The sequence below is a fragment of the Phocoena phocoena genome, chromosome 7 (assembly GCF_963924675.1).
Source record: "Phocoena phocoena chromosome 7, mPhoPho1.1, whole genome shotgun sequence".
In the NCBI taxonomy this organism is placed as follows: domain Eukaryota; kingdom Metazoa; phylum Chordata; class Mammalia; order Artiodactyla; family Phocoenidae; genus Phocoena; species Phocoena phocoena.
Window position 1 is genome coordinate 59,249,754 of NC_089225.1, and position 72,089 is coordinate 59,321,842.

Below are 72,089 nucleotides of genomic sequence, written 5' to 3' on the forward strand. Positions count from 1 at the left end.
CAAGTCTTTTCCACATATTGCCTAAAATCCACTACAGAGTTTGCTTTGATTAATAAAATTCAAGTGTACCTGAGAGAGAGTTCAAGTAAGCTCTTTAAGACTAATGGGAGCATGACGAAAAGTACACAGACGCCAAATTGGAGGCAATTCAAATATCAAAAGGAATAATGACTGCAATTAACTATAAAACATTTAATAAATAAAAAACCCATGGTAATGTGATTATATAAGAGGATGTCCCTGTTTTTAGGTTATGCATGTTATATTAGGGGAAAAGTGTCATGATATTTGCAATGCATTTCTATACAGATAGATGAAGAATAAATGACAGATGGTTATCAATTGTTGAACCTAGTTGGTGGGTATAAAGGTGATTTTTGTACAATTCTTTCAACTTTTCGGTATTTTTTTTTTCTATAATGAAAAGATTGGGGGAAAGTAGCCCTGAGAAAAATTAAAGGTCTGTCAGTCAATTCGGGTGTTAATCTCATTTCTTTCAATCAGATGAAAGCTGAGACCAACTGTACTGATGGCAACACCCCCCCAAAAAAAATTCTTTTTCTTACAGTCTTACACTTCATACTATTTTCATTTTGTGTGTGCACTGACCTTTCTCAGCCACATAGAAGCCAGGTTGCTGCGTGTTGTTAAAATTAAAATAAATCAAAATTAGGGTGGTACGGGTAGTGGTGGTATTGGCAAGCTTGAGAAATAAAGATAAAACTGAGGGCTGGCCAGTGATAGCTACCAAGATATCACAGTAAGAAATGCCAGATCCAAGTTGTTACTTGGGGCACTCCCAGTTGCATGAAAGTAATCCTGTGCTGGGGAACCTGTCCACCAAAATTAAGTTCATCTTCTTTCTAGGGCTCCCATCTCTCCTTCCTCTCACTCCATCTGCCTAGTTCCTTCCTAACATTTGACTCCCATTTCATGTTGAGATTCCTCCCAGATCCATTCAAAACTCTGTGACTTGCTCCCAGGACTGGAGCTGACAATTCACTCTCAGCTTCTCCAGTTCTGAGCCCCTCTTGCCCTAGTATTGCAGTTCTACCTACCATTCATGTAGGATGGGATATGAATTTCATTAACCAGACATCAATATCCCATGCTTGAGGGTTCTCAGGCATGTATACCGTTCACATTTTTCCCAGGGGAAGTGGCCACTCCAGGGTGAGCAATGGATACACTTCACAAAGTCCCTCCAGAGGTTCCATACCTCAGTGTTAACAAAACCTTATGGGAGGGAGAGGAGGAAATGAAAGAGGGAAGGCTCCAAAAGGAAGCAGGGACAGTACTGAAAAAGAGAATCAATGTTCTTAATAAAGACAAGAGAGGAGAACACCAAAAGGAGGGATAGGCAGTAATGTCAATCCCTGGGTTAGGGAGGTGTTAATGGACTGCATGCTTGTGTCTCCCCAAAATTCATTTGCTGAGATCCTAATCCCAATGTGGTGGGCCTTTAGCAGGTAATTAGGTCACGAAGGTAAAGTCCCCATAATGGGATTAGTGTCCTTATAAAGAAGAAACACAAGAGCTAGTGCTCATGCTCTCACTGGTTCTCTCTCTCCCCTCTCTGCCATATGAAGACACAGTGAGAAGACAGCCATCTGCAAACCAGCAAGAGGGCTCTCACCAGAATCTGATCATGCTAGCATCCTGATAGGCTTCCCAGCCTCTCGAACTGTGACAAATAAATGTGTTTTTTAGTTCACCCAGTCAATGATATTTTGTTAAAGCAGCCTGAAATGACTAAAACAGGAGGATTAACATTGAGAATAGGGAAATTAATTTGACAGCTAGATAGTCTTTTGTGACTTTGGAGAATTTCCATAACCTGGGGCAGAAACTAGATTCTGAACACATAAGAAATGAGTGGCTGATGAGGAAGTGGAGGTAGATCACAAAATGAAAAATGAATAAATCATCCAAAAGAGACTGAGAGCCTGCTCTAGACAGGGCACTACACTAGGCACCAGGGCCAGCATCAAGGTTGTACAGGGCCCTGTATTCATAAGGGTCCTGGCTTGGCTTAATGCTCAGGTGTCACTGTCTTGAAATTTTTAATAATTTTTGAGGAAGGGGCCCTGCATTTTCATTTTGCACTAGGCCCACAAATTATACAGTAGGTCCTGCAGAGCACTGAAGGGACCCAAAAATTTCATTCATTGTTCATTCACTTATTTATTCAACAACAAATAAATGAATTGCTTACTATGAGCCATCCAGTCTCTGGAGACATGATGAAAAAAGGTAGCGAACATGACAGATGCATGACGGAAAATCTTTTAAGAAAATGTTGTTACTTCCAAGAATATTAAAATGTAAATACAGCTATGACATGACATTCTACCTCATCTCCTTAGTTGTTGAGGCTATATGGCCCCGGTCAATTTATTCAACTTCCTAAGCCCTAGTTTACTCACCTAAAAAAAAAATGACAATAATAATAAGGCCTACTCCTAAGGTTGCTATGGGAATTAAGTGAGATCAAGAACATAAGGTGCTTACAGCAGTGCAAGGTACAGGGTAAGTGTTCAATAATGTGAGTGACCATGGTGAATTTCCAGCAGCCAGAATCTCCTGGCACATAGTAAGAGTTCAATAAATGACTGATTTGGTAAGTGGGTGGTAAAAAGGAAATTTCAGATCTAGATAGTTTTATATGTTCTGTAATGAAACAGATATGGCTATGTATACACATTTATATATACTTAAGGCTTTGATTAGGCCTAGAAGAGAACATAAAAGCGTATGTACCAAGTTACATTGACTGCAGTCAAATCTGTGTAATAGGATTTGGGGGGAGAGATGTTTGTTTTGTTTTGTGTTTTACTTCATATACTCATTTAAAAACCAAGAATTTAGAAAAATAAAGCTATTAGCATGTTCTGAATATAGTGGCAGATAACAAAGCTTATAGTATATTACAATTCCTCCCTTCTAAGATTACCCTCCTCCTGTCCAAAATATTTTCATTCAATTTCTCTTTTCTTTCTTTCAGTTCTGACTCTGTCATATTTGCTCTTAATTTTGGAAAAAAAAAATCACCGCCTTGACCTGTAAAACAACTTCCTCATTCATAAAATGAGGCACATAATACAGACAGAGCTTCCTAACTGGTGGACTTTGGTGTGCTGGTTTCCTGAATGTAAGTGAGAAATTGACCCCTCCTGCACAGGGCAGTTGAGAGCTGTCGGGGGCAGCCAGAGCCCTTTGGGCTACTACCTCTGGCCATGAGCAGCCTTGTTTAGGTCTCCTCAGGCACCTGTGCAGAGCAGTCTGAGGTGTATGCCAAAGAAGCAACCAGCACTTACAGTTCTGCTGTCTGCATGCGGCCAAGAAGATGCCACATCTGGCATCTATCTGCAAAGCATCCCACTGCCTGTCATGGACCGAAGATCCTGGAGCCAATGCAGGAGACCCATGGGGCACAGCACACAGCCTCAGGGGTAATCTGTCAGGGGATTAGAGAGGAGCCTTAGCAGAGTGTAGTTTTCTGGTGGGCTCAGCTCCAGGCAATGCCTTTAATATCTGTCTAAACATATACTGGCCATCTCTATCCCTTTGCAGCAGTACACTCTTTGAATAGGGCCCAGGTTAGCTATTGACAATGCATGCGTGTTCTGAAAGCTAGAGTTTCAATGTGGAAATCTTGATCTAAAAATGTACTATTGGGATTGAAATTCATTTGCATTATCTTATGAAATTGCAACATATTTGTCAATAAACTAAAAGGAAGAGTTGTAAGAATTGTTATTCTTTAAATATAATTACAATTGTACTTGTTTTTTTTTTTTTTTGCGGTTCGCGGGCCTCTCATTGTTGTGGCCTCTCCTGTTGCGGAGCACAGGCTCCAGACGCACAGGCTCAGCAGCCATGGCTCCCGGGCCCAGCCGCTCCGCGGCATGTGGAATCTTCCCGGACCGGGGCACGAACCTGTGTCCCCTGCATCGGCAGGGGGACTCTCAACCACTGCGCCACCAGGGAAGCCCCCAATTGTACATTTTGAACGGTTGTATAAAATGGTTTTAAATATTTTATCACCCACTCTGACTCTTAGGTGATCAGAGTCCCTCACTGATAATTACTATTCAGAATATGAGTTTATCATTAAAAAGTCTAGATCATGGGCTTCCCTGGTGGCACAGTGGTTAAGAGTCCGCCTGCCGATGCAGGTGACACGGGTTCATGCCCCAGTCCGGGAAGATCCCACATGCCGCGGAGCGGCTGGGCCCATGAGCCATGGCCACTGAGCCTGCGCATCCGGAGCCTGTGCTCCGCAACGGGAGAGGCCACAACAGTGAGAGGCCCCCGTACCGCAAAACAAAAAAAAAAGTCTAGATCAGAAACTGAATAAAATATAAAATCTAATATCAAAGTATATTCACAGGAACAAATTCAATTCGATTATTAAAAAATGTGGAAAATTTTTATTTGAAAGTTTTATCCAAATTCAATTTTTAATATCTTCCCTAATACACTGTATTTTACTTTATCATAATTTAATTTAAAGAAAATGTGATAATTTTTTTTTACCATCATTTAGATGCCTCTAAATCTCTTCTTTTATGTAACCTAGTGTGCTGTACAAAAATTAGCATTTTCTAGGACTCCCCTGGTGGTAAAGTGGTTAAGAATCCACCTGCTAATGCAGGGGACACGGGTTCAATCCCTGGTCCGCGAAGATCCGACATGCCGCGGAGCAGCTAAGCCTGTGCGTCACAGCTACTGAGCCTGTGCTCTAGAGCCTGCGAGCCACAACTACTGAGCTCATGCGCCGCAACTACTGAAGCCCGCGTACCTAGAGCCCGTGCTTGGCAACAAGAGAAGCCACTGCAATGAGAAGCACGCACACCGCAACGAAGAGTAGCCCCTGCTCGCTGCAACTAGAGAAAGCCCGTGCACAGCAACATAGACCCAACGCAGCCAAAACTAAATACATAAAATAAATTTATTTTTTTTAAATTAGCATTTTCTCTATGTGTTGTGATGGGAAAGAAGTTGAGAGGCCCTGATATAGATTATTCATAAAATCAGTCTGCCACCCCATCCCACCCTAGGACCCTTGTCCTCTGCTCCCTACCCCATATACTCTCTGTCCCTCACATTTCAAAAACAGCCAGGGTTACAAGGATAGAAAACAGCCAAGGTTCAAGTCTGTGTCCAACAGGGTCAAGAACTCCAACAGGGATATTTGTACGAGATACCATGTGGCCCCGGAGCTGGAGAAAGGCTTAGACAAAAGCATAAAAAATAGCTAACGTCTAAAAACTACAGAATCTGTGTGAACAACATATCTGGGAGGAATCCACATTTTACTGTAGGACAAAAGACTTGAACAAATGGACTGACATAATGTGTTCCTGGATGGAAGTACTTAGTATCCCATCCCCCACCATTTCTCAAATTAATATGAAAACTTCATACAATTCAAAGAAAGAATAACAGAAGTTATTGATTAGAAATAACTTGGTTAGAAAACACCTAGACAAACATGCACTAAAGTGAAGTCAAGTGATCAGTTTTCTTGCAGTTTCTCATAGGTACCTTGGTTTGAATACCATCTCCCTAAGGTCTTTAACGTCACGTTTTTCTACATACTCAGAAGTGACCAAGTTATTCAAGACTATTTCATAGTAATCAAACTCACAAAGCTTTTACATACTAACGAGACACTAAGAGTAGAAATTTTCCCAATATCTCAAGTACTATTGTTGGCTATCAGGAGTACCTGATAAGCAGAATATGTAATAATTTGCTTCTGATAATAGAATCAGAGCAACCAGAGGAGGGTTACTTTGCTTGGAGGGTTGTTTTCATCCAAGATACAGTAAGGCCTGGTGACTGGTTTCTGCCCTAGAACAGAGTACCTTTTGTTCCTGTCTCCCAAATCAAACACTGTTCCACTTGGGCAATGCTAGATAAACATCAACAAACTGTTATTCTTTGTGCTCATTTTCTTCCCCAAACTCTGAGCTGACCATTCCCCACTGGTTAACAACCTGCTTTTCAAACAACTTAGAATATAACTGATTAGATTTCTAATCTTTCCAAGGGAGGGCCTGATCAATTCTAAACGAGATGCTTGTATGGAATGCTACATTAAAATATAGGGCATTTCTTAGCATGGTAGGGAGACCTGTCAACTGTGGTCACTTTTACCAGCACCTTTGCTTCTATACGGATCCACAGATTATTACCTTACAGCTGTCATAGGTGTTGAAGATCACCAAATCTTATCCCCATTTTCATTAAAAAAAAATTCTAAAACTAAAGCTCAGTAAGGTCAAATGACTTAAAGTCACTTGGGAGGCCAAGAAAGAATTAGATCAACTCTTTGATCTTGTTTTACTTCACAAGTGAAAATAATTAGGTAAAAATCACTCGCGAATAGGAAGTATATCTGGTGGTCTTCCTTCTAGCAATCTTGTAAATCATTCCTTAAATCCAGTCCACGAGAACAGTTCCTTCGGCTCCTTCCACAGTAACTATAAGTGTAAGAAAATAGTGCCGACAGATTTCTTGAGATATCAGTGAGTACCTAATTAACTGACCTCGACCAGTCTTGCCTCAGCTCATTAAGGGTGAAATTTCAGTGTTTCAACCACGTTTTGAGGCCTTTCCAAGATGCCCATGATTCACATATGTCAGTGTCAGGGATTTTCAGTGCGGGCCCTCACAGTGGGCATCCCAGTCACGGACACCAGGCCCTGCCATTTGGAAACGTGCGAGGAGACGCCGAGGGGCCGAGAGGGCTTTCTTACAACCCTAAAGTACAAGAAGGGAATGTGGTTTTACTCAGGCGCTTGAATGAAATGAATTCGATAATGGAGACCGAAAGGCCCACATGGGGGAGGGGAAAGAAGCGCGAGAAAAAAGGGAAACAGGCCTTTTTCTCCGGTGACGCGCGGTCACGAGGCATTCTCCCGACGTGGGCACCGACCATTGGCGAAAACCTAGCTGACGTCCTTGCAGCCGCCCGGGCGCGAACGGCGGCAAGGGCGGTGCCGCACTGGAAGTTAGCGAGGCGCGCGCGCTCCCGGGGCCTGCCACGCCCCCGTCCTCTGCCAACCAACCCGCTCGTCCAGTCCCTCTTCGCGCCCAGCTGGCCACGCCCCTTCCCAACTCGCCCCTCCCCCATTAGGCCGGCGGCGCGCGAAAAGCGCGTCACGTGACGGCTAGCCCCGCCTCTTCCTCTCGGTCCCATATTGAACTCGAGTTGGAAGAGGCGAGTCCGGTCTCAAAATGGAGGTAAAACCGCCGCCCGGCCGCCCCCAGCCCGACTCCGGCCGTCGCCGTCGCCGCCGGGGGGAGGAGGTATTAGGGGGAGAGCGGGGGGTTGCTGGGTAGTGGCCGGCAAGGGGGGCCGGGCTCGGTGGGAGTGGGGAGGCCGGGTGGACTGGGTCGGCCCTCCCGCGCTCTGCGTTGAGACGGGCGGCGGGAGGGGGAGGGGAGCGGGCCTCGGAGGCTTCCTTGGGGCTTCTCGCCAGCCTTGCTGTCTCCTTGGGCTGCACAAGTGGTTCCTCGGAGGCGCGGTGTGGCTGGGGAAACCTCGGGAGGGGAGCTGGCCCGCCGGCCGCGCGGCCTCCCATTCGAGGCCGAGGGCGGCATGGCGGGCCTCGGCGGGAGCAGTTGGGAGGAGGCGGTGGGGGAGGGGAGGGGACGAGCAGGCACATCCGGGCGAGCGAGCAGGCGGGCGGCGGCCACATTGACATTGATCCCCTGCCGCGTTACGAAATGGCGCATTGGCACGCAATGGCCGCCGCCTGGCTCCGCCGCCGGGAGAGAGAGCGTGGGATTGGAAGGAAGAGGGAGGAGGCGGCCCAGCAGAGAATGCCGCAAACGGCCTCGAAGCTTGGGGCCTAGTGCTTTCAGTGATGTTCTCCCAACGCGTTTCCAGGCCTTAAAGATCGCTAAGGAGAATTTTACGTCCCGTTCTGTTCCTCGGAGCACTCGGTTGAAAATAATTTTTTTTTAATTTTGCTGTTATAAAGTACTTCTTGATCTGCCGTTTTTGCTAAAGTCCTTACGTAGCTTCGTTCCATGTGGGTGAAGTGCCCCATCTCATAGAGTGTGGATGTAAAATAGAAAGTTGAAATTTTTTCACCTTCGTTTTTCCTATTTTGATGGGTCGGCTCAGGTTGTACTTTCTTGTAATTTTGTTTCAGAGGACTGCAACCAGAGTCGAATTTTTCATTTGTTTGGGATAATTTCATGTGGGTTATTGTTTCTTTCTCTCAATTTTGTGTATTGTTAATTAGATGTATTTAATCGGGACTTGAAAAGATGAGACTAAGTGAATAAACGCTTTAGGCTAGTAATCATTTAACATTTTTTCGTGGCATGTGACAGTCTTTTCATATTAAATGCCTTAATGTCTCTACTTTTAGAAGACACAGGAAGATCTTAGAATGTAAATGTGAGTGCCTCTATTTAAGGACTTCGGATGAAAGTTGTCTTAATGCATATATGTATTAAGTGGTAGTTAAGTGATTTGTTAAAGAACTAGTTAAATTGTAAAACAGTTCAGGCCATATCTTAATTTTTTTTAAATCTCAATTTCTTTTTTACTGTGTTCCTTGTCAGACAGTATACCTAACGTAAGTCCAAACTGCCCTTTTTGTGACCCAGTAAAATGTTGGTTTTGAAAACATTTTTGGCACGTGGTACAAATGCAAATAGAAAATTTTTACGTGGCTGGTTTTTTCCATAGTTTTTTTGGGGGGGGGGAAATGCTGGTTTAGCCTTTCATTGAGAAACACTTATTTTCACCTTTTTATTTGCTTGAAAGTGGTGAATTTCTCCATTCTTAAGTTGTAGTTCACAGTCTTGTGGTTTATAATTATATGCTTTTGGGGGTGTAGACTCAGGAGGGAAGACGAGAGAAGAAATGGCATAGATGAAACACTGCATTTACAACACTTCTGGTTTCTTAGAAACTGGTTTCTCAGTAGCCACTTCTAAAATAATCTGTCCCCAGACGCTTGTAGTTGTAGCTCAAAATTTCGGGACTTTTGATTCTGGAATTATCTTGGTCTTCAATTTAATTTTTAAGTGATGTTGGTATTTCAAAGTCTGGTTATAGGTTTTCTTGGTCCCTTTAATCAGCTGATGTGTGTGATCCTACTCCAGTTTTTAACTGGAGAAAGTGTTAATGGTACAGGAATTTGATGTTAAAAGTTTATTTGTAGGAGATTAAAAGGCTTGTGCATCTTTGCAATTACCTACTAAACGAAATAATTAAAGTATATTGGTTTGTTTTCTCAGGGTCATGATCCAAAGGAACCAGAACAGTTGAGAAAACTGTTTATTGGTGGTCTGAGCTTTGAAACTACAGATGATAGCTTAAGAGAACATTTTGAGAAATGGGGCACACTTACAGATTGTGTGGTAAGTTATTAAGGGAACAAAAGGTTCTTGAAAGAGGGCAGAGGACCTGTTTAGGTGTGTTTCAGTGCTTTAAAATTTTTGTTTTGTAGGTGATGAGAGACCCCCAAACAAAACGTTCCAGGGGCTTTGGTTTTGTTACTTACTCTTGTGTTGAAGAGGTGGATGCAGCAATGTGTGCTCGACCACACAAGGTTGATGGGCGTGTAGTGGAACCAAAGAGAGCTGTTTCTAGAGAGGTATTTTAATAATACCATGTTTTGTGACATGTGAAATTGTTGCAGAATTTTTGAGGGTTTTTTTTTTAACTTACATATTTTTTATTTGTAGGATTCTGTAAAGCCTGGTGCCCATCTAACAGTGAAGAAAATTTTTGTTGGTGGTATTAAAGAAGATACAGAAGAATATAATTTGAGAGACTACTTTGAAAAGTATGGCAAGATTGAAACCATAGAAGTTATGGAAGACAGGCAGAGTGGAAAAAAGAGAGGATTTGCTTTTGTAACTTTTGATGATCATGATACAGTTGATAAAATTGTTGGTAAGTAGCAGTTTCTCAGAACTTGAATGAGAAAGCAGAAATGGCTTCTTAGCTCTCTACTAAACTTGCTAAATTGCTTATAACTTTTGTATTGTGCATAATAATAGCATATAAAGTGTATGGTTTAGTTTTCATGAAGTGACTATACGTGTGTAACCAGCATCTGGATCAAGAAATAAATGTTACTAACGTCCCAGAACACTCCCTTATCACTACTCAAAGTCACTACCTTTTTGATGTTTTAATAAGTTATATAGTGATAAAGGATATCATTTATGTGTGCTTTTCCAAACATCAAATAACTTTTGTTTGTTTGTTTGATTAAACAAAATTTAGTTCAGAAATACCACACTATTAATGGGCATAATTGTGAAGTGAAAAAGGCCCTTTCTAAACAAGAAATGCAATCTGCTGGATCACAAAGAGGTGAGTAGTACCATATATACATACAAAATAGAGATGAGTAATGTTTGTAAGGTTCTTAAAGAACTTTCCTGCCTGTTTTGAAGGTCGTGGAGGTGGATCTGGCAACTTTATGGGTCGTGGAGGAAACTTTGGAGGTGGTGGAGGTAACTTTGGCCGTGGTGGAAACTTTGGTGGAAGAGGTAGGACAGTTACCTTATTTCTAAGAACGTGTCTACCTAAGTGTTATTGGTAAATTGAATATATTCGTTTAATTCACACTTTGCTTTTTTTCAGGAGGGTATGGTGGTGGAGGTGGTGGCAGCAGAGGTAGTTATGGAGGAGGTGATGGTGGATATAATGGATTTGGAGGCGACGGTATGTTTTTTAATGTTTGATATTTTGATTTTGTTTCTATACTTTATTAAGAATGAAAGTGTTTGTTTACATTTTCCTAATTTAAAACTTGTGTGGCTTGACCATTAAAGTGTGCTTTTAAACTAATATCATGGAAAAGTAGACCTTAAAGCCCTAAAGATTTAACATTACCTAGTTCTTTTTGGCTGATAAGGTTTATTGTACTAGCAGTTGAGGTGGAATTATAGGTCTCAGAGGAGACTGTTCACTATTTTCCTTAGTGAGATTTTTAAAAATTGAGGCAATTTTTTAATATCAAAAATTTAAGCATTCATCTTAATTGTTCCTAGCCCAGATTCTTGCTGTTCTATTAGCCAGGTATTACCAGGCTTTAGAGTGTTAAATCAATTTTATTGACCTGTTTTCTGGGGGCTTAAAAGTACGGTAAACTAGCATTCAATAACTTGACCCTCTGTACATTTATATTTTTGTCTGACAACCCAATTTGTTGTTCTAGGTGGTAACTATGGCGGTGGTCCTGGTTACAGTAGTAGAGGAGGCTATGGTGGTGGTGGACCAGGATATGGAAACCAAGGTGGTGGATATGGTGGCGGTGGTGGAGGATATGATGGTTACAATGAAGGAGGAAATTTTGGAGGTGGTAGACTTTCACTTGTTTTGAATATTCAGTAGTTTTTATAGTTTCTTACAGGTGTTTAAAAACATGTTAAAACAGCATTTGGTCAAATTTAATGTTTTATAATAGAAAATACTCAAATGGTGGGAAATTAAACGGTTCTTATTTTGCTGGCAATTTAGTAAATTGGCAAAGTGTATTCAACTCTTATTTTTGTATTGAAATGGACATTTATCGGTAATGTTTGTTGCCTGAATTTTAGTTAACTCTAGGTACTTTTAAGCTGCATAGATGGGAACTGTAAATTGAATGTGCAGACATGTTGAATTGGGTGTCATCTGGAGTCTAGGTGACAAAAATACTTTGAGTCTTAATATGTCAGGTGTGTTGCAGACTCTTAAGCAGCTCTGCATCATTCCACAATGCTATAAAGAACTTTGTTATGAATGCACTGAGTTTTGTTGAACTGTATTGATGTATCAACAACAGGTTTTTCTTAACAGTGAACTTGAAATGCTTTTTTGTCATTGATTTAAAAGTTAAATGGTATCAGAATTACGGTGAATCAAACACAATTTTGATGCTATTTAGTGGTATGAAGGAGAGAATGTGCTAGGGTGTAACATCTAATATAAACAAAATACGGTAGCTGTCTAAATACATAGTCTTTTGAGCCAGCTTTCACTCTTTGTTTTTCCTCTCCTGCCTATGTTTGAGGCCTGCTAGTGGGCCTCTGTAGTGAAAAGAGTTTGGTAGCTCTGTAAAATCTCTTTTCAAAGCGTTGTGTGTAAGTGTCAGAGCACATGCTGCCACGATTGTCAAAAGATAACGAGTACATATATTAAAATAGGAAAATAATTGTGTAGGTCAGCCACAAATAAAACCTTTGTAATTTCAGGTAACTATGGTGGTGGTGGGAGCTATAATGATTTTGGAAATTATAGTGGACAACAGCAATCAAATTATGGACCCATGAAGGGGGGCAGTTTTGGTGGAAGAAGCTCGGGAAGTCCCTATGGTGGTAAATAATTTTTTTTTCCTATAAAAATTTTTCATAGCCTTTTAAATTAAAAACTCATATGTTTCTTTAAAATCTTTGTATGTTACCAGGTGGTTATGGATCTGGTGGTGGAAGTGGTGGATATGGTAGCAGAAGGTTCTAAAAACTCAGAAGGAAAGGGTAGGTATCTTTAAATTTTTGTCATGATGATAAAGAATATGTGGAACTGTTCACTGAGTGTAATAATTTTTTTATCCTGTATTATTCAACAGGCTACAGTTCTTAGCAGGAGAGAGAGCGAGGAGTTGTCAGGAAAGCTGCAGGTTACTTTGAGACAGTCGTCCCAAATGCATTAGAGGAACTGTAAAAATCTGCCACAGAAGGAACGATGATCCATAGTCAGAAAAGTTACTGCAGCTTAAACAGGAAACCCTTCTTGTTCAGGACTGTCATAGCCACAGTTTGCAAAAAGTGCAGCTATTGATTAATGCAATGTAGTGTCAATTAGATGTACATTCCTGAGGTCTTTTATCTGTTGTAGCTTTGTCTTTTTCTTTTTCTTTTCATTACATCAGGTATATTGCCCTGTAAATTGTGGTAGTGGTACCAGGAATAAAAAATTAAGGAATTTTTAACTTTTCAATATTTGTGTAGTTCAGTTTTTCTACATTTTAGTACAGAAACTTTAACAAAATGCAGTTTTGAAGGTGTTTCCTTGTGAGTTAACAAGTAAAGAAGATCATTGTTAATTACTATTTTGTATGAATTTTGCTAAAGTTAACTGTAAAGAAACACCTGCTGACTTGCAGTTTAAGGGGATCTATTCTCCCCATTTCCAAACCATGAAATGAATGGGCTCTGACATGTGGAGAGAATAGATATTTGTATGTTTGCAATGTGTGTTTTAGATAATAGAATTGGGTATTTAAATTAGCATATTTGTGAATTTAATAGCATTAAGATTTACTTCAAATGAAAAATCTCAAAATTCCTATTTGGTTTTTGTGCATTTTCTTTCAAAATGTAATCATATGATTTTAGTGTATTAGCTTTGCTGAGAGTCCTAGCTGTGTTTAGAACATCTCCATTCTACATTCACCTTGGTCACATGTGAACTGCTGCCATAGTTCTATTTGGGTGTAAAGAATGTCTCCTGCCCTCTGTTTAAATTCTGGAAAGGGATAGTGAATGTTTTCCGTTTCCTCCTACCTTAAGAAACATTCTTAAAATCTTCAAAATACAGGACCACTAAGCCTGCTCTATCTGAGCGAATTAGTGGCTACCTTCTTTTTTTCCTTTTTAAAGCACAAGAGGCCCATAAATCTTCAGTTATTTTCCTTGGTTTAATATATATTTTTTTGATACAAGCTCTCAGAGCAAGAGAATAAAAATCATGCATTGTTGAACCCTTAACTGGCTGGCATGCTTTCCTGTTTGTACCCTCTGCATTATACTGGATGAAACCAAGAATAGTCTAGATATAATCATCCCAAGTGATTACTGCAGTAGAAGTGTAGCACAGTTGCTTAGTACAAACAAGCTTTTCACTTCCTCAAGACCTGAATTCAAATTTGGATAGTCAGAGTTTATACTCACTAAAAATCCCAAAGAACACACTGTTATTTCCATGTGTATGCTTGAACCTAAGTCATGTTGGTATGAGTTTACAATTTGTTTGGAAGACCCTGGTTGAGAAGAGTCTTCGACAACAAGGTCATATATATATATATATATATATATATATAAACCAATGTCTACTGTTTTGCGCCAGCTAGTGCTTAAAATTTCATTCGAGCCCTAAGTATGTGCCCTGCTGTTATTATTTCTTCGGTAGTTGAACGTTAAATTTGAGATTCTTATTTTTGTTTTAAGAAGTACTAAGCAAAACAAGCAATAAAAGGGGGGATGGGGCGTGCTAGTGTTTGAATATGCTCTCGTTGCTCTAATTCTGTGCCTCTGTGCATTAATATTTGGATGCATGCAATGCCAGCATGGAAATCGGTCTTCACAGACACTGCAGTTTTCCAGAAAACACTCACAAACCAATAAATGTAACAGACATTCCATTTGTTAATGGACATATGTGAATAAGCAGTGTAGAAAATAGGCTAATTATTAGAAAATGGTTAAGTCTTTAACAACTTCAAGTGTTGGTTATATAAATGGACACTGTCAATGTTCATAACTTAAACCTGGGTACCTGGTCAAAATAATGCTTGGGAAACATTTTATTAAAATTAAGCTAAATTGTCTCAAGTTCTTTTATTCATATAATAAAGGTTGAAGGAATGGGGGAGATTAACATTTCCTGTTTCTATGTTTGTGAAATTGTTTGACACAACCTTGACAGTATCCTTTAATGGCATATGAGGTTAATTTGTACTGTTAACAAACTTTCTGTGTTCTGGAACTAGTTTAATAGTGAAAATATTGTCAGTAAGTTGATGTTTGCAACCTATAAGCAGGTGAAATCTGTGTATGTGACCTGTTTATAAGTTGTATTAGCTTAGTTCTTGTGAACAGTGTGGAAAAGTTAAGCCATGAGGAGAGCGATTTAACCAGCTTTAAAGGACCTAAGATGTGCTTTTTAAGCACAGTGTGGATCAAAGGAGACTCACTAAGACAGGACTTCAGCAGCCTTTTGAGTATGGACAAGTCAGCATAAATAAAGAATGACAAGGCAGCAGCAAGAGCTTCAACTACAGAGAAGTGAAGGCATAAGATACTATGGTGATAGTGAGCAACTTTCCAAAAGCTAGTTAAATCTGCTTATTACAACTGAAATATCGAAGAAAGTCTAGCAGGAAGGAGCTCTTCGCCTTTTGGAACACCAATGAGAGATAGTTGGCCACAGTCACTAGGTCTAGCATTTAGACCTGCAAGGAAGGGCAATAAGCATTAGGTAAGGCTTGAATTTGAATTTTTTCACTAATTAAAGAGTAATTTTTTGTAAAGCAAGGTAAGAGTAATTTTTTTGATTTGCAGGTTGAATGAGAACCCTACTTGCCTAAATGAGGAATGTCTTTCCTACCATCTTAAATACGAAGGTTTCTGGCTGGGTAAGGTTTGTAGCTTACACTAAAGCCTGATGACACCATTTGTTTCCCTATAAATTTATATTACATATTTTAAAACTATTAGATACATTGGCAAAATTGTTCAGCTGAAAAGTTTATCTTGGAACCACATCGAACACATTTTAAACAGTTTTAAAATTTTCCCTGCAGTAACCGTGAGTGTTCATCTTGAGTCAGATATATATAATTCATTGTTGGTGTCTTTAGGATAAAGTCAATTTTTGACAAAAGAGTGACCAGGTTTTTTTAAAGAATTTTTGTAATAAGCATGACATGTAACAGAAGCATTACGCTTCGGTACTCATTCTAGAGAAAAGAAAATCTTGGAATGAAATTTCAAAACTGTCAGATCATACAGATATAAAAATGGTCTTCGTTCAAGTGGCCTCATACATAAATAAGTTCTCTCACATACGACTTCAGGGAATTATTTGGACTAATAGGATAAACTTTTGGTTCTTTTTTAGGTTTCTTTGTGTTTAATCTGTTAATCAGAGGCAGTGGGGGCCTAATTCCACTAAAGCTCCTTTTTAAGACAAGCTTTCCCAAAGAATAGTTAAAATATTACCCAATTACTACACAAATCAGATGCTGGTTGTTCATAAGGGCTATTATTGCTGCCCCCAAAGGGCTTGTTAAAATTTGAGGTTTGATGTTAATTCACTTTTTAAAAAAATAACACTTTGGGGGGGACAGATGGTTAAAATAAAACTAGTTTCTAAATTATAGTAAGTCAAATTATTTATATACAGGAGCAGTTAGGTTGCCACAGATTTTATTTTCAGAAAATAACTGGTTGGGTCTCTTTCTGTATCTATCTAAATCAGGACTGAATTTCTACACACCACCATAGAATGAAGTGTTGAATAAGGTAAATAGCCTTTTAATGATAATTTTTGTTTACAACATGGTTTTTAATGAAGCAGACTTCCTAAGATAGGAAATATTTTCTTTTTAAAGGCATTGTTCTTTTGCAGTCCATCTCTTTTATGAAATAAAGTGATTTTACTTAAATGTAGTTCCACTGTCATTTCTGAAAAATACGATGCTCTTAAGTCATAACACCAGTAAACGAAGGAAGTACAAGGGAAAAATGGTCAAGGCAAACCTTAACTCATTTTGTCAAAGCAACTCACAGGTTACAGCTTCCCACACTACATTTCTTCTGAAAAAGCTCATTTTACACTCATGTCCTAAAGAACAAAAACTATCTGGTAACAAAGACCGTTTGTTAAGGAACTGAACAGTTGAAATACACTTGGTTTTAAGAGTTCTAATATATAAGTCACCATTTGAAACATTTCTAATTAAATGCCAGTATCTCTTGGAATTCCAGTAATTGATGTCACAAAGTAGTGAGTAAGCATGCTAATGTGCAGGGGTAATGTAAGGATTGTTAGCCTATAAATATTCAAGATTACTTTTAAATCTCAATGTTTTACTCTGATTTATAAGACTTAAGAGGTGGTCTGTAATGGATTCAAATGTTTCATTTGTAGTATAATGAAATGTTTACAGAAAGAACTTTTTCATTAAAATATTTTTAGAAATGTGTGTGTTGTTTTGTCACTTCACAGTGTTCATGTGACTTAAATGCTGTATAGGTGGACATTGCATACTTTACCAGTAAGTAAAAAACAGGAAACTTGGCATGAGCCTTCGCATTATCAGTTGATTTAAAAGGATGTAGATTTTATTCAGTGGAAAACAGATCACATGAGAAGTAGGTGTGGGGAAAAAGCTTATTGCCACTTAAGGATTTAATTCTTAAAGGACAGAATACATGAGATACTTGGGTGATCGGTGAGTCAGTGAACTAACTTTGGAGAAAAATTGTGGGTAAGGACAATTATGTGAATGGTAATTTGGGAGAATGGTGAAATGAGGGTTCAAAATGTTGGAAGGTACTCTGTTTTTTGTTTTTGGAGGTACTTGGTTTCTTAATCTTGAGAAAGGCAATTGAGCATTTTGTGGTGTGAAGGTGGGTCGGGGAAAACTTTAATAAAATTAAGTAGTAAACTATCGTTATGCAGTTTAACCCAAGTGATAATGTGTCAGTTTGACAAATTGAGGGAATTCCCTGGCAGTCCAATGGTTAGGATTCTGTGCTTCCACTTCAGGGAGCCCCGGTTCAATCCCTAGTTGGGGAACTAAGGTATTTTGGGCAGCACACCCCCCCAAAAATTTTGACAAATTTGTGAGGTATGGTTTTGATGTGATTTTTTTTTTTTTTTTTTAATTTTCATACCACACTTATTTGGGTTCATAGCATTGATAGCTGTTAACATGTGAAATGCTTTGTGAATTGAAGCCATGTGAGGATTTTAGGATTTTGACACATTTTGCTTGTATTCTGTGTAGCTGTAAGTGCCTTATAATTCCAATTTAATGCTTGAGTTGTAAAATAACGTTTATCTTTATTTTCTCAGAGTGAAAATACATTAAATGAAACCGCAAAATGTTCAGGCAACAAGATAAATTTGGAATCTCCCATGTAGTCATTACAAACTGCAATTAAAATTTTTTTGGAGGATTAGTGTTTTGCAAAAGCGGGGTCCTGTAAATACACTAGGTTAATTAAACTTGGAACTGAATAAAAAGTACCAAGGGTTGGGGAAAGAGCAAGGTAATAGGTAATACATGCCATTTTTTGCTTAATATATTTTCAATCAGATAATGGCAAGGGTGCATTAAACTGCATTCACCTGGTAGATGTTAAGTGGGCATGGTACTGAAAGCTAGGAAATAACGGATTTACCTGTATGTACTATTTTACTTCTGAAATTTACTGGTAATAAATGTGGATAGTGTTATGTATAAGGAAGTGGACAGCTTAATGAGAAATGGTTAAGTTTCACTACATCCATGTGTATAGCCATTACAATTAATAAGGGTTTATCACAAAGATGAAAAATTGTATCATATCAACTATATCTGAAAATTAGAATACACGGAATTTTCATTTTTAAAAATACATTGTCTATTTAGTCTATTCCACCAACAAATGTTGAGTAAACTGCATCAAAAGAACTGATAGGTTATTTGGATTTAATCTCAGTTTTCTACTCAATATCCTTATTTAGTAGGTATCAGAAAAATGCAATCAGGATTTTGTTTGAGATGCCAGATTTTGCCTATCGGGAAAAAGTTTAAGTTCAGAACTAACACGGTGGTTCGTGACCTTGATCAGGTTGTCTGGGGTTTCCTTTTTTATGCCATGCTCCCCTTGGCAGTTTGGTGATGGTAGCACACCTCTTAGAATGTTTTTTTTTATATGCGTTAAATGTTACTTTTAAGGTAGTTAACCAAAAATCAGGTTTGATTCGGTAATATGTACTCTTAAGTATCAGGTAAGGCTAGTGGTGTGTCTGACTTCTAACTTAGAAGTTGTGATGGTTAAGTGGTATTTTGAGATGCTTGGCAACAGCAATCTGATATTACCTGCTCTCGTAAGTGTGAAGGTTGTTAAATGGGATAATGCGTTTAAAGAGCTTAAGCTGGCTCTTAGGTCCATGGTCCCTAAAGATAGTATTCTTGGTAATAATCATGAGTACTGTTCTAAAAATGTGCTGAAGCGATGCCTAAATTTTGAAGGGTGACAAAGTTAATACCAATGGGAGGTTTTTTCCTCCACGTAGGATTAAAGTTCTTGTCTTTAATTTTTTTCCAGTTCTCAAAGTGTTAAAAAGCTGGAATTGGCCTGATAAATATCTTTAAAGTAAAAATGAGAATATTTTGTATATGTTCTGAGACTTAGAAGAATGGGTATGGAAGTATTATAAGGTACATTTGAGCAGCTACTCCACAGATTTCAAGAAAATCTCGGCAAGAATTTTATATAACAAATGCAGTGTCATGCAGTTAAGATTTCTAATAGGGTGTACCTCAATGTAAAAGGCATAGGTACACATTTTAAAATTAGGAACTGTTCAAGTAAAGTTTAACAGTTGGAGAGCCAAGTTTAATCTGAGGAGTCAGATAAACATTTCATGATCAAGAGGTGAAATCTTCTAGTCATGGGTCAGGATTTGTTAGATTTTAAAATTTTAGTTCAATGTAATGCAGCATGTATAGTACTTAAGAGTAATTTTTAGGCACTGAAAGGTTGTGGTCAGTTATCTTCAACTTGCAAAGTTCTGAAGTTTGACTAACGAATGTGTGAGTGAAGGCATCTGGTTTCATGATGGTAGAAATCTGGTCTGCCTAGGTGTTCTTCCTCCTTGTGTGTGGGGGGGAGTAGATAGTAGTAGGTGCAAGTTAACTCCATGTGCTCCAGATGGGGGCTGCTGTTAACAGATTGCCATCACTCCCACCCATAATTTTAAGGGCACTTTATTCGAGATGAGATTTTTGTCTTCTGAGGTTGAAAAAGTGATGTCTTCCAGGGATCTCTAAAACACCACTATGGGAAGGAATTCTTGACCACACAGGACAGATCACAGAATCTCCACATTTGAATGCCTAGATAGTCCTTGAAGTCGTTTTCAACCCTGAACTTTACAGTCGGCTGAGTCAAATTCTTATTAAGCTGGTTTGACTTTAGTTTCTTTCACTTGCAACTAAAAAGCATGCTAATAAAAGGCTGAAGAAAAAGGTCTCATTTATAGCGTGCTTACTATTAGCTAGGGTCAGTGCTTCTTGTGGAGTAATTCACTGCATACTTATTCCTGCTTTACAGATGAAGCAGCCTCGGTGCTTTGCCTCACTGGAGGTCATTCTTGGAAAATGGTAGCAGCCCAGGCAGTCTGGCTCTAGGGCCTGTGGACCTGTACACTATATTGCTCCTGATGGATTGATAGGACTTTTGGTGAATAACCTGCACGTAGTGCTTATTTTAAACATGCTGAGCCCTCAGATGACTTCCATTTACCCACTTCAAAATGAAACCAAGCAAGACGTGAATATCTGACCAAACGAAGAAAATGATCAGTGTTGTGAATGGTTTCTTGGGTGGCCTGCAGAGTCTCAAAATTTTGAGGGGCCTTGCTACTGTACCTGCTGTTTACATGTTTAAGCACTGGATATGTCCCAAAGTGAACTGGTTTTCCCACCTAAATCTTCTAGCCACAGTCTTAACCATCTCTGGGCAACTCAGTTCTTTCAGATGTTCAAGTCCTTGAGTCTACCTTCATTCTGCATCCATTCTATTGGAAAATCCTTTTAGTTCCTCCTTTGAAACATGCAGAATCCAGTGCCTTCTCACTTCTGCTATCACTCTAAACCAAGACACCATACTCCATGTGAATATTTCAGAGCCTCCCCATTGGTCTCCTACCTTTACCCTTTAGACTACTGCCGACACACAAGGCAGAGGAAACTTTTAACTTAGATGTTACCCCTACTTAACACTGCCCGTAGTTCTCCACAAGGTAAAAGCAAAGGTTATGAAGGCTTAAGGATCTGTGCCGTGTGCTTTTCTACTCAGGCACCCTTTTTCTCCCCCTGCATGTTAAGCCATATATTTTCTCAAACAGGCCTCAGAGCCTTCCAACTTCCTGTGTCTGTAATGCTCTGTTAGTAGGATGGTTCTCCCACACCTTCAAATGTATGGCATATACCTTGATAGGAGTAAAAGAACCGGTGTTTTCATGTCAAAGTATATAGAGCATTTTTTTTAGTTGAGATATATTTGCTGCTGAAGAGAAAGGGTTTTTTTTGCGGTACGCGGGCCTCTCACAGCTGTGGTCTCTCCCATTGCGGCCTCTCCCGTTGCAGAGAACAGGCTTCGGACGTGCAGGCTCAGCGGCTGTGGCCCACGGGCCCAGCCGCTCTGCGGCATGCGGGATCTTCCCAGACCCAGGGTGTGAACCCGTGTCCCCTGCATCGGCAGGCGGACTCTCAACCACTGTGCCACCAGGGAAGCCCGAGAAAATCTTTTTGATACACTCCATTTCCCTGTATCTCCTGTACCAACTTAGTGTAGTGCTTTCCATATTATTGTCATAAAAGATTGTGAATGAACTTCAAAGACATAATTTAATGGTCATAATATTCCTTTATTAGTACCAGCTTTTCAACTAAATTGTCTTTTGCTAGAGCTAAACAATTTAATATAAAAAATGCCATTTTTTTGTTCATACAGTATTTATTTAAAAAAGTACGTAGTGGTTAGTTTTGCAACAATTTGCTTTTAGCCAGATGTATCATATAAATCTACGAAAGTAACAAATGAGATAAAAACAGTATAAATAAGGAGTTTTTGTAGTATTTACATGTATATAGAAACTAGCCCCAATGGTGTTTTAAGAAATTAAGTTTGCAGTTAAAGTGAAACTACTGATTCAGCATACTGATAACTTATTTTAATGCTTCTTAAAGTTTTATATTTTCTACACTAGTTTTGACTATAATTTTGCATAGAATTACTTATAAAGTGTATTTCTGCATTTCACATCACAGTAGGAGCTTTTAGTATAACAGTACAACAACAACAAAAAAACCCCACTAGCTCAGAAAAGGTCAGATCTGCTCAAATCTAGTTTTTCTTAGTATCTGGCTTCTTACTTTTGGGAACAAGGAATACATTGCCATCTCTCGTTTGCTGCAAGGAGTATTCACTTGGGGAGTACGGCTTTCCATCTTCATCACGTAGCATGCTGAAGACTTCAAGATACAAGGTGCTGAGTTGTTTTTTCAGTAGATGAAGGCTTTTGTCGTTTTCTCCTTTTTCTTTGAGCAATTTTTCTTTTTCATCTTTTAAATGATCTAAATCTTGCTCCAGTTCCACTATATTTTCCAGTTTTCTTTTTCTGCAATTCTGAGCAGCCACTTTATTCTTACCCCTCCTACGTATGTCTCTAATTAATGCAAGTTGAGCCTCGTTGAATTGCTCCTTGGACATCATTTCATTGAAGTCATCAACTGGGAGGTTAATGATTTTTTCTACAGGGAATGGGATATGGAGAGCTTTTGCCCGTAGCTCATCTCTTGTGAGATGAGCCTCCAAGCGGCTTGAATGTTTGTCTTTTGTGAATGGGGTTTTTCGATGACCAGGACTTACAGGCACTTCTTTCTTTGGTGTATTTTCACACTGGGCATCACACACTGGAGCACTGTTCCTCCGAGATGATGACAAGGGTTGGACTGTATCCCCAGAAGGCCTTACTGGCTGTGTTTTAGGACCCTTCTGTTTGACACTTCCAGGAGAACTATCTATTTCTTCCATTTCAGAATCACTGAAGCCAAGCAGTGTGTCTCCACAGATGGTAGATTCCACTGAGTGTTCAGGTGATGCCATGCTAGGACTTGTGTTCAGTGATATGCCAGAGTCAGAATCATTGAATTCTGCTGTTGCACTTTCAGGGTGGTTTTGGTTGAAGGCTTTACAAAGTGATAGATCAGAGATATCAATGGGCCCGTTTAGAAGTTCAGAGAGTGACTGGCTTAAAGTAGCAGAGGAGGGCATGCTGTTGCTGGTACTGGGCTCTGCTATGAAAGCAGAATAAAATTCATCACCAAAATCTGTATTTACTGTGGCATTTGAATTTAATGAGTTCACTGTCAACTGGCTGGATTCTTCTGTGGAGAGGATGCTGCTGAAGGAATCCTGAAAAGCACTGAGAAAATGTGGACTGCAGTTACCTACTTCTTTTTCCAGTGAGGGGATTGATGAATAGAAATGATAATTGTTGTTAATTTCCACCAGTTTGGTTTCTGGACTTGGAACCATGCTAGTCTCAGCCAGTTTGTCACTTTGAATATTAAGACACTGCATGGAAAAGAAGTTTATACTATGTTAAGTCAAGGTTAAGCTATTTTTAATAGCTGATAATCCATATCTGATGGTAATCTCTCCCCACCCCCATTCACACCCGGCTCTTCTAGAATTCAGAGGTAATTCCCATTTCCAACAGATACTTATGCCTAAGCATATGTATTACTTTCAGAGTTCCCAGATCAGACTTCAGGTTTATAACCTGATCTGTCCCTCAAGACATCCAGTCCACTTAACTAACAAAAGTTCACTGAAGTGAGCATGGGCAGCTCTCATGACTAATTTAAAAGCACCCTCCAATCCTTCCTATAAGTAGGTGGCATATAAATAATAAATAACTGGAATGACTAATTTAAAGGGACTGAATATAAAATAGCATCTTTGGTATTTATTATATTAGATCTTAGTTACCTGTAATTCTGGAATGGATAATAGCTCCTCCCAAACTTGCTCAATATCCTGCTGCATATCGTCTAAATCAGCAGTGGCTAAGTGAAGGACAGCAGCTGCAGGTGACTGAGCCTGATTAGGAGCAATAAAGACTGGGCTGTCGATGTGGCTGGGAATATCAGGAACAAGTGACTGAAACGTAGCTGAAGAAACCTAAAATTGAGAAGGCATTTATCTACATGAATCTGCCACCAGCAGTGGATGGGTATGCTCCAAGGCCATCACAACATCTTAGACTGGAATTGGCTGCAGTTCTGTATTTCTCTACTTATAATGGGGACTTACGACTCCTATTTCTATATAATGAAACAAATGTTTTTGTCCTGCCCAGCTGACTCCACATTTACTAGCTTAATTGCTTTATCCTATGCATTTGAAGGTAAACGTCAAAATGGGTAAGAACAATCTTTAGAATTTAATTTGTATATATGTATGTAATACCTAGTATAGTGCTTCAGACAATAAACATTAAAATTGTTAACCGAAAAAGTCTTGGTTTACTACCCAGCTTGATTTTTACTCACCAAAATTTCTAAGTACCTATAACAAGAGAGTTAACTTGTTTCCACGGTTATGCTCACCCATCCCTCTGGCTATGCAGGAGTAAACGTTTTTGGTTTTGTATTATGTGGGGGAAGGAGGTGTGTCATTTTTTTTTTTTTTTTTCAAATCATAAAGTTACCTATAGGCTAAGGTTTCCTTGATAAAATTTGCTCCTGAAATAGTTTTCCTTTTTTTTTTTAAATGGAGCTACATCAAAGGGACCAATATACGATATGTTATGTATAGTTGTGGAGATTTGCTGTTAACTAAATGTTAATACCTCATTGTCATCTACAAATGGGAATGTCTCTGTCAAAAGCTGCATGCAGTCATCGAAGTACAAATCATCTGGTTTGGGAATGTGGGCTACCTGCATAAAAGGGAAAGACAGGAAGAAAAAAATTGTTCCGTGTTCATAAAATGTTTACAGTCTAGTTTTAGTCAAACATTCCTCTTGTTTCAGAAGTCAGTTTAGTATAGTAAAGAGCACAGAATCAAACCAGACTATCTAGTTTCAAATCTTGGCCCCTACCCCCCAATTTATTGCCCAGTTTTTGGGCAAGTTATTTAACCTCTTTGGGCTTCAATTGCTCATCTGTAGATAAAGTAGGATAATGGTAATTAACTCATAATTGTTGATTAAATCAATCAATATTTCAAGTACTTTAGTAGAACAGTACCTGTCACAGTACATGAATAATCCCTACTACAACAGTCCTACTACTGTCACTACTGTTGCAGCTATCTGATCCTTACAATTACATAATGTTTTTATAGCTTACAAAGCTCTTCCATGTAATTTATGTCTTCCTAATCCTTACACTGAGGTCAGTCAGTCAGGCACTGAACTCATCAGTAGGCTGAGGTTGGGAAATTGACTTAATAAGTTCATGAAGTAAAAGGCAAAGCTGGAACTCAAATCCAGATGTTTTACCTTCCCAAGAACTGAGTACCCTGTACCTGGGAGTAGTTGGCACATCCACTGGTTTCCGATGGGATGTGTTGTGCTGGCTGAACTGGGAGGAATTCACCTGTCTCTTCATCTAGTTGTAACTGAGCGAAAAAGGCTTTCTCTTGCTCCTTTTGCAGTTGTTCTTGTCTTTCCTTTTCAAGTTTTTTCTGTTTTTCCAGCTCATGCTCCTTCCGTCGCTGACTGAAGTCAAATACTTCTCGACTTACCCCGAGATCTATATCTTGCCTCCAAAGTATGTCAATCAAATCCATGTCCTATGTTTAAAACAAAAAAGGAAGGAGAGACCATGGTTAAAATAGTTTTAAAATGGCAGATATCACATAATTTACATTATGCCATTGCTAATGGTGGGGGGTAGGGAGATTACAAATAAAATCTGAATGGGAACACAGATCCAAAGTTCTGGAAGGGCAGTTAATTCTATTCAACATATGTATCTTTTTTTTTTTTTTTTTTAAATCACCTACAAACAGCTATCCAATGTAATCACTTATTACTTGGATTATTAACAATTTGGTGATGGTAGAGGTCACTAACAACAAAGTAACAAATGTTGCCCATTAACATTCTTGAATTAAAAGAAATCCCACTTATTTAATGGAATAGAGAAATTAGAGCAAGCACTCCAAGCCAATGGTTTATTATGAGAAGTGGAGTTTGGAAAACATGATTGAGCATGTGGAATTTTTCCCTAAACTTGCTTAGCAAATACCAGTTTACAGGGGAAAAAAAAACCCAAGTTAAACTGTCAACCTAGCAGTTGTGAAATATCACCTTTCATTTGGTCTTCGCTATAGTGGATTATCTTTTCCCCATCATTTCTCGCTACTTCTGTGTCTGTGGTTACTTATTAAAACAGTTTCCTCTTTTTTTTTTTAAATTATTTTATTTATTTATTTTTGGCTGAGTTGGGTCTTCGTTGCTGCGTGCAGGCTTTCTCTAGTTGCAGTGAGCGGGGGCTACTCTTCGTTGCAGTGCGCAGGCTTCTTGTTGCGGTGGCTTCTCATTGCCGAGCACGGGCTCTAGGCGCGTGGGCTTCAGTAGATGCGGCACACAGGCTCAGTAGTTGTGGCTCATGGGCTTAGTTGCTCTGCAGCATGTGGGATCTTCCCGGACCAGGGATCAAACCCGTGTCCCCTGCATTGGCAGGCGGATTCTTAACCACTGTGCCACCAGGGAAGCCCCAAAACAGTTTCCTCTTGACTTGAGTTTTAGCTCCTGAGGTATGAACAAATTAGTAAATTCAAGTCCTAGCAAATGGTAATCTTGTGTGGGTGAAGCAAGAGATTGCCAAAAGAACTGGGAAAGGGGTAGTGCCCACTAGTCTCACTCCTGAGAAATCGTAAATAACCCTCTTAATAACACAAACCAAAAAATGTGGCTCTAGGGGAGGATGGAAGGTAATATGTTCTAAGATATGGGGAGAATTGTACAATGAGGGAATGGTTATTTTGATTTATATTACAAGGCTAGGCTTAGGTTACCATGTCCATATTTTCCTAACCACACATGTGTCAAAAGCAATTTTTCTGATTTACAACTTTAGTTTTTGTAAAAGTCTGAACAGGTAGGAAATGTAAATCAGTTTCCATTTAACAAATCATCTGTGTTGAAAATAATGAGATGGAGACTGGAAAAACTGACAGAGAAAGGGAATTGGGATATGAAGGCCAGCAGACACAGTGTGTACAGACATCAAACTTTGTACTGCGGTTCAGACAGCAGTTGGCAGCACTGGGCTGCCCAGTGCATTTACGGCTCTACTACTTTCAGCCTCCAAAGGACAAAAAACAACATGGCTGTTGCTTCACTGAGCAGTCAGGCTATTTCACCCAACAAAGTACAATCACAGACCACCCAGCCTAGAGGCAGCCCAGCTAACTGGATAGTAGAGGCCACCTCTAGCCTTGATTGAAAGTTGGTGTTAGAATCTTAAATGCTATGAAACCCTGCTCATGAGGTTCATTACTCTAGCTTTGAACAGTATAACAGTATAACTTTGAACAGTATAACAAAGCACACACAGTAGGTATAATTAAAGCAGTATCTGTAGCTCTTCAGAACTGGCTAGGGTATACCTGTTTGTAAGCCAACATCTATTAAGGGCTTTCTATATATGCCAAGCATTGTTCTAAGTACTTCAGATATACACAAACCAACTCTCAAAACCACATAAAGAGGACATGTATCCCTATTTTACAGATAAGTATATTGAAGCTTAGAAAGAAGACGTACTACGAGAAAATGCCAGGACAGGGATATATACCCAGGCATGAGGACAATATGAGCCAGTCCTGGACTCCTGATTTTTAACCGCTAGCCCACACTAAAAATACGAAGTCTGATCACTGGACAGTGGTTCCTAAGTGGGGCAGGAAATAAAATCCATTGTTGTATATGTAGACTTTGCCTTGACGTATTGGTGGTGGGAAGAAGTGGCCATCACCACTTCGGAAGACTGGATTGAGCAAATGTCACCTGGATTATTTTCCTGGCCACAAGCAACAAAATAGGAGTCGTAGAGCATTCAGTCATACGTGGCTATCTTCTCAGGGGGCTCCCCACTAAAATAAAACATGAGAATTTCCATTTTAGAAATAATTTGTTTCCACTTTAATAGACATGTTTACACAAGGGTCATGTGAAAAGAGAAAGGCCCAAGATATAGAGAAACCTACCTTAAAATTCTAATTAGGTTGGGCCATATCTTCTGAGGGAATCTAGCTACAGCTGAGTTATCCTGTCTGGGCCATTCTCCAAACTGGAGCTAACGACCAAGGTGCTAAGGAGACGTTCAGGGTGTTCACTACTAAATGCTAGCACTAAAAATTAAGGAAATGCATACTCATGCTGTCTCAATTGAACTCTAGTTTCTCTATAAAATAAGCAGTACCTGTTGCCACCTCTCTCAAAAACTGACACGGAAAGTGCATTGAGCTCTTCAGAAGGTCAACAATAGAGAAACCCAAATACTTGTCCCTGCACCTGGGGGTCACTCTGCCACATCTGCCCTCACTTCCCCAGACTGCCCTAGGCCTGGGGCTTCTCCTTGTTCAGAGATCCCAGGATAAGAACCAGTACTCAGTTTTGACTTTTTCATGGAAGAACTGAAAGAGCACTGAAGAATTTATGTTGGAAACACCTCACAAATATGACTAGTCCAAAGTATTCCTAGAACCCAGAACTATGGATGGGAGGGAAATTTCTAATGTAATTTACTCTAAAATTGTCAGTGGCAATCACACCAAGAGTTGATACAACTCTGTTCTTTCCTTTTCCCCCCTTTCCTCCCCATCAGATGTCTTGAGTGGGTTTAGGTGTTTTAGCTATAAATTTAATATAATTGTTCCATCCTACCCCTACCATACGGATGTTGGTGGATCAAATGAAATGTAGAAGAAATTTCTCTATAAATGTAAAGTATATGTAAGTGTTGTTATGATCCCAACAAGAAGTAGGATGGGCCCTACTACTTGCTGTAAGTGAGACCAAGCTCCAGGCCAAAGGATAATAATGAAGTTACAGACAGAACTGTAGTGGGAGCCTTGAAACAACACTCAGTCATAAAGCTACTTGGTTCCTCCTCAGGGAAGGTCTGAAATTGACCACTAGGCATGTGAATCGTGTGTTGTAAATAAAAGTAAATAACATACACTTTCATGTAAACTTTTATGTACACACACAACACACTCTCGATTCCTGACATGACTACCGTTCAATGCACAGCTCCAAACCAATTCAGTGTTTTAAAATTTCCCATAACATAATTAGACAAGGACACATTGATGGATCCTCATCAACAAACAGGAAAAATAAAACACAAAATGTCATTTGGATCAGCTCCTGAGCACCTGTTCTTGTTATCTGATCTGAAACAATGCTGGACCCTGGGAGGTGGAGGGGCTCCTACAGCCAGAGCTGACCGTCTCCACCAGGAATGCCACCAAAAGATATTTCAAGTGACAACATCTAATTGTTCTTAATGAAGGCTGGGCAGCCTTCAATGAGATAATAGACAAAAACAGGTTTCAAAGTGTTCTCAGAGGTTTTCATTTTTAAGTTTATTTTTATATAATGTTTAATCTTGCCATGCGAGGTCTCTGAAAGAACACATCTGCTTAAAAAAAAAAAAAAGCTGAGTTTTAACCACTTTGAATTCCTTTAAAACAGATGTTCTGATCAAATTCAGAATTCAGTAACAAGGGGTTGCTTGTCATGGCCTTGATATATCATATACTGTGTTACTCAGATTTTCACATAAGTTTTGGAAGAAAAAACCTGCAGCGATTTGATATTGCATGAAATATTCAAAGCTTTATGTTGAAAATGAGAACAGCAGAAGTTTGTTGACCCACGACTCACTGGTGGGGAGCCCTGCAGGCCCAGGACTGTGTTCTGTGCTGACCTCAGGCAGTGAGCTGTCTTGAAGGAGCCCTGTGACTGGGCACATGACTTACTCCACAAATGACCCATCTCTGCAAAATTCCCGAACCATCTAAGGAAATAGCTGGGGTGGTGCCCATAACAAAACGGACAGTGTGGAAGGACAATGCCAGTGGAAGAATTAAACTGCTCTCCCACACTTCAACCTGAGGCACTTAGGAAGCATGGCTGCCCTGCAAGAGGGGAGATAAAAAGGGTCTGGGGAGGGAGAGGAAATGTATGGCATTTCAACAGGTATTTCCTTAAGCTTCCCAAGGGCAACTCAGGCACTGGCTGTGAGCCTTCACATGCCATATGGAGCAAATGCCGTCTGCCATACTTGGTGTCTGAATTTTTGTTGTTGTCCTTTTGCAATTCCTGAGTGTATTCCACGTTATGTTGCTAGCTTGGCTTCGACAAAATAAGACAATTTAATAAGAACGTAAATGTTTGACAATTCACGTTAAATCACCATCTGGCCCAATGGAAACAGTCATATTGAAAATGTCTCTCTCTATATATGTATCATCATTTGCCATCTGGGTAATCTGTTACGCATTTTATGGGAAATCTGAAGTTGGACTATTAACTCGTACCACTTTAAAACAAATGTCTTTGTTCCAGGATAAACAGAAGAAAGCCCTTGAACACAGAATCCCATAATAATATGTCTTTTGCAAGCCAATTTTAGTGCTTTCAACAAACAAGCATTTATCATGCTCAGATGATCCCCCCAAATCAGAAAAGATAAAGCAAAGATATCATCTCTTCCTAAATTAAAGCAATTCAGTAAACTAAGGCTTTAGAAAAGTATTTGAAATGAAAAATAAAATGGTTTTTATTATATACATTCAAATGTATAAATGAAGCTTGCACCTCCCAACCCCTTTCCCTACCTGCCCTCTCCCATCCTCTGTTTTGTCCAGAGGATGACGGGAAGGTGGTGGGAGGTTTCTTCTAAAAACAAATTTCACCAACAAACTTTTTTAAAAAATTGCACAGATAACTAACTTTGTAAACAGACAATGAAAACTGATCCTCACTTCCAATTTTACAGTATAAGTGTTAAGACAATGTCTCAAGTGATTCCTTTTTTTAAATTTTTTATTTTTATTTTTTTTACATCTTTATTGGGGTATAATTGCTTTATACAGATTCCTTCTTAAAATCATGTATTTCCATTAAGAAAATAATAAATCTTCTTTTAAAGTTTATTCTCCTGAGATCGATCTCTCCATCCAAATATTAACTACTGGCATTCAGAGTCTAAATTGCTTTTCTTTCATACATTTCAGTCTTTATATTATGCCCAGGTGGTTATATTATTCACCTAAAAGCTAAATCTGGTTTAATATTTTTTTCCATAGAAGCTGCTCAAATGTTTTTGGGCAAAACCGGATGGAACATGAATCTCATCCTACTGTCCTTTGAAGTATAAACCAAATTAAGAGCTATAGGAAAGTGCAAAAACAACTGAAGGCATGCTTGAATTCTGAAGAATTGATTGAACAACAACAAAGATCTCCTTGATTCACAAGGCTCTACTCTGCAGTCACAATCCTTACTCCTAAAGTAAAATGACACCAAGCAGGTGTGTTTTTAAAATACATCTCACTGATGACTATTCTATTTCATAAATATTTATCTGCCTGTTTACTTCTCTCCTGCTTCATTACAAGAAGATACACAAGACAAGGCCAACTGTTTTCTCAGACTTCTAGAGAAGGCAGATGAGATGACAGGTTATTCTCTATAGTCTGCCCACATTCAGGTACTTTTTTTGAGTCTACTGGACTGATTTGCTAACTTCTGAATATATTGCTGTAATAATTATGGAGCAGGTGATAAAAAACAAAGATCACAAAAAAACATATTTATATAGAATCACAGAATGTTAGAGATGGAAGGGGACTTACAGCCACCTAGGCCAAGTGTAAATGTCACTGGGTTAATCTGTGTTAACTACAGCTCCATTTTTAAAAATAACTGGCCTAGCAACCAGTTTCTATGTCAGCAGAGACTCCTAACAGGTAATAGTTACCACTAATCCAAGTTTTCCTTCTAGAGAAAACTTACCAGGGATTATTTCCTCAATCTTCAATAACTAGCAATTATTTTTGTTTTGCTTTGTTTTTTAATTTATTTTTATTGGAGTATAGTTGCTTTACAATGTTGTGTTAGTTTCTGCTGTACAGCAAAGTCAATCAGCTATAAGTATACATATATCCCCTCCTTTTTGGATTTCCTTCCCATTTAGGTCACCACAGAGCACTGAGTAGAGTTCCCTGTGCTATACAGTAGGTTCTCATGAAAATAGCAATTTTTAACAGCATAAAAAATCTCAAACACACATCAAGACATGAATTATTCAACAAGTTAAAACTCTAGGGGGACTTCCCTGGTGGTCCAGTGGTTAAGAATTCGCCTTCCAATGCAGGCTGCGCAGGTTTGAGCCCTGGCCAGGGAACTAAGATCCCACATGCCGCGGGGCAACTAAGCCTGCATGCTCTAGAGCCTGCGCGCCACACCATAGAGAAGACTGCGTGGCAATGAAGATCCCGCGTGCTGCAACTAAAGACCTGGCGCAGCCAAATAAATAAATTAAATTAAAAAAAAAAAAAAAAAAAAACTCTAGGGACTTCCCTAGTGGCGCAGTGGTCAAGAATCTGCCTGCCAATGCAGGGGACACGGGTTTGAGCCCTGGTCCGGGAAGATCCCACATGCTGTGTAGCAACTAAGCCCATGCGCCACAACTACTGAGCCTGTGCTCTAGAGCCCGCGAGCCACAACTACTGAGCCCACACACCTAGAGCCTGTGCTCTGCAACAAGAGAAGCCACAGCAATGAGAAGCCCGCGCACCACAACAAAGAGTAGCCCCCACTCGCCCCCGCTCGAAAGCCCGAGCACAGTAACGAAGACCCAACGCAGCCAAAAAAATAAATTAAAAAAAAACAAACTCTAAATCACAAATTTGCTATTCCCTGGATCACAGATGCATCCTTCTACCCTTTTGTCTTTCAGCTAAAAAATGGTCCAGTTTCCTCACAGTCCAGCTTGTTACTGTGTACAGACATTTTCATGGGCTGCTTCCTGTTCACAAACAAGTTTCTCAGCAATGACTCAATCTAAGAAATGTGATCCAGCCAGTTTACTGGAACTCTCACCCATTACGCTTGTCTGTACACTGTAAAGCATGATGCAAAGATAACAGCAAAACTGGAAAGTGAATAGACTAGGAACTTGGACTATTTTCTCAAGAGGCACATGTGTTTGGCCAAAAATAAATCATAAAGGACAGCTAATTTCCAAAATAGCAGGTGAGGCCACTGCTACGAAAAGTGGATGGATCCAACTTTCCCATGGGAAGTTTCATACCTGGATGCCAGCAGAGTTAATTTCTGGTTGTCTGTATTTAAGCAGGATGCTGCTGCTGGGCCTCGATCAAAGGGCTCATGCAAGGGTCAGTCACTATGTCAAGAGAATGGCTCGGTTAGATAAGCAAACTTCAGGACATGTTTTTTCTCATCTCTTCCCCATTTTGAAGAAGCCATGAATGTATTCAGTCCTGGATGCTGTCCTCTGCACATGAAAGGAACTTTGTGACTCGGTCTTCCATCACTATTAGAATGAGTCTACAGGAAAACACACACACCCATCTTACCAATATAACCTTCAGGTGCACTGGCTCTAACTCCCTAACTCACTTTACCTAACATACACTGAAACTAACCTAGCGTGGACTAACCAGGTCGTCAGATGTCTACCTTGAGCTCAAACAGCCCTGTTTGCTCACCCTCCTGCCCCTCCTCCTAAAGGGCAGCCCCCATGAGGGAGGGCAGTACCCTAGCACACTGGAACTACTGGGGCTCTTTACTGCCACTTCTGAACTTCCTCAGTGATCCTTCACCCTCTGTGGATCCTGCATTTGTAAGCAGAAATTATTTATTTCTATCTTAAAGCTCCTTTTCAGATTTAACTGCCTACAGTTAAGCTTTAAAAGCTAAGAATTGGGACAGTCACCCAGGCCTGCTGTTTCTTGCCGGTAGCCAAAGACCTGTGTGCCTGTGCTGGTGGTGGCAGTGATGAATTTTAGATACGTATGTATTATATACTGTAATATAGAAAGACTCTAAAACGTTTAGACTTTTTTCTTTTTTGTGCATCCTGTTAAAATACTTTCCAAAGCAGGGGGGGTCTTTAATTTCTTTTTTAGTGTGAAATTTTTGAGTATGAAACATTTCATACTAATAGCTAAAAGATCACTTCAGAATGGTGATAGTTATAATAAAGGTGCTGGTCAAGATTAACAAGATTTAGTGTCCATACTACCCTAAATGGATCATTAATCCAGCAACCCATCTACTACATGCATATAGCTTGCCATTCAGGTGCCAGGAACTGCGCTAGGTGCTGGGGACACAGAGATAAACAGAGGACAGTCTCTGATCTCAGTCTAGAGACTCAAGGAGAAACATGTAGGAGCCAAGGCAGCAAAGAGGAAGTGTCACTGAACTGCACAGAAAGACCTCACAGGAGTGACAACTGCCTTAAGTACGCCAGTCACAACTGCATGAACATGCCACCCGCTTTAACAAGGGGTAAGCCAGGTTTTTCCAAACATCTAGTCCACATGACTACCTGAAAGCAAAGGAGGTTTTGGAGTGGAGAACACAAACAACCCATCTCCACTCACTCTGCTTTCTTGGTCTCCCCTCTGGTGGCAGCAATCCCCCCACGCCTCCCCGTTTCCCCCCAGAGGCTCAGATCCTCCAGCACGAGGAAAATTCTCAGAGACTTCCTCCTCACATGTGGACTTTTCGGTCAGTATGACTCATCTCAGCTGAGATGGGAATTACTGCTAATGCCACACTGTCACAGAACGCTGCGACTGGAGGGGCCCAGAGGACACACAGCCCCTTCCATTTTTCAAATAGGGAAACAGGTCTAGAGGATGAAATGACTTGCCCCAAGGTCAGAGGTCAAGGATTCCAAAACTACTATGGTCTACTTTTCTAATTTTACAAATCCTGCCAAGTTATTTGGCAGAGGGGGAAAAAGACACATTTTTGCTTCACTGTTTCAATTTGCACCTCTGGCCCCAGCTTGCCAGTCTGCAGGTGCCTCGCAGCTTCTATTTGAGCTGGCATTTGCCGAGCACTTCATGGTTTGCAGGGGTGTTCACTGCAGAGCAAGGGGGAGGTGGCTTATCTTCATCTACGAATGAGCACAATTAGGCTTTGGGCCTCAAGCATCCCTGCCCCAAATTGCATGCTTGGCAAGTGGCAGAGCCAGGACCCCAACCAAGAACTGATTCTGAGCCTGTGGGCTCTTCCCACCACTGCAGGACAAAGGCTGCAAACTGCTTTAGCCCCAGGTGGGACGCTAAGGCTTGGAAGCTGGCTCTGCTGAAGCTCAGACCCACCCGTCCTGATGACTCAGGGCAAATCCAGTCAACGGCACACACAGAGCTTAGCATTTAAATCTTCCCATAAAGCCAATATTTACCCCATACTTTGTATATCTTATGTTATCTGGTCTGACTAAACTGCAAACTCCTTCAAGGCATGACAATGTCTTTTTTTTTTTTTTTTTTTTAATTTTATTTATTTATTGTTTCTGGCTGCATTGGGTCTTTGTTGCTGTGTGCGGGCTTTCTCTAGTTGCGGTGAGCAGGGGCTACTCTTGGTTGCGGTGCGCGGGCTTCTCCTTGCGGTGGCTTCTCTTGTTGCAGAGCACGGGCTCTAGGTGCGTGGGCTTCAGTAGCTGTGGCTCATGGGCTCTAGAGCACAGGCTCAGTAGTTGTGGCGCACAGGCTTAGCTGCTCTGCAGCATGTGGGATCTTCCCGAACCAGGGCTCGAACCCATGTCCCCCTGCACTGGCAGGCAGATTCTCAGCCACTGCACCACCAGGGAAGCCCAACAATATCTTTTCTTAATAGATGGTAGATGTACATAGTATAAAATTTAAAAGTTGCAAAAGTAATCTCCCAGTTATCCTTCCCCAAGGCAACCACTGGTTTTCTGTGTTCTTAGTAAGATATTCTATTAAATACACACCCGTAGGCACACACACAAGTAGCATATAATCATAATGTTCCACACTTATTTCTCCCTATTTATTTTAGAGATGGTTCTATATCAGGGCCTAGAGTTGTTCCATTATTTTTAATGGCTGAGTAGTATTTCATTATGAGGATGTACTATATTATTTAATAATTACTTAATCAGCCCCTCATTGGGCTTTTAAGTTATTCCTAATCTTTTGCTATTACAAATGATGCTATAATGGCTACCTTTGTACATAAATCATTTCACGAATGTGTGAGGATTATCTGTGGGATAGATACTTAGAAGTGGAATTGCTGGTCAAAGAGTATATGCATTTTTATTTATGATACATATTGTCAAACAGCTCTCCACAGAGGCTGTACCTTTTACACCCCACCAGCAATGAGAAATGCTCATTTCCCCACTCTGTTCCCCACTCATGAGTCCTTCACACCTTGCGGCATATTGGCACGTGGTACCCACTCAATAAACACATTGTAATTGTTGATACAAGGTCTCCTATATTAATTCCAGAATCATTTCAAAATCAGCCCTCCCACTATTTTTAAAGATAACAAAATTAAGACTAAAGAAGAGAATATACTGTACATACATACAATCAGTTGTCCGGCAAACAGCATTTGTTTAATCACCAGTCTATGTCCAGCCAAGGTAACCTTGGTTGGTGCCTTTGGAGCTGGTAAAACATCTGCAGGGGCAAGAAATGTAAAGGCCACGGGGCACACAGATAGACAGAGGCTAGGCAAAGTCTCAACAGGTGAAACAGGCAAAATCAGCAACCTCAGCCCTTCTAACAGGCAAGGTAAACTCCAAAGAAAAACCAAGTCCAATTAAAAATGGAACTACCATATGATCTAGCAAATCCACACCTGGGCATATGTCTGAAGAAAACAAAATAATTTGAATTTGAAATAACTGAAATAATTTGAAAAGATATATGCACCCTGATGTTCACTGCAGCGTTGTTTACAACAGCCAAGATATGGAAGCAACCAAAGTGTCCATCAAGAGATGAATGTTTAAAGAAGATGTGGTGTATATATACAATGGAATATTAGCCACAAAGAATGCAATTTTGCCATTTGCAACAGCATGGATGGACCTGGAGGTATTAATGCTTGCTGAAATAAGTCCAATAGAGAAAGACAAATACTGTTATGTTTTCATTTTATATATGGAATCTAAAAAATAAAACAAATGACTATAGCAAAACAGAAACAGACTCACAGATACAGAGAACAAACTAGTGGTTACCAGTGAAGAGAGGCCTGGGGGAGAAGAGAATTAAGAAGTAACAAACTACTAGGTATAAAATAAATAAGATACAATGATGCAATGTACAGCACAAGGAATATAACCAATATTTTATAACTTTAAATGGAGTATAATCTATAAAAGAAAAAGCAGGTTCAGCCAGGCTGACCCATCCACCAGCTCTCTAAAGACCAGGAAAAGGCATCCTTGTCTAGGGATGTGTCTCTCAGAAACATATGTCTGTTGGCCATTAAATTACATTGAACACACAATTGACTAAGGGGAGCTGACAGTGATCTTGCAGACCACAGACCAAACCCCAGGTTTACAAATGAGAATCCCAGGGCCCAGAGATGCTAAATGGGTAAATGGCCCTAGGTCTCATTTGACTGAGCAGAACCCAGGAGGGGGCATCTGGTCAACTAACACAAATTAGATTTCAAACTAGACTTTCCTATTGCATGCACGCATGCATGCATTCATTCATTTATTTGGCTGCGCCGGGTCTTAGTTGCGGCACTCAGGATCTTCACTGTGACACACGGGATCTTCGTTGCAGTATGTGAACCCCTAGTTATGGCATGTGGACTCTTAGTTGCAGCATGCATGCAGGATCTAGTTCCCCGACCAGGGGTCGAACCCAGGCCCCCTACATTGGGAGTGCAGAGTCTTAACTACTGGACCACCAGGGAAGTCCCCCTATTGCAATTTCTATTGCTTAAATTCATGAAATACTAGGAATTATTTTGAAAACAGACGTTTACAAAACTGTTGTATGGCATTTGACCCTGCAGCCAAATTAATGGCCTATAAAACTCTGTTACCTGACTGAAGTTTCTGCAGAGAACTTTCCTTTCCCTACTCCTAATCTCTAAATCCTGGGTGGTCTGTGTCCAATAGGGCTAAGAGCCTCCCAGTTCTAACCCTTACTTCAGGCAGATCGTCTCCACTACCAAGAGCAAAAGTGGCTCTAAATTAAAGTGGACCCCTGAGAACTCCCAAATCATGGGGTCAAGGCCTTGGACCCACTGAATGCACATTCCAAACGTGACTGACTCATCCAAGGCCTCACCAAGACCAAGTGTGACCTCAGAAATAGTTCTACAACTCCTTGGAGAAAGGAAGCCCTCAAGACACCAGTCCTTCCATTTGCAGTGCTTTCGGAGCACAAAATACTTTCACTTGCATGACTGTATCATTTAATCCTCATGCTACTCTGTGTGAAGATTAGTGGGGTGAAGAAACAGGTTCAGAAAGGTTAAATATCAAAGGTTGCCCAGCTTGTCAGCTGCATCTGTAGCAGAAGCAGCCCTCTCTAAACCTGACGGACAGACCCATAAATCAAGTCACCATTTAATAACTCGCAATGCCTCCCTTTCCTCCTCTATGCCTCAAAATAGAAATAAAATTCTGGTTTGCTCTAAGGGTGCCCATTGCAGTTGTTGGTGGCTTCTTCCTTTAAGTCAGTTTTGTTAATAAGAAAACAATACCATAAAACAGGCCTAAACTTTTACCAAATGATCTCAGGCAACCTACCTAAACAATAAACACATGAAGTCAAGCTCTCAGTCTTTTTCTCAAGGACAAAAGCTGTGGGTCTGGTTTAAAATCTCTGGCTTTGGGAAAAGAACTCTCTAAATTAAAATATGAAAGCCAGATGTATGGAGTTTTCTAAAGTAAATGATCACACAAAGTGTGGGTATTATTTGTACCTTATTACTATTCCCCATGAAAGTATCATTATACTGCCCAACAAAAATACATGTCAAACATGGAATCAATCACCCTGTCTACTGGTAGGCACAGCACAAAAATTCCTTTCTCTCAGTGCCTAAAATAATTTCTTTTTAAAGGCCTTTTCTTTGGTCTGGATCTCGTGGAAGCTCTTTGCAGCCCTGACGCCCACCATGTTTCCAATGCCAAGTAAACCCAGGACCCAAAGCAATAGGCTATAAAGAACATTAAGTTCAGTACCCGTCTAGAATTAGGGCATGCCATGTTACAGTAACTTTTAACCTCAGTTTCTCCATCTGCTGAAGGACAGGGTTGGGTTAAGTGACTCCTAAGATTCCTTCCTCTAAACACCTCTGATTATACAAAGTCAAAAATACAAGTCTGAAAACTAATTTTGAACTTTAAAACAAGCTAATTTCATCTACCTATAACAGATGCTCTAAAGCAGTACTTTCCAGTAGAAATCTAATGCAAGCCACATGTGTAATTTAAACAATTTTAGTAGCCTTACTAAAAAAAGGTGAATTTAATTTAAACAATATATTTATTTCACCCATGTCAAAAAATTATTCTACCATGTAACCCAAATGTTTCAATTATTAACGAGCTATTAGAAGTGACAAAACACTCAACATACATAACAAATCTCACCTGACGGCATCACATGAAATGCTGTCCCCCCAGAATAAAGTTATATTCAACAGAAAAATATCTTACCCTGCTTCTGTCTTAAATTTTAAATAATTCATTAAGATTAAAAATGCGGATCCTCAGTTACACCAGCCCCATTTCAAGTGGTCAAAAGTGACCAATGGCAAGTGACAGTGCAGCTCTGGGGACCTACAGAGTGAGTCCTCCACACTCCTTAGGGGGGAATTCTAATGAACCAACTCCTCTGTTTCGCAACACCGTAACATTAACCCTTCCAAAGGACACTAGGCAGTATTTATACTGTTAGCAATTATTTGCAAAAAGCTACTTCAATGACCTGAAAGTGACAGTGTGAGTCTTAAGTTACTAAGAGGGCTCATAAGGACCACAGGGATCACCCTGACATTAATGAGCAATGTCTGGTCCAGAGGCCACACAATTACCAGATTATTGCAAAGGGCATATGAAGAATGGGTAGAAATAAGGGGCTTAGGTGCTAGGAAAATACTGTCTGTTCCAACTAAGGATATGAATTAACCCTGAGTTTGGAAATTACATTTCAACTGCTTCAAATGTATACATTTGAACCTGCACAGTATCCATTGTTGTCACCAACTGCCAGACAACAATTTGGACCTCTTAAAAAGTAATTGATAAGTATATATACCACATTTCATTCTCTTAAAATCAGTATAGAAGGGGCTTCCCTGGTGGCGCAGTGGTTAAGAATCCGCCTGCCAACGCAGGGGACATGCGTTTGAGCCCTGGTCCTGGAAGACCCTGCATGTGGCGGAGCAACTAAGCCCATGCGCCACAACTACTGAAGCCCGCACACCTGGAGCCCGTGCTCCGCAACAGGGGAAGCCACCGCAATGAGAGGCCCGGGCACCACGGCCAGGAGGGGCCCCTGCTCTATGCAACTGGAGAGGGCTCGCACGTGGCAGCAAGGACCCAACGCAGCCAAAAATAAATAAATAAACTTATTTTTTTAAAAATCAGTACAGGAATCTATTACTTTCCTTAAGGTAAATCTTTTCAATTAACCCACTAAATAAATATGTAAGGACAATGGCTACCTGGTGAGCCTTTACATTAAGATTTGAAAACAAAAGATCACAGTGCCAACATTCTAAATCCAGGTAAAGGTAAGTATGACACAATCTAACAGTAATAAGAGTAAGTGCATTTACTGTGCACTTTCTATGTGCTCAAGACTCTTCCAAGCACTTGTACCCATAGCTCACTTGTACTCACACCAATTGGCAAGGAAGGTGGTATTAAGATCCACACCGTTTATATTACAGAAGAACTCACATAACAGAGGCTCTTACTCAGAATACCCGAGGCCTCTTTAAGGAGGCTGCACAGTGCAGTCCTGCCAGGGCTCTGCAGCTGACTAGTTGTACAGAGAGCTCTGGGCTGTAAGGAAAAACCGAGACATCATACCTGTCCTCACAGAACTGTTTTCCATGTGGGAAAAAGGTATGTGAATGCCACTTAAAAATACAGAAGACAAGCCAGGGGTGAGGTATTAACGCTATTAATAAGTTCAACACCTGTTGCAGATGTCAAAGGAACATGAGAAGCATCTAATTCTGAGGCTTCTGGGTCTAACCACTATACAAAAAATAGAAGGTGAACTCCTGATGTATTTACATATCAGACATCACATGGCAACACCAAAGGGCAGTGGGTGTAAAAAGTTTTCAGCTGTGTCATCTCCCCCATGGGTCTTATAGAAGGTCTTTCCCTTCACCACTCTGCCTTTCTAAGAGTTAGTTAGAGGTAGTTATTACAGAAGAAATATTTTAGTCTTTAAAAGACTAAAAGATGGGCTGGGGCTGGGAAGAGGGCAAGGCCACAGGGGTCAGCTCAGGAAGGCTGGGTTTAGCCTTCCACTAACACATTCCCCCCACCGCCACCAGCTCTTTCTGTTCATACAACTTGCCTGTGGACACTGCCCCATCTCTGGGCCCAGAACCCCAGAGTAAGAAATTCTGCTACCAGTGAAGGAGTGTGTCTGGCATGGGGTTCAAAGAGATGGCTCATCAATCCACATAAGTAGGGGATCCAGCAGACAAGCTGGAGGATCCCACAGAGGAGACAGAGCACACATAAGGCCTTGCCATTGATTGGTTTTCTGTCTCCACAACAATCAGGTCCTGACATGAGACCAGGACAAGCCACAGGAGAATATGAAGCTTATAGCGAAGAGTGAAAAGGGGCATGGATTACCAGAATTCAAGGAGATATTTTTTTTTCCAAGTGGGCCAGGAAATCTCAGATGCCACATATTCAAACATTCCTGACAAAGAAAATGTATAATTATAATAATCATCACAGCCACCAGTTGTTGTATGCTAGATCTTGTGCCCAGTTCTTACTTAATCCTAAGAATGCTGTGACACACCTATCACCCACATCTAATGATGATAAAGCCAAGGCACATCCCACTGTATTATCACTCATTCAAGCTCTCTGGGCCTCGATTCTCTCCCTAAAAATCAGGGATAAGGCTCCTGACCTCACAGGGCGGAGTAAAGAGTACACATGACAAAAATCAGTGTGTGAAAGCACCTGGCACCTGGCCGGCATGTGGAAGAGCCTGAGAGACTGTGGCTGCCTTCCCCAACACTGCTAGATGCTCACATCTGTTAGCTCAGGGCGCACAAGCAAAGCCTCTTTTCTGGGACAGAAAAGAGGATATTGTCTGTTTTTTCTCTCTTGGGTGAATTTTGCTCATCACTGAGGCTGGAAGCCAAGGATGAGATGGTCCCAGCTGAATGAAGACGGTGAGAGCAAAAGGATCTTAGGGGAGGTCAGGAAGAGAGAAACTCTCCCTGTGCCACCACAGAGAAGAAAACAATTCATCCTAAAAGCAAACCGGCAACTTCTGGCTCGTTCTTCCTCTCCTTTCACCAATGGAGTGAATACCCTGGCGATGAGTTTCTGTTAAAACCCAGGAACAGCAGGACCTGCAAGCTTGAGCACAGATGGTTTCACAATGGGGCCAATAAGAGAAAAATCTACTCCCTCCTTGAAAAAGGGAGCTTAAAAAACTTCTTCTTAAATGGCTAACAAAAGTGGTACAGATCAGAGTGACAGTTACAGATCTTCAATACTGCACTGGTGATGCCAAGGCGACTAAGCCACACCTGCACCACAGCCAGAGCCCCTCAGCATCTCTGCCGACACCTGCCCATCTTCTGATGCATGGGCCATAATAACTTCCTGTCCACATCCAGCTCATGTGTCTTGCCCTTTCCAAAACCTCCCATGATTTCCAAATGCCTTAGATAAACGTGAAACGCCACGCATGGGCACCGAAGGCCCTGTTCAGCCAGCCCCACATTAACCTTTTCACCCCGAGTGACCCTATATGCCGCCACAGGCCAGATCACGCCTGCACCCTTCCTCCAGCTTCCAAGTGAAGCTGAGCCAAGAGGAATCCTACCAGCTTAAAAAATCTAGATAGCCTGCTACCTCCTCCAGGACGTCCTCTCTGAGCACCCCAGTTGGAAGTGACATTTTCTCCTCTGAGCTGTCATATATCACCAATGAATATAACTTGTATATATACCAAGCTCCTAGAGGGCAGTAATGGATTCGCTCTCACATCTGCTGAGCAAGTACTATTAAATAAGCACCAGGCATGGTGCGAGCCACCAGAATTACAAAAATGACAAAAACATAGTCCCTATCCTAGAGGAAGTCACACCTTAAGCAGGGGAGATGGAGATGTAATTTATACTCATTATGATATGAAACATGCCCTATAATCCAGGTGTACAAAGAACAAAGGGACTGATTAATTAGGAGAAGGGGTAATTTGGGAAGCAAATGTCCTTCAAGGAGGATAATATATTTGCTACACTATCTATCTTAGAAGATTAAAACAACTTCATGCCATGAAAGTTCCCTAGGGCGTGTTAATACCTAATAATACTTGTGGAATGAATAAGTTACATCTAGGCTTAGAACTCAGCATTTTCACTGTGTACCTAAGGTGTCTGGGGGGTTAAAGAATTCTAATTACTTAATAAAGGTATCATGTTTAGTATCAGTTATAGCCCAATTACTAGTCATAGAAAAATTATTTAACTTCATTCCAATTTTTCTTTGGGTACTCTACTAAAAACAAAATATTATACCTTAAGAATCATAAATGCACACTACTTCAGGTTAACAATAAAACTGATCTTTTGAGACAACAAATGTGATAGTATTTTCAAATACCCATTAAGGAATTTTGTAATCTGGATAATATAACAATTCGTCAATATAAATGCGGATTAACTGTATTTTCATAGAGGACACGAGCTATTTCCCTCAGGCTGATTGTCAGGAAAAGAACAAGAAAGTGGGCAACCTCACTTTCCTCCCTATTCTAGACTTTGTTTCTAAAGCATCAATCTATCACCAGAATAGCTCAACCTCTTCAGCTACTCTATAGCTTCCCTTGCTATCTGTACTCAGTTACCCAAACTTCTTCAAAAAGTACCCGGTAGAAAAGGCAGTCAAGACCCAGAGAGGTGTGGCATATAACTTTTAACTTCACCCTGAAATTTAAAAAAATGTTTAGCTTATCTTTTTAGGACTAGTTCCCTGCAGCTATAGGCTGGAAAAATGGTAAATAGCAGCGGTAACAATCACCAGGTCAAATAAAACTGCTCTGTGTTAAAGGATCTGAAGGAGACACTCTACCTGAGTAAATGAAGTGTACCTGGTCCCTCTGGTTTCTAGAGTTTTCATCACATTCTGTGTTCTCTCTCCCACTACCCCCTTCTGGTTTAGAATAAGAGGTATGAACACGCTGCCATAGGAGGAGATGGTGGGCTACCCTGCAAAGAACAAGGAATATCCTGAGGTTTCCTGAGAACAAACAGTAATATCCCGGCTTCAAACTGTCTCTGGAAGTCACTGCATCACAGTGGTTCCACTGGGGCTGGGACCACCACCTAGAAGCAATTGGAACGGTGTCGGGACAGGGGAGGGCGGCCCTTTCTGGTTGTCACAGTGAAGCTAAATACCATGTAATGTGGGACAATCCCCCATTCCAAAGAGAAGTCCAGCCCCTTTGCCAGCGGTACCCTCTTTGAGGAACACTGAGGGAGCTCCTTGAGGTAGAGACACCGTCTTAATGAATCTCTGTAAAGGAGCCCCTCATTCTTTAGCATCTAACCAAACACCCATAGTCATCAGACAAGGAAGGAAAGAAAGAAAGGAAGGGAGAGCAGTGATTACGGACTTTCTAAATCCCTGTTCTGCCATCGAGAGTGCCATGGCCATGGACAAGTTACTTTACCTCTTTGAAGAGATTTGCTAGTCTGTAAAAAGGGGGTAACAGCCGCCATCACCATAGCTTTATTGTCAAGATCAAGTAAGAGGGAACATGTCCAGGACCTAGTACAGTACTAGCAGCTGTTCAGTAAATGTTAGTTTTTTCCCTTTTTTTCCCCCTGAAATTGCCAGTTGCCTGTATCCTGATGTCTTGTAACATCCAAAGGTTGGTTCTCTGTACAAGGTTGCAAGCGAGTTGGTAATGCAAGAGAGTCGGTAATGTGAACAAAAATGAAAGAGTAATTGTTCCCTCCGCCTCCATTATTATCTTCGCCAGCACACACACCGGTCACTGAAACTTGATGGCACAACGGTGCTGTTATCAAGTGAACTTTGGAAACCTGTAGCACAGGGCAATGCCATGCGCTCCGGAGCCGCAGGTTTCCAAGAGTCCCACAGGGACAGAGGAAAGGGGGGTCATTTTTACCCACATCTCTCCGGGGAGAAAAGGCTTTATTTTTCAGGATCAATAGATGTTCCCCCAGCTCTTCTTAAGATGCTTTTCCTCCTTTCTGAACCTCCCCCCAAGTTCAAGACCCAGAGGCCCAAGTCCTTCAGCAACACCAAAAACTTCCGTATATAATCAATCCTGCCCTGGCATCCCAGGGGCACCTCATGGGGGAAGGGGGCACAGAACCTACCAATAGTGGGAATGCTTATCGAATCTGGGAACTCCATCCGCACTCTTGAGAGGAATTCCTAACATTTCATTATTATTGAATCACTCTGTGGTCTCATATGTGCACTCCGCTAACGAGAAGTTTCTAGCAGAGGGTGAACCTCTGTCTCTGGAGAAGAAAGAACCTGAACCCACAGTCTGGTTCTCATTCTTGGCCTCGTCCCAGCTTGGGAACCAGCAGAGAAAGAACATACAAGCTGGGGGTAGCACTAAGCACACCGGCCCCACCCCTGTCCTCTGGGGTTGGTTTCTCAATGTACATTTTAAACATGTTTCATTGAGAAGTACCAAGAACAAAATAACTTCTTCAAAAACTGGCAATTTTTTCTATTACAAGAAAAAAAATGATAGTTTTTATTTTTGGTGGTTTTCATTACCAGGATTGTAATGATTAAAAGAATTTGATTTTATTTTTTTGGCTAGGTCAAAAAAATTCATCATTCTTCAACACGCTCTAGCCACAGCAGCAAGACTCCCTGGCTCCAGGACTGTAAAACCCACCAGCAAAAAGCACAGGTTCTTAATATGCCAACCCTCAGGCACCTGGAGAAGCAGTGCACGTCCACCTTGGGTCACACCCCTGTTCCGATTCTGTTCACAGAAGGCCTCAGAACCTGATCAATCATTGCTCCCTGTATTCTAATCCCTTAGAATTGCTGGGGGACAGGCTGGGTTCTGCATCCATGTAATCCATACAATTCTGTGCTGAAGCAGAGCACACACAAGAACGTCAAGTCTGGAGTAAAGCCAATTTCTATACCGTTTATCAGCAGGCCCCTTACATACAGAGTTAATACTGTCCCTGCCTCCCAAACAGAATTGGGGGTGGGCACTAACCCCCCCTAACATCGGCTACATCCAGAAAAGGGAAAGGGCATTTAATGCGAAGAATGATTCACTGAAATACAAGCATGCACTGCAAATAGCGTTAACACCAAAATCCTTCCGTTTTAAGGTACTTTAAACACATAGGTACATCATTCAGCACAAAACAAGCGAAAGAACAGGACTGTTTTTTTAATCTTAAAACAATAATAGGAGGGACAGGTTAAAAAATTTCAAACTACTGATGACTAGAATTAGAAAAGCAGGCAGCTTCCCGAGGGCAGACTAGATGTACCCCCCTATCACGTGATGGCCGGGGGAAGACTGGACCTGGGCCACACAAAGATGGGCCTGGCAACACTGGAGAGAGGTCACAGCTGCCTCGGGGTGCCCACGCCCTGCTGGCCCTGTTCCCACCCTGTCTGCAAGGCAGGGCTGAGGCAGCTTCAGAAGGCACTGAACCACACCCTCGAGTGTAGTGCACCCCCCCCCACACACACACACAATTCAGAAGTTAGCCCCAGTTTCCAAAGTGCAAACCAGAAACCATCCAGGTTAAGTACAAACGATAACCACTGTGGTCAGAATATAAAGTTGACTTTGCCAAGCATATACAGAGAATCAAAAAGCTGAGTTGCTAAAAGTGGCCTTGTAGGTGTTAAGTTTTTTGTTTTTTAATGGAGGAAGATAGAGGCCCAGGAATGCAGAGCTCAGAGCTTCCTCGAGGAGGCAGTGTTGGGTCCTGGCCTCCAAGCTCTCCAGCCTCCCCAGTGCCCTGCATTGGTCCTCACTGCCTTTTCTACGTGATTGCCAAATAATCTACGCTGCAGGTTATCACTCGCCACACTCCTGACCAAACACACTTCTACTAACCCACTTGGGGAAAACCTTCTGATGACAAAATTATCACCCAAATCTCCATGAGGGATTAAAGAGCTCAAATTATATTTACTGAAGTTCAAACATTCACCAGGCATCTTAAACACATCTCCCAGATTTAGGTATTAATCTTAAGGTTGTGAAGGTCAGTGATCAAATATAAGAACATTTCCTTTCATGAATTAAGCAGATTTTCTAAATCACTCTATAAATATAAATACCTTTCATGGGTACCAAGCACTGTGCCAGCTTCTCTAGTATACTGGTTCTCAAACCTAATTGCACAAAGGAATTCCTTCCAAAGCTTGAAAAGATATTGATGCCTGGGTCCCACCCCCAGAGATTTTAATGTAATGAGGTGGTAAGGCCTGGGTATCAGTATTTTAAATACTGATGGTGACTCTAATATACAGTGAATTTTAAGAACCATTACCACAGGGAACAAAAATATATACATAAAGTAGAAACAACCCAGACGTCCATGAACTGATAAGTGGGTAAATAAAATGTGGTGTATCCATATAATGGAATAGTATTTGGCAATAAGAAGTACAAAGTCCTGATATATGCTACAATATGGTCAACCTGTGTAAACATGTTAAGTGAAAGAAGCCAGTCACAGAGAACCACACATGCTATGATTCCATTTATATGAAATACCCAGGAGACAAATCCATAGAAAGAGAGAATAATGAGTGCTTACCAGGAACTAAGGGAGTTTGGGGGAAATGGGGTGTGATGACTGCTAATGGATATGGGGTTTCTTTTTGGGGTGATGAAAATGTTCTAAAATTGATTGTGATAATGGCTGTACTACTCTGAATACACTCAGTCACTGAACTGTCCATTTTAAATGAGTGGACTGTATAGTATGCAGATTACATCTCATAAAGCTGTTTAAAAGAGGAGAGAAATATAAATTCTATGCCCAGCTCTCAAGGAACTTACAATCTAGCTGTAGAGGAAAAAAACATAGATACATACATAAGACAAGTATCAGAGATTTTAAAAAGCAATTAGAGAATTGCCTAATGCACAAAATAAAAACTCTAAGTTCAGAAGAAGGCTTCAAAGCCAAATGATCTGATAGTTTTCTTTTCTTACCCAACCATTCTTCTCTGATTTGAAGAAAAGCAATGGAGAGTTTGGATCTCATCAGTACGCTGCCGATATCAAAGGCCCCAAAGTTTCAATTTCCAAGTTTGTGAGAAACGGAATGACTAATTTAGCATTGCCAGGGAATTTTTTTAATCCTGCAGGATACAGGCTGTTGGGAGTTCCCTGATGGTCTAGTGGTTAGGATTCTGGGCTTTCACTGCCGTGGCCTGGGTTCAATCCCTGGTCAGGGAAGATCCCAGCAAGGCTTGCGGCATGGCCAAAAAAATAAACAACTAAAAAACCAGAATACAGGCTGTTGATGGATTACAGTGACTCTCAATTATCAACAGGGTTTTTGAAAGATGAATTTGGTGCTCTAAATACTTCTTACGTCCCGGGTTTGGCTTCACCTCTACCAGAGTTTGGGCCAAATAAACTTACATGCTCACACACAGAGGAAGATTTTCATATATAAGGCCCTGTGATACACAGGTGCTACAGGACATACGCCATAAAAACGATACGTTAAAGTGCTTCCTATCCTCGGTGTTCCTAAAATTCTTCGTACTAATAGTTAAAAAGTGTTTACTGTGGGAGGGGCTGACCCAGAGAAAATTCCTACTTTAGGCAAGATAGGATTTTGTTTAGCAATCTTGTTTTTTTTTTTTTTTTTTGCGGTACGCGGGCCTCTCACTGTTGTGGCCTCTCCCGTTGCGGAGCACAGGCTCCGGACGCGCAGGCTCAGCGGCCATGGCTCACTGGCCCAGCCGCTCCGCGGCCCATGGGATCCTCCCGGACCGGGGCACGAACCCGTGTCCCCCGCATCGGCAGGCGGACTCTCAACCGCTGCGCCACCAGGGAAGCCCCCAGCAATCTTGTTTTGTCTTGGCGGGGAAAGTTACTGTAAGAACACCATTTGTATTTTTTCTAACACTTTTTGGGAACGTTATACATTTGAATATATGTTTTGCTTTCATTTCCAGAAAACATACCATTATCAATGAAAGAAGGCTTGGCCTGTATCTTAGAGCCTCTTTAATAAATGTCTGTTGGAGCATATTTAAAAGCAGGTGGTAATTACATTTTTAAAACTCCTAGAAATCTTATTATCAAAATATAAACTCTGTTCTCCATTTTTTTTTTTTTTTTTTGCGATACGCGGGCCTCTCACTGTTGTGGCCTCTCCCGTTGCGGAGCACAGGCTCCGGACGCGCAGGCTCAGCGGCCATGGCTCACGGACCCAGCCGCTCCGCGGCATGTGGGATCTTCCCGGACCGGGGCACAAACCCGTGTCCCCTGCATCGGCAGGCGGACTCTCAACCACTGCGCCGCCAGGGAAGCCCTGTTCTCCATTTTACAGTAAACTTAAAATAAACATACAGCCATTGGTGAAGGAAGCAGGTTGAATACTGCATTTAGTAAATCTGTCCTGCTATACCCTGGTGTGCAACAAGAGATTCCAGGAAACTTTCAGAAGTGACTTGACCACTGTTAAATATCCTGGGTTTAGTCAGACCAACTTTTAGGCAAATCATCCACTGAAACCTAAAAAATCCTGCAGCATCCTTAACTCAGACAAATAAGACAATAATTCTGAAAACAATGTTTAATAATAAGGACTAAGAAATAAAGTATTTAATTTTGAAACATACCACACTCAAAACCCCAAGAAAACTTCAATTAGACAGACCTGAGCCCTCGTGCTTGCTTCAAATCAGAAATGCCAAAACAGGAGATTAGTGTTTAATTCGAGCCAACAGGTTTCTACTAGCTGTTTTCAACTCAAATTCTCCCCATTTTTCCCACTTTCCTTCAACCAGGTTTAACCCTGTCTGTCCCACTCTTTACCATATACATAAACATCTTCACTACCAAACTTATTTTTGAACACTATTTCAAAATAAAAAGAGCCAATGTCACTGTTTGCAGATGACATGATACTATACATAAAGAATCCTAAAGATGCTACCAGAAAACTACTGGAGCTAATGAATGAATTTGGTAGAGGAGCAGGATACAAAATAAATGCACAGAAATCTCTTGCATTCCTATACACTAATGATGAAAAATCTGAAAGAGAAATTAAGGAAACACTCTCATTTACCATTGCAAAAGAATAAAATACCTAGGAATAAACCTACCTAAGGAGACAAAAGACCTATATGCAGAAAACTATAAGACACTGATGAAAGAAATTAGAGATGATACAAAGAGATGGAGACATATCCCATGTTCTTGGATTGGAAGAATCAACACTGTGAAAATGACTATACTACCCAAAGCAATCTACAGATTCAATGCAATCCCTATCAAATTACCGATGGCATTTTTCACAGAACTACAACAAAAAATTGCACAATTTGTATGGAAACACAAAAGACCCCGAATAACCAAAGCAATCTTGAGAAAAATGGAGCTGGAGGAATCAGGCTCCCTGACTTCAGCCTATACTACAAAGCTACAGTAATCAAGAAAGTATTGTACTGGCAGAAAAACCGAAATATAGATCAATGGTACAGGATAGAGAGCCTAGAGATAAACCCACGCACATATGGTCACCTTATCTTTGATAAAGGAGGCAAGAATATACAATGGAGAAAAGACAGTCTTTTCAATAAGTGGTGCTGGGAAAACTGGACAGCTACATGTAGAAGAATGAAATTAGAACACTCCCTAACACCATACACAAAAATAAACTCACAATGGATTAAAGACCTAAATGTAAGGCCAGACACTATAAAACTCTCAGAGGAAAACATAGGGAGAACACACTATGACATAAATCACAAGATCCTTTGTGACCCATCTCCTAGAGAAATGGAAATAAAAACGAAAACAAACAAATGGGACCTAATGAAACTTAAAAGCTTTTGCACAGCAATGGAAACCATAAAAAAGACAATGCTCAGAATAGGAGAAAATATTTGCAAACGAAGCAACTGACAAAGGATTAATCTCCAAAATATACAAGCAGCTCATGCAGTTCAATATCTAAAAAACAACAACCTAATCCAAAAATGGGCAGAAGACGTAAATAGACATTTCTCCAAAGAAGATATACAGATTGCCAACAAACACATGAAAAGATGCTCAGCACCACTAATCATTAGAGAAATACGAATCAAAACTACAATGAGGTATCACCTCACACCAGTCAGAATGGCCATCATCAAAAAATATACAAACAATAAATGCTGGAGAGGGTGTGGAAAGGGAACCCTCTTGCACTGTTGGCGGGAATGTAAATTGATACAGCCACTATGGAGAACAGGATGGAGGTTCCTTAAAAAGCTAAAAACAGAACTACTATATAACCCAGCAATCCCACTACTGGGTATATATACCCTGAAAAAAACGTAATTCAAAAAGAGTCATGTACCACAATGTTCATTACAGCACTATTTACAATAGCCAGGACATGGAAGCAATCTAAGTGTCCACTGACAGATGAATGGATAAAGAAGATGTGGCACATATATACAATGGAATACTACTTAGCCATGAAGAGAAACGAAATTGAGTTATTTGTAGTGAGGTGTATGGACCTAGAGTCTGTGTTACAGAGTGAAGTAAGTCAGAGAGAGAAAAACAAATACTGTATGCTAACACATATATATGGACTCTAAAAATTTTTTTTTAAAATGGTTCTGATGAACCTAGGGGCAGGACAGGAAGAAAGATGGAGATGTAGAGAACAGACTTGAGGACACGGGGAGAGGGAATGGTAAGCTGGGATGAAGGGAGAGAGTAGCACTGATATATCTACACTACCAAATGTAAAATAGCTAGTGGGAAGCAGCTGCATAACACAGGGAGATCAGCTCAGTGCTTTATGTCCACCTAGAGAGATGGGACAGGGAGGGTGGAAGGGAGATGCAAGAGGGAGGTTGATTCACTTTGTTATACAGCAGAAACTAACACAACATTGTAAAGCAATTATACTCCAATAAAGATGTTAAAAAAAAAAAAAAAAAGAACCAAGGGACCAGGAGAATGTACCAACTAACAAGGCAAATAAAGTTAAACAAAGACTCCAGGAACTAAGAGTTTTAATTAAGAAAAAGGAAAAGAGCCCCTGAAAAATATGAGGCAGAATCTTGGACACTGATGAAATACCAAGAATTTAAAAACTATTATTATATTAAGAAATAGTCCTGCCTCTCTAAATTAAACCCCACTAGGCCTCTGCAACTTGCTTAAAATAACTCCATGTGGTAAGTCCAATTGATAGGTTGTATTTACCTTCACTGTATTCAAGGTCCACCTCCCGTCTCACAAACACAAAATATAAAGTTATAATATTTCTTGGTAACTAGAAAAGGTGCAGAGATTAACCTTTTAAATCCCTGCCTGTCCTTCTCTGAGTTTTTCTCAATTTATCCACTTTTTAAAGTGTAAGAGTTTCCTCCTGTTTAAAGTTTAACTAGTCTTGGTCCAGTTTGGAAGTGGAGTCATTCTACATAGGTTTGGAGTCAGACTACCTAGGTTTGAATCCCACCTTTGCCACTCAGTAGTTGGGTCACTTTAACCAGAACTCTGGGCAGCTATATGCCTCTTTCCTCACCTAGAAACTGGAGATAATAGTATTTCCCATGGGGTTACTGTGAAATTATACACTTGAAGCAATTATCATGCTGCCTCGCACACAAGGAAATACTCAATAACTCATCCATGACCACGTTAGTGCCGAACTCTTCCTGAGTCCAAGAGTTTACACTGACGAGTTAACCGCAGATCAAGGAAAAATCAAAGAGGAAACATTATTTATGCAAAACCCCCTTTAAATGTGTTCAGCCAATAGAGAGAAAATTCCCAGAAAAAAAATGTGCTTATAGTCCAGAGGGTTCTTTTCTTCATGCAGCTCTGAAAGTATAATTCATCCTGAATAAAAATAAAGAAAGAAAACGAATGTATCTGGCTTTCAATTCTTCCTGGTTATCCTAAAGAAAGTCGGGTTTTGAGTTTTTCCCCCCAGCATTGTTTATAAAAACCCAAGTTAACAAGAAAGAAAGAGTCCCAAATGGCCCAAGTTATTTTTAATGCAGAAAGACTTATATGAGTTATGTATTTACCCTCCTACAATCTTTCACAATCTCTCAAGAGATTTTATTCAAATATCTAAAAAGTCAAGTTGTTCTTTGCTCAACATTTATTCAGGAGATGAGAAACCTGTCCTATTTTTCTTTAAAAGTTATCTCATTGGTCTAGTCCAAGATCAACTTCATCCCTCAGATACAAAAATACTTTCTCCAAGACACCCTTGAAAAGAGTAATGGATGGTTCCTTCCAGCTACTGGAAATAAAGAATATAAAACTCTCTTTACTGCTGTTCATCAACACCTCCTCCGCACAGAAGGTGAAAAACTGTATCCCAGTACCACTTCACACCTGGTTTTTCTTTGACAAAAGGTTAGAATCCACTTTTAACTCTTCAAATCTTTCTGGACTACAAAGATTTAATATGAATCATAGTGATAGGCATGAAATTGATTCCAAATTTTATTCCATTTTTTATAGTCTTCAAATATGCAAACTGATGTCTGATTACAAAAGGTGGAAAAGCAGTTACCTTAACAAACATAATTGGAAAATTCACATTTAAAAGAGAAAGCAGTATAGATGGAATCTTAAATCACATAGTAAAGAAAGAAAAAAAAATTTTAATAACACTCTAGGCTACATTCCTGAATTTAGAAAAACTAAAGTCTATTAGCATTATACGACTTTGGGTCATACAAAGTATTAAAGAAATGGCTATAGGGATTAGTCTTGAACAGCAGCTAAATCGGAAAGCACAATTTACTTCTTCATACTAGTGGGGAGGGGGAATCCAGTCCTAATCATTACCAGGGGAAAGTTCAAGACAAACAGCTTTAAAGAAAAAAAAAAAAGCACAATTAGTACATTGTCAATAACTCAAAACCTTACTTTAGATCTTCAATATTAGTCTAAAACGTGACGTTTCAGAGCATAAATGTATTTACCGTTCCTATTAAGTTACACATTTCCTTGAACCAAGTATTTTTCCAAAGAACCCATTCACACACACACAAAAATTGGAAATAAAAATATCTACTCCTTTAAAAGTCCCTACAAAGTATATACAGAAACTTGTTTTCACATTTGTGATAATTTACAGAACTTGTTAGCAAAGCCTTATGAAACATAGCTGTCCCGCCCTCTGCCCTCGCAAATGAAGCAACAAAATAAGAAATCGAGGCAAATTCTCAAACAGAAAAGGAAAACAAAATAAAGCACCAAAAGGAGAATCAATCTATGAAAGAACAAAATTTAGTAACAGTCTAAAAACAAAGGAAATTCTAATCTACACTCGAAACTCTTACCCTTGACAGCACAGAACAGAATATCCTGCCTTACACATTTTGGAATTACAATTCCGAAACGCTAAATCAAAAAACAAAGCCGCCCGGGGGAAAATAACAATTGCGCAACAGATCAACAGCTCCAACTTTTCCCTTGGCCCGGGCGCGGCAAGGTTTGCACGCTATAAAGCACGAAAGGGCCAACTGAGGGCCGCCGTGACAGCCAACCGACCACTGTCACGGCGACCGAGGCCACGCTCGCCCCCCGGGAGGCACCACGCCGGGATCGAGAGGCCGGGGGCGCAGCCGCCTCTGACCCCCGAGTCCACTGCCCCGCCGCCAGTTCCCGGCGTGTTGCACGGGGACAACTCCCGGTCTCCGAGCCCGAACCTTTCCCTCGGCTCCAGGGGGCGCGAGGGGGCGAGGTTCGGTCGCTGTACGTCGGGGCAGCCTAGCGCGCTGGGTGCTTTATGACCTCCTCCCGCCCCCACCCTGGGGACTGGGCATTCTCGCCAAGCTGCCTAAGGGAGATCCCATGGATGGACCGATCGATTACTTTGCACAGAAGCACCCTCAGCCGGCCCAGCGGAGTGAGGGCGCCGCAGCCCGCGCCCTCGGAGGTCACGGGCCGAGGGGCAGCGGCAGAGAAGGGACTCCGGCTCCCAGCCCAAAGGAGACCTCAGTTCCCCCGAGAGCGGCCCCGTGACTAGGCACATTTTTGCCGGTTCCGAGGCTGGGGAGCCGCACAGCCCCGGAAGGGCCGGGCCGCGCCGGCTCAGACCGCCAGCGTCCGCCCCCTCCTGCCCCGCTGCCTCCGGGCCGCTCAAATTCGGGAGGGGGCCCGGCCGGGGCTCTAGCGGCCCGGGGCGTGGTTAGAGACGCCCTTCGCCCCACGCGCGAGGGCGTAGCCCCCCCAACCCCAACACAGTCTCCCTCGGGGGCTGCGGGCGCGCTGTCAGTCCCACCACCCGGCCGCGTCCCCACACCCCTCGCAATCCCTCTGGTCCTAGCTCCCCTCCCCCGGCCCCAGCGCAAGCGCAGCGGCTCTGGTGTGCGCGCGGCCGCAGCAGTCCCGGCTCAGGCCATAGACGGGAAGAGAGACCAGCTGTCCCTCCCGGGCCGCGGCTCCCTCGCGCCCCCGCCCCCGTCCTGGCACCACCTGCTGGGACGGCAGTCCCGGCGGCGGCAGCTCCAAGTCCATCATGCTGAGCTAGGGACGGTGCTCTGAGGCTCCCCGACGGCGGCCCTGTCCCGGCTGCCGAGGCGCGGTGCGGACAGGGCGGTACTGGCGGCGGCGACGGCGGCTGCTCCTCTAGGATCCTAGGAACTAGCTTCTCCGCGACTCGGCCCGACTCGCCGGCCGGGCTCTTGCCCGGCTCCGCCTCCCGACCCCCGAGGGCGGGGCAAGAGCCCAAGCTCTTCCTTCCCCCGCCGGCCGCGCGGTCTTAGCTTCCGAAAACCCCCACCCCCGCTCCGGCTGACGCAAGAAGCTGGCGGTCCTGGGGCGGGAAAAGGCCGCGGGAGGGGGTAGCAGTGGGCGGCCGCGGGCGGGGTGCCGGGAGGAGGGCCGCCTTAGGCCCCCGGTCCCCCGCTCTCAATTTACCCTCCCCGCAAATACAGCCAACGCTCTCCGCCCGCGGGATTAAGAGCTGTTTGCCGAAGGTCGCTGGGGTGCGGGTGCTTTGAAAGTTTAAACAGTTGGAACAAACACGCCTGGAGACCCCGTAAAGGCGCTGGTATCGGAGCTGCGCTTCCCTGATTTGGACTTGCAGAACCTTGCCCCGCTTTATCTCACCCCACCGCCCGAGAGTGGCGCCAGCCCCGGGGGCGGGGGCCGGAGGCTGGGACCCAGGCCGAGCGCACCGCGCGCCGCACTGTCTCCCCGGCTCCCCTCCGTGGCTTGGGCCCGTTGGACTTGCCCGGGGGAAATGAGGACCGCGCGGGGAGTTCGTGCTCGCAGTCACCCTGAACGCCCTCCACTTACTCCCACGCCTTGCACTCTCGTCAGGCTCTAGTCGCCGAGGGCAAATGAAGTCTCTTTTGCTCGGAGAGTGGTTGATGTTGCCCACCCGGAGCGTTCTTTTCCCGCCAGACCGTACACGCCACACCACAGATGGCGTCCTCTAACACCGTGCGATGCTACTACATGTCATAATCCTCAGAAGTTTTCTTTTCACGTACTCACAATATAATTTTTTAAATAAAAATCCAAAAGACCAAGTTATAAAACTGCAGTGTGGACCTGTCCTGTGAAAACATGTACCTAGAAAAAAAATTAAAAGTCGTTCCTCAAAATATTAATGGTTGTAGGATCATGAATGGTTTTTATTTTTCTCTTTGTTACTTTAAGTATGTTTTAATTCTACGATGAGTATGTATTACGTTCCACATTAAAAACAATTATTTAAAAATTAATCATTGCCCAGAGAAAACTTCAAGTACTTGAAAACAGAATATTGTGAAATCTTATGATTTAAAAGAGAATAGATAGATGGTTTGGTTTTGCTTTTTTCTCTTATGCAATAGCAATCTTTCTAACTCTTTAACAAGCCTGGTTTTCAGTTTCTAACTTCTTGGAATTATGCAAAACCAGGTGAAGTAGACAGTTCCTGGAACCGGTTTTACTATTTCATTCAAAAACCTGACGCCCCAAAAAAAAAAAAAAGCAAGCCTGACTACAGCCGACCAATGCCCCCAAAGCTGCACAGAACTTACTTTCTCTTGGTTGCATAATTTGACACTCCCAGGATTTATCTGTAAATTTACATGTTCGAATATTCCTTAAGGTAAGTGAAGCCCAAATTAATCACTTGTAAATGAAGTAAGTTTCTTCAACTTGAATTAAACTCTTTCAGCTGTTATGTGAAAAGCCTACAAAATGATCTGCAGGCTAACAACAAGCTCAGGAGAAATGATTTACAATGAACTTGACATGAAACATGCGAAGACAAAATGAAATGACATTTGTGCGTCAAAGAAGGGCACAAGAGTATATTGTTAACAATTCAAGTTACTTATTAAAATTAGTACATCCGAGAAGGTAGACTGTGAGCCCAGGAGGCAGGAGATAACAAAGTCATATACGACATGGTTGCTGCCCTCCAGGAGTTTATAAAGTGTTTGGTATTTCCTTGTTAGGCAACAAATTTCCATGGAGTTTAGACTGAATGAAATAAACTCTACTTTTGCAAAACTGCAATTACTGGGAGTATATTATTTCAGGCACCTGCAGAGTATGTATTTTCAAAGGGAGGAGGACAATATGATAAGAGTCTGAACATGTTTAAGAAAAATAAAGGAAACAGCTAAGGAAAAGCTGTTTGGCATTGTATGGTGGTTCAGGATAAGAACAGTGAACCCCAGTCTCAGACCACCCACGTCAAGGAGATTCCTGGTCTTTGCAGAATTCTGAAGTAAGATCATATTCATGTGAGAACCTAGGCCTTGCCCTCTAAACTTATATATTGTGCTATGAGGGCACAGATGCTATGGATTGAGAAGTTCCAGGAGAATGCTGGCTTTTCTCTCTTATCCTGGTGCCATGGGAGTTCTTTTACTGCCAGGCTCTCCTTGCTATTTTATTTTTTCTCTCAACTAGTTTTACATTCTACTAACCCTTGTACATTTCCATTGCTGTCTGAGTTCTTTGCCATCTTTAGAAAGAGAACCTTCCATGTATGCTTGAGATAGGGCAGAATTGTAGTACTTTGCCCCAGAGTTCTCATGAAAAACAAGCATCATCAGGTAATCCTTCCAAGTATACAAAGTTTGGATAGTGATGCAGTGACCCATTTATTTCAGCTTCTTCTCCGTGATCTAATCTGCCAAATTTGCAAGGCCCAAGAAACTACCTACTATTTCAAAATCCTTCATCACCTTGAGGCTTCTTCCCTCTTCTTTTCACTTCCTTTTAGTTGTACTCTATGTTTGAGCCAGAAAATATCCAAACTCCCTTGGAATTATCATTGAAATTCTAAATTTGTCCAGCTTACAATTTAAGCGTATCGGGTAGCTAGTTTCCACAGATGGCGCCCAGTGAACCCCCCTCCTGATATTGACGTGCTTGTGTAGTCCCCCCCACATTGCATCAAGGCTGGCCCTGAGACTTGCTTTAACTTATAGAAGGAGACTGGAAGTGACACTATGCCAAGTCTCCACCTAAGCTTTTTTTTAAATTAAAATTATATTTTAATACTTATTTTCTTGGCCATTTAATTATCACTTTTCTTCCACAAAAACTTTACTGTTGAACTCCAAATGTTTAACAGCTTCAAGTGAAACTAGGACCATAATTCACTACTTCTGTAGGTTTTAGAAAGTTATTTATAAATGTCAGGAATACCACAAATTTGACATCAAGAATCATCAGAAACTTTAAAAATCTTCAGTTCAAAAGTTCATGTGGACCAATTTTAGTAGGTTCATAAAGTTACATCTTGCTACCTGGGTGCCATAATATATAAAAAAAAAACACCGTAGAAATACACAAACAAAATTTTCCTTCATATTATAAAAATTACCTGTCTACAATCCTTAAAAAGTTGTAATGCACAAGAACCACTGAGCTCCAACTACCTTTCTTAATTTTATCACCACATCCTCTATGCAAATCATATGCCCTGGTCAAATTAGTCTTTTCATTTTTTTTCCAACTATATCTATGATTTCCTACCTCTATATGTTTGTTCACATAGGTTTCCCACCCAAAAGTCCTCCTTTCACTCTTTCTCTTGCAATCTCATGCCCACTTAAAGACCTGATTCAAATAAACCATTCTCTATATAAAGATGTCCCTATCCTTCCCAACTGGAAATGATCTTCTACTATTTTTGGTGCCCTGTATCACTTACCATTGCCTTTCTATTCTATTTGTTACTTTTCCAATTAGATGTTAAGTTCTTTGGCATCTGTTGGCCACAACAGCTAGGTTGGTAAATACTTTATGCTATACTTGGCATTCTAGATGTTGAATGGGGATGAATATGATTTTCACTTTCTGGGAGTAGTGGCATAAGCAGTGAAAGAGGTTGCATGGACTCGGGGGTCAACATCCAACTCCAGTTCCTCTGTGTTACTTTGAAAAGAATCACCCCTCTGACATCAGTGTTCTTAGCTCTAAAAGGAACGGGATGCACTAAGTAAACTTCTAAGGCTCATCTTGCTCTAAGATTGCTTTGCTTGGTAATTACTTCCTCTTCCTTTTTACAAATGAAAATGCACATTGATTGCTTATCCATAACCATGTTAAATTTGAAAAATACTTTACATGCAGCATTTTACATTTGACAGGAAATTATTGTTAGCAACTGAGAACAACTACACTGAAGAGATGTATTTAAAAATAGAAGTATCAGGAATTTCATTTTACTGTCATCTGTTCCAAAGACCTCAAAGATGCTGGTTTAGAAAGGAATCACTGAAACATTTAAAATATATATTAAATACCTCTAGCTTAGGTTTGTTGACTTTGAAATATGACTGGAGAAAGAAGTATTCATCTAGCCCACTAATTTAAAGAAACATGAAATATTCTTTTGATATTTTCTCAAAATTTGTCATATGTGTCTTCAAAAAGAAAGATTAAATTTAATTTCTGTTAGACTATTATTCACTTTTATTCCTTTTCCAATTGGAATATATTTTAATTCATGTGTTCAAAAAAATCAGGCAAGGAAATATAAAATTATGTTGATTTTTAAATAACATCTTAAGGTTTTTGGCATATTTGAATTGCCTACTTCCATCCAAATTTAATTCTAAATCAGGGTAGTCATCTTAATTGCAATTAAATAGAATCTTAGGTCTTAATGAAAATAACGTTGAAGGTACCTTACCCAAATCACCTCAAATTCACAGAAATTAACATTTCAATGCATGTTGCTCTGAAATGAAATGAAACAGTTGTATATCACCAAAGCCAGTTTTAACTCGTATAGTTTCCTGCTCATAGTAGAAACAGTGCTCTACAGGAACTGCAATGAAGTGAGTAAAGAGAAAAACCCAGAAGTTTAAAAGAGTGCTTTTTAATTATGTATGTTGATACCTACATAAAAATATATGCATAGGAAAAAAAAAGCCTGAACGTATAAGCTCCAAAACGTTAACCACAATTATTCCGATTAGTTAGATTACTGATGATTTTTATTTTTCTCATTTTTGCCTGCCTATATTTTCCTAAATAAACATATATTACTTTTATAGTAATAAGCAAAAAAAAAAAAAGTGGCAGTCGGGTGTAGGGGTAAGGGAGGAACACCTGCTTTTCTCCCAAGACACTGGGTCCATCTCATTTTCATATTGAATTTTAACCACAAGCTTTACCAATCTTTCCATTCTGCATTTACTATAGTGGAACCTGGAGAACTTGACCACATCTTTAAGAGTAGTTGATGGTAAGGGTCTAAAGACCCTTTGCTCTTTCAATCTGCTGCTATATTTGCAAAGTTTCACTCAGCAGAATAGGAATCCCCAGATAAAGATGGAATTTTATGAGTACATAGAGACTAAGAACCACAGCTTCCTAGTGATATGCAAAGTTGCTCATACAGAATGTTGCTGTATGGGGACATTAAACAGAGTACAGAAAAACACTTACACCTAGAGCTGTGTCTCTAAGACCGGTTACCAAATATTAATAATGGATGTTGAATATCAGACACTTTTCACTTTCATCTTTGTACTTTTCTGCATTGTTCAAATTTTTACAGTATGTATTTTCAGAATTAGGGGGGAAATCCACTAAACTGTTTTCATTTTGGACAAACAAAAGCAAAATGCAATGACGGGATAGCAGAGCATCCTCATGGACAGGGCTTGCAAAGTCTTTAACATTCAGAGGCTAGAATGTGAAAAAGGGAAGTAAGATTTGCCAACATATTTCTTTCTGGCACAGACTCTCATTTTGACCTTTGAGTAATACTGGAATTAAAAGAACCTTTAGAGATCTTCTGGCCCAAAGATAGCAAGTAAGTTTTACTTTGGTTGCTAACACCGGTTGATTGGTAGTAACTGCCTACAATGATTTGCTGAGAATTCAGAAGCAGCTTCCTAGTTTGGTAGAAGAGTATCAGTGATTGATTAACAGTGTCTGCCATGGGCACAGACAGATAGGAGTGATTATAGTATCAGGTGTTTTCCCTTCCTGATCTAGTCCAACTCTCTACTTTTACATTTGAGGAAATTGAGGGGTGAAGTGGTTAAAAATGATCACAGAATGAGCTTTTGGCAGAGCCAGGTGTAGAATAACATTTCCTGACCCCTGGTATTATGTTCTTCCAGCACAACAAATTGATTTGGACTTTTGAAGGCATGTCTAGCACTGGGCCAGACCTAAAGCATCAGGTATAAATTTTATTTACATGTCAGCACCTTATTTTTGGAAGAGATTTAATAACCCAGTTTATTAATGATAATAATTATTTCATATATTTTATAAACATTCCCTACAAATCATGGCAATGTGACCAGGTCCAATATTATAAATCAAAAGACTGCAAAACAGGGCTTCCCTGGTGGGGTAGTGGTTGAGAGTCCGCCTGCCGATGCAGGGGACACGGGTTCGTGCCCCAGTCTGGGAAGATTCCACATGCCGCGGAGCGGCTGGGCCCGGGAGCCATGGCCGCTGAGCCTGCGCGTCCGGAGCCTGTGCTCCGCAGTGGGAGAGGCCACAACAGTGAGAGGTCCGCATACCACAAAAAGCAAACAAACAAACAAACAAAAAGACTGTAAAACAATGAAATGAGTTGCTCATAGCTCAAGAAAATTATTTTATCTGAAACTGGCTGGATCTAAAGCCCAGGCTCTGTCTACTCTAGGTCAGGTCTCTGCAGAGTCCCTTGGCTGTGCTGCATTTACTGAGATTACTCACTGCAGAGCTCCCTGAAGATTACATTTTTCCACATTTCGTTCAATTAATTCCCCATAGACGGGATCATAAAGTCTTTTTCACTAGAGAGAAAGCTTGCAAACAAATATGAGAGCAGGATTTCTACATTTAAGAACCTCAAAGTGAAGTGTAAGGAGAAACTAAATGGGCTATTTGCAACTTCAGCCTCTCCACCTAATGACAAGGTTCTAATATTTCTGTTTTAATGAAAAGGTCTAAGAACAAGACTATAAGCTATTGTAACCCTTGTACTTCTTCCAATACATTAAATTTCTCTGGTTGTATGCTTCTAAAAAGCTTAACATGCAGGTAACTTTAATGTCAGTTTAGAGCCATCTCTCCTCATAAGATTCAGGTACCAGTTCATCACATTTTCTTTCTCCTGGTGAAAAATAGATTATTTCAGTCTTTGGAGTTCATAAACTTTCAAAAGTCTGTGATGGTAAATGTACAAATTCACTTGCCTTTTTGAGTTTTGACTATGGGCCATGCACTTTATATGGATTATCCATTTCATTCTCTCAGGAGACCAGTGACATAGGTATATTATTACCCCCTTTAGAAATGAGGAAAATGAGGCTTAGAGAGGCTAGCTAATTTTATCTATGCTCAAGCAGTTAGTAAGTAGCTGAGCAGGTCACTCTGGATTTAAAGTTCTTAAGCATGAAGATTTGCTGTCTCCCATGGATGTTTAAAAAAAATGGCAAGGGTTAATTAGGGAATTTGGGAAGAAATATTTTGCCAAAAATTATCCAAGTAATTCACTCATTTAAAAAATAACAGTTGGGCCTTCCCTGGTGGCACAGTGGTTGAGAGTCCGCCTGCCGATGCAGGGGACACGGGTTCGTGCCCTGGTCCGGGAAGATCCCACATGCTGTCGAGCGGCTGGGCCCGTGAGCCATGGCCGCTGAGCCTGCGCGTCCAGAGCCTGCGCTGTGCAACGGGAGAGGCCACAACAGTGAGAGGCCCGCGTACCACAAAATAAATAAATAAATAAAAAATAACTGTTGATGAAGTGTACCATGCTGGGCGTTAGAGGGAAGACCAAGATGAGTTAAACTTGGATCCTGCTCTTAAAGTCCTTATAGTCCTGTAATAAAACATTACAATTGACCATAGCCAAGAAGTGGTGAATGCCACAGGGCCGACAATCTACCGAACTTAACGGCAGACGGTCACAGTTGTCTCTTCAGTTTTAAAGAAAATTGACACAATGATTTCTGTAAAACAGCTTTATTGAGGTATAATTGACATGTAAAAAATGGCATATATTTAAGTATACAATTTGATAAGTTTTGATATATATGTGTGAAGTCATCAACACAATCAAGATAATGAACCCATCTATCATCCCCCCAAATTTGCTCGTGCCTCATTTAACTCCTGTTTCTCCCTGTCCGCCAACCCATCCCCAGGCAACCTCTGATCTACTTTCTGTAACTATTAATTAGTTTGCATGTTCTAGAATATTATAAATGGACTGAGACGATATGTACTCTTTTTTTAATCTGGCTTCTTTCGCTCTGCATAACTGAGATTTATATATGTTGTTGCATGTAACAATAGCTAATTCCTTTTTATTGTAGAGTAGTACTTATCGTGAGAATATACCACAATTTGTTTATCCATTCACATGTTGATAGATATTGGGTTGTTTCCATTTTTTAAGTTACTAAGCCTTCATGTATAAGTCTTTGTATGGATATACATTTCATTTCTTTTGGGTAAATATCTAGGAGTAGAATAGCTGGGTCATATGGTAGGAGTATGATTAACTTTATAAGAATCTGCCAGGCCTTTTTCAGTCCCACCAGCATTTTATATCATTTTACAGTCCCACCAGCAAACTATTAGAGTTTCAGTTCTTCCACATCCTTTCCAAGACTACTTGGTACAGTCATTCTAATATATATATATATATATATATATATATATATATATATATATATCACTGTGGTTTTATTTTTCATTTAATTCACATCTCCTAATGACTAAAGATGCTGACTATCTTTACATGGCACAGCAATTTTAATGTGTACTATAATGTTTTTTATATGTTGACTGAGAGGAAGGGATACATCCCTACAGTATGCTTCATTGTTAGTAACTTTGCTGTCAGATAAATCAAAGAGTTATGGTAAGAAAATATCATTAACTATTGATTTAAATGACATTAAAAATCCAGAAAATATGGAATATGCATCTTAATGCAAATTTGAGTTATTAAAAAATAAGCTACAGAATACTAAGATTTTACTTTCACCTGGTGCCTGAGAATTTCTTCCACTCACCATGCATTGATGGACCCACTCGTGGTTCCTGAACTGTACTGAGAAGCAACAAGTATTATCAGTTTCTTTTTCCTCCTTGACTCCTCTCCTTTTGAAACCCTACTTGTTACCATGAACAATTTTAACCAAATTGGTTAAAACCATCTATTAACCATCCTGAAAAGGCACTGCAGTTTCATTATTTAGGGGTCCTAAACACCAAATAAATAGATATTTTGTGACAATACTGATTTATAAAATAGAGGAAGTTTTTTCTGCACACTATAGACTTCTCCTTAAAGGAACTTTACAAAGACATTTTTTACTAAAGTTTGCCTATTCTAGTCTCTTGGGGAAGTAAGACTGTATAGTCAGCAGCAAGAAATATGTCCTTTCAATTTCAATTGTCCACTCAAGGAATAAGGACATATAATACCAACATTTAATCTCCTTATAATCAATTCAATAAAAAAATCATTGTGTGTACTGTGAAGTGCCCCATGTGAGATTGGCACTGACTGAGAACATACTATGTATGAGGCTCTACTTCCAGACACCTTATATGTTATTACTAATCTTTACAACAACCACTTTACAGAACTCAATCTGGTACAGAAACTTGGCCGAGCCACACAGTTCCATGATTCAGTAACTTGGCTAAGTTTCCACAGCAGAGTTCAGGTGAAATCCTAGGTTATTTTTACTTATTTATTTTTTGACCGCTCCTCGCGGCATGTGGGAACTTAGCTCCCCTACCAGAGTTCGAACCCATGTCCCCAGCATAGGAAGCATGGAGTTCTGACCACTGGACTGCCAGAGAATTCCTTGAAATCCTAGGTTGAACTCATTCCAAAACCTTTGTTCTTTTCACTGAGCCAAGCTAGTCCCAGGATACCACCCAATTCTTTGTCAATAATTAAACAGTGTAGGGACTGTGAGCTATACTATAATTTTTGCCATGGACCTCATTTAAGTGTATGACATACTTTGAAGGGTGAACCATAATTTTATGCTACTGGGATATAATAAAGCCATAATTTTCACGTTGAAATTCAATTTAAGATTTCCACGTATTTGTTTTCCTTTCTTGATTGCTGCTTACCAACCCTCTATTATTGATCTAAATCTGTAAATACCTAAAAAAGAAACTATAAGGGCCCCTAGAAACCTGTATTTGATTGCTAGTGGCTCATAGGTGGATATGAAGAACATCGCTCTAAGGAATATGATTCAGATTTTATGGTTTGATACCATGGCCCAAGGTCTTCAAAGCCAACTGCCAATCAGTGTCAGATTCGATCATGGGACTGTATCAAAATTCTCTTTTTTACTACAGATCACCTTCATGATTGCAATAGTCTCTATTTTGTTTTGAGTGAGTTATGCATTAGTCCAGGGGTCCCCAACCCCCAGGTCGTGGGCTGATACCGGTCCATGGCCTGTTAGGAACCGGGCTGCGCAGCAGGAGGTGAGCACCAGGCAAGCGAGCAAAGTTTCATCTGTATTTACAGCTGCTCCCCATCGCTCGCATTACTGCCTGAGCTCCTCCTCCTGTCAGCATTATGGTGAGTTGTGTCATTATTTCATTATATATTACAATGTAATAATAATAGAAATGAAGTGCACAATAAATGTAATGAGCTTGAATCATCCCGAAACCATCCCCCCACCCTGGTCCGTGGAGAAATTGTCTTCCACGAAACCAGTCCTTGGTGCCAAAAAGGTTGGGGACTGCTGCATTAGTCACTCACTATAGAGTGAATGTCTTACTTCTCGGAAGGCTTAAGTTGAGAAGTGTAGTTATGAGGAAGAGATTGACATCAACGTGGCTAACAGAAGAAAAATCAGATACCTCTTAATAAACATAATAATAATATAAAATAAAAATATTGTAGGATCATTAAAAATATAGATTTGATATGGGTATTCAAAAGATGTAGAGCAAAAAGTTCAAAAAAATGAAAGATAAGGCTATAGGAAAGTTCAAGGATAAAAAGGTAAAGGAATATAATGGGGAAAAAAGTAACTTTATTTAAACATTGATCATTTTAATGCAGAGTACTGTAATGATCGAAACTAACAATGACCCAGTGTAATTTCATGGTCTTCATGAACTGGCGTTAAGGTACCCAGAAGTACATTGTGTTTACCATTATAGAGTGCTTTTCTCTAAGAAATTCTCTGTGAAGCAGCAGAGGATTTAACAATCAAATAACAATCATGTACTCTTTTTTTAAAAAATAAATTTATTTTATTTATTTATTTATTTATTTTTGGCTGTATTGGGTCTTTGTTGCTGTCCGCAGGCTTTCTCTAGTTGCAGCGAGTGGGGGCTAGTCTTCGTTGCGGTGCGCGGGCTGATCGCGGTGGCTTCTTTTTTGCGGAGCATGGGCTCTAGGCATACAGGCTTCAGTAGTTGTAGCATGTGGGCTCAGTAGTTGTGGCTCTTGGGCTCTAGAGGGCAGGCTCAGTAGTTGTGGTGCATGGCCTTAGTTGCTCCGCAGCATGTGGGATCTTCCTGGACCAGGGCTTGAACCCATGTCCCCTGCACTGGCAGGCGGATTCTTAACCACTGCGCCACCAGGGAAGCCCTACTTTTTTTTTTTTAATTGAAGATAGTTGATGTACAATATTATATAAGTTACAGGTGTACAATATAGTGATTCACAATTTTTAAAGGTTATACTCCATAAATATAGTTATTATAGTTATAAAATATTGGCTATGTTCCTCATGCTGTACAATATACCTTGTAGCTTATTTTATACATAATAGTTCGTACCTAATCCCTTATCCCTATCTAGCCCCTCCCTCTTCCCTCTCCCCACTGGCAACCACTAGTTTGTTTTCTATACCTGTGAGTCTGCTTCCTTTTATTTTGCTATATTCACTAGTTTGTTGTAGTTTTCAGATTCTACATATAAGTGATATCATACAGTATTTGTCTTGCTCTGACTTATTTCACTTAGCATAATACCCTCCAAGTCCATCCACGTTGCTGCAAATGGCAAAATTTCATTCTTTTTTGCGGCTGAGTAGTATTCCATTGTGTGTGTGTGTGTGTGTGTGTATATATATATATATATATATATATATATATATATATGCCACATCTTCTTTAACAATCATATGTTCTGAAAACATTAGTACAAATTACACTTTCTCTAGCCTATATTTTGACAAATCCTGCTGGGTACTATGACACAGAGAGTATAAGCACTAGAGACAGATAGATCTGAGTTTGCTTACTTCCTAGCTGTGTGATCCTGGGAAAGTTGATTTATTCACTGAATCCATTTCCTCATTTGTGAAATGAAGGTTGTTGTGAGGTTAACTGGCATAACGTGTATAAAGTTACTTGTGAAGATGAAGCAGTTAGATCCTCTGAAATGATAACCCCAAACCAAAAAATTAGGATGTGAAAAGCACTAAAGTAATAATAGACTACTGCCAATTCATAAATATAAATTGTTTACTTCTTCTCATAAATGCTTGATATTTGGCATAATGAAAAGAACAACTGGTCTGAACTTGGAAGACCTAGAGATTCTTCAAAATGAAAATAAAGGGGTTGGCTTAGACATAAGCTCCTCAGGGCCAGAGACTTTGTTATTTTGTTTTATCCCTATTGCTTTTTATTTAACTTGATATGGGAGACTCTTGATAAATATTTGTTAAATGAATAAATGATTGCATGAATAGACTTGTTGATTTCTAAATTTTCTTCCAACATCAACACCCTGCTTTTATAAGAAGATGACAGGAAAGAGACTGCATTGTATAAACACTTTTGTCGTGTTGTATTAGGGCACATGCATTAAAAATATCAACTGCTGGTTTGGCTAAGACCTTGGTATTTATATTGTAATAGGGAGGCTGTGTATGTCATTTTGTACATTTTTTGCTAATAGATACTTATTCATTTTCTACTCATCAAGGAATTTTCGGAGTCAAAGGAACATGATCTTGAGGGAGACTGTAACATGAGGTTTGCTTTATTGTGATGAGGGAATGTCAGATTCCGAATAGAAAATATTTTAAATAATTTTTAATAATGGCAGTGGAAAATAAGGAATAATTCTTAATGTTCTCTGCAACTCTTTATGTTTGTAATTTAGGAGCCACTGCTGGCTGAATTCTCTGGTACTACTGCCAAGAATTTGAAGACTGCATAAACATTTTCATTTGCTGAAATGTTAATGCCTTAATTTCAAAACCACATAATACTTAGTCCATTAGAGCTAATGACCCCTACCATTCACTTTTACATTGCTACCTAACTCAGAAATATTTTACAGTCCCAATTCTACATATGGGATTGAATGTGCTATTTAAGCCTAGTGGCTCACTGTGAGCCTGCAGAAGGAGATCAATATTGATCTCAGCTGCTTTTCTTTGGTCTAAGTGGATTTGGCACTGTCACAACTGCATGATTTCAGGGACTCAGAAAATAATGCTTTCACTGCCTACTACATACTTTTTAAAAAGTTTCCTACTTGCTTCTCAGTGACTAAATTGTTGGCACTGGTTTTCTCTGAGTGGTAAATTTAGGAGTAGGGGAATGTTTACTTCCTACCTTATGTATTTCTAATTGTTTGATTTTTTTAACAAGCACTATTTATATATTAATATTTGAATAAGTAACATATGCTCATAACTCAAATATTTAAAAACTATAAAAGGTAAAAGTCTCTCTTCCTTCCCTATCTCACATTCATTAGACCTCCCCCTTTTTTCTCTTCCCAATCCACTGTTACTGGTTTCTTGGATATTATTTCAGAATAGTTTATGTATAGGCAAGCAAATACTTATACATATATATTTTTCTTTTTATCACACAAAATGTAGCAGATAGATAGTGCATACTGCTATGCATCTTGCAGTTTTCATTAAATCTAGCTTAGAGATTTTCCCATGTTGGTACAATATATAGCACATCCTCACTATCTTCCTTTTTTATTTCTATCTTTTTCATGGCTGCATAATATTCCATTAGTATATATAAGTGCATCATGATTTATTTCACAGGTTTTGTATTGATGGTCATTGGATTATTTCCAACCTTGCTATTACAAGTAATGCTTTAAGGAATAACCTGTACCTAGGTCATTTTATATGTCAAATCTATTCATAGGATATATTCAATTAGAAGGGATTGTTGGGTCAAAGGATATGTGCATTCATAAGATTGATTGATCTTGCCAAATTAACCTCCATGGACTTATTCCAATTTACAATCATACAAAGATAATCAAACTTTTAGATTTTTGAAAATCTGATATGTGAAAAATGATATATCAGCATAGCTTTAATTTGCATTTCTTATGTGAATATCTTTTCACACATTTATGGAATTTTCCATGAGTTGTTATGATATTGAGATTTATAATAAGAAATATATATTTGGTTTTCTGGCACAGAGCTCCTAAAATCCTTGGAATTTCCTAAGTGATGAGAGCAGTAAATGTGTCTCATGTTATGTTAACTTTTGGAAAGCACCTCAGGTTGAGGGCTGGTTGACAGGGGAGCCAACGATGTGATTAGAGGGTTGGAACTTTCAGTCCCACCACCACCTCTCCACCTCCAGAGAGGGGAGATGGGCTGGAGATTGAGTTCAATCACCAAAGGCCAATAATTTAATCAATTATGCCTGTGTAACGAAGCCTCCTTACAAACCCAAAGGTGGAGGTTCAGAGATCTTTTTGGGGTGGTGACACATGGAGATTTAGGGAGAGTAGTGAGCCCAGAGAGGGTTTGGAAGCTCCTTAACCTTTCCGCATACCTTGCCCTATGCATCTCTTCCATCTGGTCGTTCCTGAGTTATATACTTTTATAATAAACCGGTAATCCAGTAAGTAAAACATTTCTCTGAATTCTGTAAGCCGCTCTAGCAAATGAATCAAAACCAAAGAGGGGTGTCATTGGAAACTCCAATCTATAGCCCTTCTTTAGAAGTACAAGTGACAACCTGGACTTGCTACTGATCTTTGAAGTGGAGGGTGGGCAGTCTTGGACTGAACCCTTAACCTGTGGGATCTAATGGTATCTCTGGGTAGATAGTGTCAGAACTGAGTTGAATTGTAGGATAGCCAGCTTGTTGGCATGGCAAAACTCCCCCCACCCCACACCAGAACTCTTTAGTTGTTTATTCATTTCCATTGCTCATTTTTCTATTGAGTTGTCAAAAAAAATTTTTTTTTGGTCTTATTTATTTATAGTAGTGCTTTGTATCGATATATAAGGGATATTTGTACTTTGTAATATAAGTTGAAAATACTTTTTCCTGGTTTGTCATTTATCTTTTAAGTTTAATTATATCTATAGATCTATATAGACCTATACAGATCTATATAGATATATATATCACCATATATATATATATATATATCACCACACAGATATTTTTTCATTTTTACATAACTGAATTTATCAATTTTCAAATGGCTTCTGGATTTTGAGTCACATTTATAAAGACCTTCCAAGGTTATAAAGAAATTCTTCCATAATTTTCTTTTGGTAATTTTAGTATTTTTTTACATTGCAATATGATTTCTTTGTAATTTATTATACAGTGTGAAGTATGGATCCAGTTTTATTCCAGATGGCTATCCAGTTATACCAACACCATTTATTGAATAGTTACTCTTTTCTCTGATGATTTGCAATGTCACCTTTTTTTTTTTTAATTTTATTTTTGGCTGCATTGGGTTTCATTGCTGCGCACTGGCTTTCTCTAGCTGTGGTGAGCAGGGGCTACTCTTCGTTGCGGTGTGCAGGTTTCTCATAGTGGTGGCTTTTCTTGTTGAAGAGTACAGGCTCTAGGCACATGGGCTCAGTAGTTGTGGCTCGCGGGCTCTAGAGTGCAGGCTCAGTAGTGGTGCAAGGGCTTAGTTTCTCCGTGGTATGTGGGATCTTCCCGGACCAGGGCTTGAACCCATGTCCCCTGAAATGGCAGGTGGATTCTTAACAACTGTGCCACCAGGGAAGCCCCGCAATGTCACCTTTATCATATATTAATTCCTTTATCTACTTGGGTCTGTATCAGAACATTCTCATTGGTTCCATTCATCTGTATGTTTATTTATGGACTAGTCCCACATTGTTTTAATTACTGAGGCTCTGTAGTGTGTTTTAATATCTGGCAAGGCTAACCATACTACCTTTTCTCACACACAGATGTACGTATTTCTCTTCTTTTCAGAATTTTCCTGGCTATTCTACCCCTGTCTCCAATATAAATTTGAGGATTAGCTTGTCAACTTCAAAAGGAAAAAATTCAGTATTTTTATTGGAATTGTGTTAAAATTTTAAATTAACTTTGAGATAAGTGACATTTTAACAATTTTTAATCTTCCTATCCAGTTATGTCTTCTACCTGTTAAAATCTATTTTGGGTCTTCTTTTTTTCCTTTTAAGTTTTCTACATATAGGGCTTGTGCATAGTTGTTAAAGTTATTCCTAGGTATTTTCTCTTTCTCGTTGCTACTTTAAATAAGATCCTTCATCCTTCTATCTTCTAATAGGTTATTGTTTGTGCATATAAGAGATCAACTAATTTTGCATCCTTCTAATTTA

At 40.3% G+C, this 72,089-nt stretch overlaps 2 protein-coding genes across 4 annotated transcripts; one reads left to right on the plus strand and one right to left on the minus strand.

Annotated features, from left to right (window-relative positions):
- The first annotated feature begins 7,248 nt into the window (after positions 1 to 7,248).
- On the plus strand, positions 7,249 to 12,490 carry HNRNPA3 (heterogeneous nuclear ribonucleoprotein A3). The gene is made up of 10 exons (XM_065880339.1): positions 7,249 to 7,320; positions 9,271 to 9,393; positions 9,483 to 9,629; positions 9,721 to 9,931; positions 10,268 to 10,357; positions 10,441 to 10,536; positions 10,631 to 10,711; positions 11,208 to 11,351; positions 12,226 to 12,348; positions 12,438 to 12,490. Exons 1-10 carry the CDS (start codon positions 7,249 to 7,251, stop codon positions 12,488 to 12,490), a joined length of 1,140 nt encoding a protein of 379 aa, XP_065736411.1.
- An 8,896-nt stretch (positions 12,491 to 21,386) lies between these two features.
- Positions 21,387 to 55,730, minus strand: NFE2L2 (NFE2 like bZIP transcription factor 2). 3 transcript variants are annotated; one of them, XM_065880117.1, is made up of 5 exons: positions 55,519 to 55,730; positions 25,072 to 25,338; positions 24,392 to 24,481; positions 23,530 to 23,721; positions 21,387 to 23,112 (listed from the first exon to the last, which is right to left on the minus strand). In XM_065880117.1, the coding sequence occupies exons 1-5, from the start codon at positions 55,561 to 55,563 to the stop codon at positions 21,880 to 21,882; spliced, it is 1,827 nt and encodes a 608-aa protein (XP_065736189.1). In that variant the 5' UTR covers positions 55,564 to 55,730; the 3' UTR covers positions 21,387 to 21,879. The 3 variants fall into 3 exon arrangements, with proteins under 3 accessions (XP_065736189.1, XP_065736190.1, XP_065736192.1); XM_065880118.1 differs by lacking the exon at positions 55,519 to 55,730 and adding an exon at positions 54,381 to 54,489; XM_065880120.1 differs by lacking the exon at positions 55,519 to 55,730 and having other exon boundaries at positions 21,880 to 23,112; positions 25,143 to 25,154.
- Between the last annotated feature and the right edge of the window lie 16,359 nt (positions 55,731 to 72,089).

Bases quoted from the DNA above. Each gene is read 5' to 3' on its own strand.
- NFE2L2 (XM_065880117.1), bottom strand. From the start codon at position 55,563: ATGATGGACTTGGAGCTGCCGCCGCCGGGACTGCCGTCCCAGCAG. The intron at 25,339-55,518 runs GTGGTGCCAGGA...TTTTAAACATAG, and splicing joins CGGGACTGCCGTCCCAGCAG to GACATGGATTTGATTGACAT. The intron at 23,113-23,529 runs GTAACTAAGATC...TTTTCCATGCAG, and splicing joins TATCCATTCCAGAATTACAG to TGTCTTAATATTCAAAGTGA.
- HNRNPA3 (XM_065880339.1), top strand. From the start codon at position 7,249: ATGGAGGTAAAACCGCCGCCCGGCCGCCCCCAGCCCGACTCCGGCCGT. The intron at 9,394-9,482 runs GTAAGTTATTAA...TTTGTTTTGTAG, and splicing joins GCACACTTACAGATTGTGTG to GTGATGAGAGACCCCCAAAC. The intron at 11,352-12,225 runs GTAGACTTTCAC...TTGTAATTTCAG, and splicing joins AGGAGGAAATTTTGGAGGTG to GTAACTATGGTGGTGGTGGG.